Here is a 72089-nt window from a genome sequence, read left to right as displayed (position 1 = left end):
CCAGCACTACAGATCTGGAGTAACCCTTCGTCTCTCCATAAACTCTGTCCAGCTGTGTTTTCACAAGAAAATATGTTTTGGTAAAGATGAGTAAGATATAATTGTTTTTTACTTTAGCTTAAATTTAGCTTGTGATGCCAACTTTATTCTCAAAAAATGTCCATAAAGCCACATTTATTGATAGAGAGTACTAACCGATTACTTACCTCAGCAATAATTTCAAAGGCAGTTTCTTTAAATTCCTTTGATGTGGGGTCTGTCATTTCTGCTTTAAATGCTTTTTTCACTTGAAGTTTTCCAGGGAAAACTTTGGCTGAAAACAAAAAAATATCACCAGAAGAAACTTAAAAACTAATAAATTAGACTTTATATGTATAATATTCTTGCTGATAGGAAGAAGATTGATCCCACTGTCTGTTAAATATGAAGCTACAAATTGCAGGTACTTAACTAAGATTAAGACAGGAAGCTAGCTGGGTTAGTCCCAGACATAAACCCCAGAAAAACAAAAAACAAAATCCAGTTTATCATTCTAACACTTTCTTTTTGCATGGATAAAGTAAACCAAACCTAAAATGTTAATTACTAACATAATATTATCACTAATTGGGAGCTATTTCAAAAGGTACCTATTGTTTTGACCTGTCCTTCAGTGATCTACTAATCTTCCTCCATCCCACATAGTGTTATATATTGCTGTATAATCTTCATTATGTCACTGTTAAATAAAGTAAAATCTTCATAGCAGTGCACAAACAAATACTTACAGCGTTCACAACTGTTTAAAACATTGTTGTAGGAATCACCAGGAAGGCACAAGCATACATAATCATCTTCAAAACGGGCCTCACAGGTGCTTCCAGTGCCACAGGGACTTGAATCGCAGGGATCTTCAAAGTCAGAAACAAAACAAGTGTAAGTGTGTGTGTGTGTGTGTGTGTGTGTGGGGGGGGGGGGGGTATACCTTGATACACCAATTTGTATCAAGGTATGAGCAGTATAACCTGTAAATATCTGGATTAAGAGGAATTGAATTACCTTTAAATGAAGTTGTTAGTGTTGCAGTAGTTGCATCGCCTGTTGTCACATCGCCTGTTGTCACATCGCCTGTTGTCACTTCGCCTGTTGTCACTTCAGCTGTTAATGCAGTAGCTGGACTGCCAGTTTGTCCTTGTGCTCTTGCTGAAGTTAAGAGTTAAAACGCAGCAGTTAGTACATGATAACCTTTGTTCACAACTTTGAAATTCGATACCCAGGAAACAAGCCAGAGAATAAAAATCTATCAAAGTTATTAAAGCAGGATTATCCACTATATGAGTAAGCTTGAAACACAGGAGAAAAAGAAAAATGTAGTTTGTGGAGGTGTCAGTGTCAAATTCACTGAATAAAAAAAATTCAGAAAAAAAATTCACATTTATATGGATAATACAAAACTAACTAACTCTTACTAAAACACAAAGATACAAGAAATTTATTATTTACTGATTTTATTTTTAATTAGGAAACAAAGAGTTAAATTGGATCATTTCTCAGTCTCATTAAGAGAGCATCAGCAGTGACACAGGCTCTGCATGGAGAACATAAAGTTCACTCAGCCATCATTTAGGTTTCAGACATGTAAAGCATTAAACAGTTTGCAGGATTTGAAGTGAACAAAGAGACTTCCTTGATCGTGGCCTTGCCAAAAGGACCAAGGTATAACAACAGGCTCATAAAATAATAAAATGGTAATTAATGTCGGACTGTTGACACGGACACACTGGTCAAATTTGTGCTAAACCAGCCCAGATACACAATGGTTGCAAAAGAAAGTTGTGCAAGTTACACAATTATTACAAACATATGAGTCCCGGGCAAGTGTATACAATTTGTATGGAAGCAAAACAAAAGAGAAAAAGAAGTAGTAACTGTTAATCATGAAAATAATATTCTCATATTCAAACTAATTTGAGATATTTTGATTGGAGGACATTTATCCAGGCAGTCTTACGTCATGGGTAGCGCTCCATTTTGCTGTTACAGCCGTAATCTTGGATCAGGAATGACTGTGAAGTCTTCAGTATAATTATCTATTTATCTACTATTTATGTAAAGCCTATTAAAACCCCACCTGTGTGCATAACAGTTTAGACTGAATGAAAAGCTTAATTAAATATTTAAAAAAAACCAACTATATTAAAATGAATATTTCACCTCTAAAGTTTATCTGATGTTTTAATTTGTTAACATGTGCTCTACCCTGTCACTCTATCATAGACTATTAAACTGAAAAAATAAAGATTTTAAAGTTGATGCAATAAAATCAGGCTACTTACCAAAAATGGCTACAACAAGCCAAAGGACAGACAGGAGGATGAATTTTTGAGCCATTGGAAGAATCAAAAACAACTTTACAACAGGAAAGAGAGTCAGTGAAGGCCAGAAGTGGCCAAGTCTGTAGTTCTCTAAATCTTTAAGCTTAAATCTGCCAGTTGTCCTCCACTGGCGGTTTTAATCAGCAGCCACTCCTCCTTTAGTGTGCTAAGTGCAGGTCACGCCCAGAGACGATGACCAGGAAGCCCACTTTTCAAGCCTTTTATCTACTAATCAATTTTCCATGACTTTTTTGCCAGCTGGGTTATCTAATGATACTTTAAAGGCCAGTCCAGACCAACATGGCGCTGATCACAAACATAAAATTCACACACTATTGTTTACCATATGAGCTCTATGAAGTGCAGAGAAAAATTATTCTTTTAGATCATGAAAAACGACATTAAAATTACTGTGGACCATCTGGACTTATTGGCAGTTAAAACCAAACAAAGTATAGAGAAGGAAGACTTTCATAAAAAGTTTTCAGAATTCTTTTTTATATTTTTGCATGCTTATGCCTTATTTACAGCATATATCAAAACTAAACCCATTCACAATGAAGATAAATCACAGTTATGGTTAAATGAGGTGCTATAATAGTAAACACATGATTGACAAGATATTCAAATATATACATTTTTGTTTGTACTTATAACTGTGGTGATCTCTTTTCATAGCTGAAGTTTGATCCCAGTATATGAAACTATGGAAGCTTCTTTCTACCACTGAAAAAAAGAAAGAAGAAAATTACCAGGCAGAGTTTAATCAGAGTTTTGAGATATTTTTTCAAAATTTGGACTTCTGGATGGCATCTTATTGGATCATCAAAAACAATATTAAAGCTACCCTTTGCTCGTCCTCACTGCTTGTTAGTTAAAACCAAAGAAAGTGAAGCAGAGAGAAGACTTCCTGTAAAAAGCTGCCCCAAAATTTAGCCTGGTTATATTTTTGAGGATTTCATAGTTATAGGTAAACTAAGTGTTATATAACTAAAGATTAAAGATTATTTATAAAATGATTTGCTTAAATTAAAAAAGGATCACTTATCCTTAATTGATTATTTTATTTGGTTTTATTTTTGTAAAAACATTTATCTTAGGTAGATCATAGTTATGGTTACATTACGTGCTATACAGGAAAAGACTGAAGAGATTAAAAGAAAATTTTCTTAAAAACTAGAGCTTCCATAGGAAATTACGGAAGCTTTTTTCCACCACCTAAGCCAACTTGAAATTTTGACAACAATAAATAAATACTAATATGTTTTTAAACATTTAATACTGGTGCTAAGACCAATATCAGCAAAATAGAAGGGAAGGAGGAAATAGAAGGAAAATAGGGAAGAAGTACACGTACACATGAAATCTTATCAAAGATCAAATGCCAACTTGAGTTTGTGTCCTTTGTACCATCTAATAGAGTTTGATTTACAGTGGAACAGCTACCCATGGAGGTTATTATCATTGTGCAACATAAAACACGTCACAGTTGCTGTGAGCGACGCCACACATGCTTCTTTTTTTCTTGCTGAACTTATCTCCACATAGCTGATGCTTTCAAATGTGTGCATCACAACAAAAACCAAAAGACCAAAAGAAACAGTGCTTCAATATTTATGTGGCACTGCAATGTTCAGCTCATTTTCTCTCAACTTCAGACTTTATCTGTTACTGATAGGGGCAATAACAAATTTGAGGAACAAAGATAACGTTCCTGCCCAGTCATTTTATTAATTTATGACACTTGGTCAGTCTTTATTTAACCCTCTTTAAGCGTCTTCACTATCCCCATTAAAACACAGGTACGCTCACACAACACCACAAAAGAAAATATGCTCATGAAATCCAATGTGATTACTAACAAAACATTTGAAATCGTTGCTCTATTAGATGGTTCACCCCACACATAAGGTGTGTGGGAAACTAGGCGGGTTGTAAAACAGTGAAGGCTAAAGTGACCTTTGATTTTTAGATGTCATGTGTTGTGAGATAACACAGTCGGGGCTAAACAACAAAGATTATAAGAGGCTTTTGTACTTCTTGGAAATTTTTTTTGATTTTCTGAAATCACAGCAGTAAAATAATATTACAATTCACTATTTTGTCTGTCAGACATGAACAAATTCTCTTGATTTTAAATGCATTTGCATCTAAAATAAAGCTTAAATGAAAGCGAGAAAACACTTTCTCACATGTATAACGGTTAGAATGACATGAAAGTGGATGAATGAGTTGGTAAGAAACTGATGAGGATGATGGCTATGAGCAGCAGTCCTCCAAGCACAGAGCCCACGATTACCAGAATGAGCTGCCAGTCTAATAAAACACAATGAAGAGGACATAAACTTTTATCACATTTTCCAGCTTTTGGATAACCTTTCTATCTATTGTATCATGTGCTGCCATTAATCTTGTGAGTTTTTTCTTTAAATAGCTGTCATTAAGTAACCATGTTTCTGCTTTCACTTTAAAAACATGCAGTGTACTCACTTTCTGAGCAGTTAAAACCAGAATAACCAAACGAGCATCTGGAAGACAAGAAGAAGGTTGATTCTAGGATATGTCTAACGCAAACTTTATAACAATAGAAGACATACAGGAGGGGGAGGAGTACTGACTTCACACACTTTTTATCCTTCAATTTTTCCCCAAGGGGACAAGCTGTAAAAAAGAAAAATTGACACAGTTTGTCGTTTGCTTACATAAGACACACACAGACACACACGCCACTTATCTTGCTTAGGAAATCAATCAATCTTACCAATGCACATTCTAGTACTGTAGTACTGTTTTCTTGTAGCCTTCATTACAAATACAGGTGAAAGTTCCAACTCTTGATCACAGTGAGTGTCATCACACAGGTCCGTAGCTTTAAATGATGGAGAGAAAAAAAGTCTCAGTACTCAAAGACATGTTTCACAACATGTACAACAGTAAAATAAATGAATCACTAAAATGTGATGGAATGAACCCTGAACTGAAATTAACAGCATGACTTCAGTTTAGAAATATCATGATCATCAGAACATCATAACTCACTGAATTATAAATGCAAAGATTAGAATATATGCAATGACAGCAGCTGCCCTGATTGTGACATCCATTATATTTTTATTACAGCTAAATTGTCTTTGACAGATGGTGGAAATAGTGGAAACGACACAACACACTAGAATACAGGTAATAAACTTACTCTCATAGGTATTCACAATCACGTTACAGTCCGTACACCCTTTTAATTTTTGTACAACTTCATCTTCTTTGATCTCAGAACTGGCTTTGAAGGTGATGTCTACTGATGCATCGACCTTCAAAGCCTAGAAGTTGTTCTTGGCCTGTAAAGGCAAAATCACATTTAGTGATGACTGTATCCTGTATTTACTCAGGATAATTCCATGTTAGTGTTCTGTGATGTGAAATAGGCTAAAAGACGGTATGATAATAGCTGTTGTCAGTGTGAGACTTACAGGAGTTTCAGCACTATAGATCCAAAGTAACCGTCCTTCCCTCTATAAACTTTATCCAGCTGTGTTTTCAAAAGAAAATATGTTTTGGTCAAGATGAATAAGATATAATTGTTTTTAACTTTAGCTTCAATTTAGCTTGTAATGTTTAAATGCATTTTTAAAAAAAATGTCTATAAAGACACATTTATTGATAGAGAGTACTAACTGATTACTTACATCAGCAATAATTATATCTGCAGTTTCTTTAAATTCCTTTGATGCGTGGCCTGTCATTTTGTCATTAAATTCTTTATTTAGTTGAAGTTTTCCAGGGAAAACTTTGGCTAAAAACAATAAAATATCATCAGAAGAAACTTGAAAACTAATACAATTATGCTTTATATGTATAATTTTCTTTCTGATTGGAGGAAGATTGAGCCCAGTGTCATACAGTGTCTGTCTGTTACATATTAAGCTACAACTAGCAGGTACGTAACTAAGATTAAGACAGAAAGCTAGCTGGGTAGCTAACATAAAATCTTATCTGCTATCACATGGCAACAAGAATATTTGAGGATGTCCCTTCACCTGTCTAAAGTTAGTCCCAGATAAAAACACCAGGAAAAGAACAAAAAATCCAACTTGTCTTTATTACACTTAGTTTTGCATGGATAAAGTAAACCAAATCTAAAATGTTAATTACTGACATTAAATTTTGTTGTTTCAAGTGAATTAACTTGGTTAAGCCAAGCTAACAGTTTACCAACAGTTAACTGAACTCACTCACTTTTCATGTCTGACTAAACTGATAAACAGCTAGTTCAAAAGATACATATTGTTTTGAATGACCTGTCCTTCAGTGATCTACTAATCTTCCTACATCCCACGTAGAATTATATGTTACTATATAATAGGAGCGAGCACACACATTCTGTAGACATAGATGTATACATGAAAACTTGAGGATTTTTTTGTCTTTCTTTTTTCTCTTGTTATTTCAGTTATATTTGCATGTTCGAAATAAAAATTGCATCTATCTATAATCTTCATTATGTCACTGTCACATAAAGTAAAAACTTCATTGCAACAAACAAACAAATACTTACAACATTCACAACTCTCTGAATCACTGTTGTGGAAATCACCCGCCAGGCACAAGCATATAAATGTGTCGTCAGGACGGACCTCACAGGTGCTTCCAGTGCCACAGGGATTTGGGTTGCAGGGATCTTCAAAGTGAGAAACAAAACAAGTGCACACACACACACACACAAAATTTGAAACACTATGTGAGCAGTACAACCTGTGAACATTTGGATCCAGAGCAATCGAATTACCTTTAAATGGAGTTGTTGGTGTTGTGGTAGTTGCATCGTCTCCTGAACCTGAATTTTCAGGATTATCTGCTCTTGTTGAAGTTGCTAAGAGGTGTGTTAAAATGCAGTAGTTAGTATATGATAACCTTTGTTCACAACTTTGAAATTTGATACCCAGGAAACAAGCGAGTGCATAACAGTTCAGATTGAATTAAAATGAAAGCCTAATGAAATAAAAAAACAACTATATTAAAATGAATATTTCACCTCTAAAGTTTATCTGATGTTTTAATTTGTTAACATGTGCTCTACCCTGTCACTCTATCATAGACTATTACACTGAACAAATAAAGATTTTAAAGTTGATGCAATAAAATCAGGCTACTTATCAAAAATGGCTACAACTAACCAAAGGACAGACAGGAGGATGAATTTTTGAGCCATTGGAAGAATCAAAAACAACTTTACCACAGGGAAAAAAGTCAGTGAAGGCCAGAAGTGGCCAAGTCTGTAGTTCTCTAAATCTTTGGGTTTAAAACTGCCAATATTCCTCCACTGGTGGTTTTAGTCATTAGCCACCCCTCATAAAGGCACTGTGCTAAAGTGCAGGTCACGTCCAGAGATGATGACCAGGAAGCCCACTTTTCAAACTTTTTGTCTACTTATCAATTTTCCATGCCAGCTGGTTTATCTAATGGATATTTTAAAGGCCAGTCCAGGCCAACATGGTGCTGATCACAAACACAGAAACATACAATTCACACACAAAACAACATTTAAATTACTGTGAACCATCTGGATTGATTGGCAGTTAAAACCAAACAAAGTGAAGAAGAGAAGGAAGACTTTCATAAAAAGTTGCCCCAAACCTTTTATTTTCACAATTTTTATTTGTATTTTTCTATGATTATGCCCTATTTACAGCATATATCATAAATAAACCCATACACAATGAAGGTAAATTACAGTTATGGTTAAATTAGGGGCTATAATATTAAAGATTGAAGAATTTCAAATATATATTTTTTGTTTCTACTTATAACTGTGATGACCTCTTTTGACTGTTTGATCCTAACATATTAAACTATGGAAGCTTCTTCCCACCAATGAAATAAATAAATTTACAGGCAGAGCTTAGTCAAAATTTAATAACTCTAAATTTTGAGACTGTGACCCAAAATTTTAACCTATAAAAAAATATAACTTGAGATGCAGTGCAGAGAGAAATGGTCTTCTTGGTCTTCAAAACAACCAATAATTTGCTATTGTTTGAAGTTTTCATACAACCTTTTAAATTTTGAATATGTGAGCCTAGTACCTGAAAACATGGAAGCTTGTTTCTACACCTGAAAATGCCCAAGAAAAAAAAAATTACCAGGCAGAGCTTAATCAGAGTTTTGAGTTACTATTTCATAATTTTGACTTCTGGATGGCATCTTATTGGATCATCAAAAACAATATTAAAATTACCCTTTGCGCTTCCTCATTGCTTGTTAGTTAAAACAAAGGAAAGTGAAGCAGCGAAAGAAGAGTTCCTGAAAAAAGTTACCCCAAATTCTTATATTTTTGAAGAAAATGTTCTATTTTTCTGTGGTTATACCTTTTTTAGAGCAGATTTCATAGTTATTTTTGAAATAAGTGCTATATAACTAAAGATTAAATGGTTCACCCCACAAGGTGTGCTGGAAACTAGACGGGTCGTAAAACAGTGGCGAGAAGGCTAAATTGATTTTTGGCGTCTAGATGTCCTATGATGTGAGATAACACAGTCAGTGTAAACGTCTAAACAACTAAAATTATACGAGGTTGAAAAGACTTGAACAGAAGATTCTAACGTTGTAAAGTTTAATGAGAGCTATCATCGCAGAACCACCCATGAAATCATTGCCAAGTTAACCTTGATCACATTTGAAGTATTGTGGTGTTACACCATGTTACCGTCACCATGGGCACCAATGCAAAACAAAAATAGTTTTAACCAAAAGTCAGTAATAATATTAATAATAATTATTATAGTAACATATCAACCAACTATTCATTTCTTGAATTGAATTAAAAGTCCTAAACAGGGGTGGATCTAGAGAAATTTTCTTAGGGTGGCATGGAAATCAAACAGGGTGGTGTTAAATACCCCAATTCTTTGATCTTTCGGCTGAAGGAAGAACAACACTCGGTGTATAAATGCTCAATCAACAATCTCTTTATTCCATACAATTCTCATTATTCCATACGACACTTTGAGCATAAACGTCCGGACAGGAGATGTGGACAGGAGGGTGCTGCCAGATCTCGAAGTGTCTGACCGTTTCTCACACTCTTATAACTTCAGCCCACCCCCAAAGTCATAAAACCTAAGCATCCACATTCTTTCTCTCTCAGTGAGCCTAAGTTATGACCTTGGCTTCTTGTGCAGTATGTTCTGTTCTTTCTAATCAGACAAATAAGGCCATGATTCTCTAAAAACAGTATTTCTTATAAATCAGCAGTATAATGCATCATAAAACAGTGTAATGATTTCACAATCTTTAATCCAAGGCATAATGTGGCCTATAGCCGTATAATGATTCAACAATTCTTTGATTACAAGTATAAGGTGTCATAAGATAGTATAATAATCTCACAGTGGCAAAATCTTGCATATGAAACTATGGAAGCTTCTCTCCACCACTGAAATACATAAATAAATAAATAAATTTCCACTCCCATGTTTGACCTATGGAAGCAAAAACCTGAGATGCAGTGCAGAGAAATGGTCTTCTTGATCTTCAAAGCAACCAATAATTATTTTTTCTTTTAAAGTGGTCTTACTTTTAGTTTTTTATTTTATAATTCTGACTTCTTGATGTCCATGTCCATTTCTTTATGACCACAGTGTACACATCTACTAATGGCTGTTTCCAGCAGGATGACGCACCATCTCATGAAGCTCAAATCACCTCAAACTTGTTTCTTGAACATGACTCAAATGGGCTCCACCAGATCTCAGTTCAATAGAGCATCTTTGCTAAATCCCCCTCCACTCCAGCACACACAAACAACAATAACTCAAAGATACAGCCTTGATGTCTGCAATTCTGCTCAATTGCTATATAGCACAAATGAAGATCACATTGCAGGAGAAACATAAAATGATCAAATGCTGCACGATTGAGAGGTCTGTGTGAAAAAACCGTTTCTGTCAGGTGTATGCTTCAAATTAAGTCTATCCCACGTATAAGATTCAAGCCTTGCTCACATGTTGCAAAAAAGGCAAAATAACAGAAATTGACATATGTGTGTGTGTGTGTATATATATATGTATATATACTCAGTGGCCATAATATAGTCAAAAAATGACATAATACAGTAAAGACACAGACTAGTAAGCGTAATTGTTATCGTTTATTTTTTATTCACAACAACAGAGTTTTATAGTCTACGACTACTCAGCTGTCCAGCTGACTCCACACACCTCTCCAGGCTCCGTTAGCCTCCCTAGAACTACCCATCGAGCCTGTACCACCTCTCCCTTGCAGTGGAGCCACAGACCACAGTAGTATTTTGTATTTATATTTCTCTGTATATAGTGGTCCCTCGCTATAAATGACACCTTTCGCCGCCTCGCTGTTTTGCGGATTTTTTGGTGCGCAGTTTTGGATGCTTTTTCTTTTTTTCTTATTTTACAGCACATTGTGCTCTGGGTCCTGATTGGCTGTAGACCATTGTCAATCAATCTCGTGCCGTGTCTTCTGTACAGTAAAGAATGCGTTCAGCTTTTCAAATTTACATAAATCTTTGTTCGCTAGCATTGTGACTCTGAAGTGCTGTATGTTTGTAAGTTTTCTCCCCAACAAACACAACAATGTCGACAAAACATTTTGCGCCGTCAAAGCCAACCGCGGGTGTCAATGGTTTCATTCTACAATACTGGACTTATTTTTCTACGAAGGTTTGAACTTTGAGGGTGTTTAAACAAGAGATAAAAGTGTGAAAATGTTCATGCCTGTCTGAGAAAAGTGTATTAAGTGCACAGTGAGGTTTTACAGCCTTAAAACAGCTATAATAATTGTAAAAAATAAGGTTGGCCACTTCGCCGATTCCACCTATCGCGGGTTATTTTTAGAACGTAACTCATGCGATAAATGGTATAGCAGATGTGATATATATATATATATATATTAGGGGTGCAACGATACACAAAATTCACGGTTCGGTTCGATACTTTGGTGTCACGGTTCGATATTTTTCGATACAAAAAATTGTTCATGCCTTTTTAATTTGTCATTTATTAAAATTATAAATATATATTTTAACTCAAAAGTACAGTTTTTAAATTTAATGTTGCTGATACAGCAAAGTAATAAATCTATCTGATCGAGAAATCACTCATCTTTGGAAAAAGAGAGTTTATTACAGAGAAATGGCTCTTTCCAAAATAAAAGCTATACTATACGCTTCTTCTGGGCTATATTCTCAGCAGCATATTAAACATATCAGGTCCCCATAAGGAGAATCATGTGCTAACGGCGGTCTAAATGACTCGGGTAAAGTTTGTAGCATGCGTGCTTGTTGTTTTTGTCTGCTTCCACTTGTCTTCGCACTAGGATGATGTCGGCGTAAATGTGCAGTCATATTCATTGTGTTCCCACTAGTGCTGTCAGCGTTAATCTTGTTGAAATGACGTTAACGCCACAACACGGCAAATCTCCGTTAACGAGCTACCGCGGATCGCCCCGTGAGTGGGGCTGGACGGCGTCAACACGTTAACAAGCTAACTGCGCTAACGCAGTAGTTCCCACCAATGTAATTGAGCATTGCGTGGCACATCCGACATACTGTTTTACTTTTGTCCATGACGCGCTTACCTTCAGGGTCATAGTTCACATGAAGACCAAAATAGTTCCAAACGCCAGATCTGAATGAGGGTGGGGGAGGTTCAATTTGCCATGTTGCAACAAGCAACTTCTGTCTCGCTAGCTTGCGCTGCGCTCAGTGGATCTGCGCTCGACAGTGCAGCCTAGGCAGATAAGTCGAACGCAGATCCACTGAGCTCTCAACACAGACAGCATCGTCAGAAGAAAAGTTGATAAAATAAATTAAAATTTTTGTATTGTTCGATACATATGTGTACCGAACCGAAAGCACTGTATCGAACGGTTCAATATCGATACGAGTATTGTTGCACCCCTAATATATATATATAGCAGATGTGAAAAATGCTGTAAACAAAGAATGCTTTCAGAAATATGAATTATTGTTTATTGGCCCCAAATATATTCTGCAGCAGCAACAACCCCTGGAAGTGATGGTATGGCTCTCACAGAGCCCTGATCTCAATATCATCGAGTGTGTCTGGGATTACATGAAGAGACAGAGGGATGTGAAGAAGCCTACATCCACACAAGATCTGTAGTTAGTTCTCCAAGATGTTTGGCTGGAAAAACCTACCAGCCAAGTTCTTTCAAAAACTGTGTGCAAGTGTACCAAGAAGAACTGTTGCTGTTTTGAAGGCAAAGGGTGGTCACACCAAATATTGATTCGATTTAGATTTCTCTTTTGTTCATTCACTGTATTTTGTTGATTGATGAAAATAAATGATTGACACTGCCATTTTTGAAAGCATTCTTTGTTTACAGCATTTTTTCTCACCTGCCTAAAACTTTTGCACTGTACTGTATATATGATATATATTTCTTGGATCGGCTGGAGCCACTTGCCTAGCTTGAGGGCCACAGCCCTGAGTGCTCCGATTACCATGGGGACCACTGTTGCCACTGTTCCCTTCACCTCATCTTCTCATGCTGCTCTCTCAGCCCTTGGTACTTCTCCAGCTTCTTGTGTTTCTTCTTCCTGACGTTGATATCACTCGGTATCGCTACATCTATTACTACAGCCGTCTTCTTCTGCTTGTCTACCATGACTAAGTCCTGTTGATTAGCCATCACCAGTTTGTTTGTCTGTATTTGAAAGTCCCACAGCAACTTAGCTCGATCATTCACAACCACCATATTAGGCATATTCCACTGATGCTGAATTGTCTCTCAGGCATTTCTGCACAGTCTGCATATTGGGTCTCGCCTGGTGTAGTAGACAAGTGCTTCTACCAATCCTGTGCTTAGAAATTGTTCCTGTTCTGCCAGGATAAGTGCCTTTGTGCTGTCTTTCACTCCAGCTTTGTCAGGCCACTGGTAGGATTTCTTGATATCAGCTACTTCTTCTATCTGTCGGTGGTATATGCCGGGCAGGAGCCTGTCTTCCATGACGGTTCCTCTTTTTGCTCCCCTTTTTCTTGGGTCTGCTGCCTGAGGCATTTAGTAAGCACATCATAAATTCTGTCTTTTTTAGTGATGTATTCATGGATATTTGTTGTTTCATGCTGGATCATGGTTCTGACACTCTCTACTCCTCAGCCTCCTTCATTCCACTTAGTCTACAGCCTCGGGGTGCTGGATTCAGGGCAAAACCCTCCATCCATGGTAAGGAGCTTATTTGCCTTGATGTCAATGGCTCTTCAGTTCTTTACATTCAGATTTTGTTCTTCACATTCAGCTGAATCCTCTGAACTTGCCTTAGCTTGTGTGCTTTTATAATGTTACACAAATAGGACTGACCAAAAACCATTGGGCCTTGTCAGGAGGTAACCAAGAACCACTGGTTACCTCCTAACCAAGAACCACTGGGTTCTTGGTTACCCAGTGGTGACTAAGGCAATTCTACCACACTTGTTCAGATTGGCTGGGCAGCGGCTCTAGTAAGAGTCCTGATGGTTCCATTTATACATGTTGGAGGCAACTGTGCTCCCTGGGACCTTCAATGCTAAACAATTTTTTTCTGTACCCTTTCCCAAATCTGTGCCTCAATACAATTCTGTCTCAGATGTCTGCAGACATTTCCTTGGACCTAATGGCTTGGTTTGTGCTCTGATCTGCACTATCAACTCTGTGACATTATATATGTGCCTTTCCAAATCATGTCCAATCAAGTGAATTTACCAGCTGTAGAAACATCAGGTTCTGAATCATTGCAAGATAAATGATGTGTTTCCTAGTTTCCAGTCTCTGAAGTTTCATGAGGAAGTCATGTGGTTTTCTCATTGGTACATGTGCTGTGCATAAAGTTACTGTTTTTCTGTTGTTGTTCGTTGCTGTTTTAAATTATATTATAAATTATATTACAGTGTTTTTTCATTATACTGTTAATCTTGAATACCTCAGACTTTCAGAGCAGCTACAGAAATACTCTTGATTCTGATTCTACAGTGATTGGATGTATTAGTGATGGGCAGGAGGAGGAGTCCAGATCACTAGTGGATGATTTTGTGGAGTGGTCTGAGAGGAATTATCTTCTTCTGAGTGTGAATAAGATCGTCTTCAGAAGGAAGAGAGTGACGACATGACCCATGTACATGCTGGATAAAGATGTTGATGGGCTTCTTTATCAACAACAGACTGAACTTGAATACCAAGACAGGGAACAGGAAGCAGAGATTCCTTAGTATGTGCAGCAAAAATTATGGAGATTTTCTATCAGTCAGGTAAGGTTAGTGGTGTGTACTTTGTGGTGGTCTGCTAGGAGCTGGTGACACCAACAAACTGTGATTGGCTGCAAACTGGACACTTTTGAAACTGTGGTTGAGAGAATTAACATGGATAATCCTAACCACCCCAGAGTTTACAGGATGTTGGATAAACAAGTTTCTTCTTCTTCTTATCATCTACAGACAACATGCCTGGAAAGGAAAGCTGACATACCGTTGCTGCACAAAGCATGACACTTCTTTACTCCTGAGTAGCATGGATGCTTCAAAAATGTTTGTCAGTAAAACTCTTGTAACGTTGGGTTGTGTTCAGTGGTCGAGAGGAGGTGGTAGAAACCTTAGCAGGATAGTAGGAAGAAGACACGATCACACTGGTACTGGGAATTCCACAGCGTATCCTTTAATTAGGGTTGCCAACCGTCCCTTAAAAAAAGTAATCGTCCCGTATTTAGAAACAAAAGTACACGTCCCGTATTGAGCTAATAAGGGACGCACTTTGTCCCGTAATACAGTGAGAATCAAAAGTAGTCTATAAATGTTAATGGAATTAACGCTTTGTTTGAAAACATAATTCCCAGCCCCTCTCCTGCTTTGTGACCAATGAGCTGACAGCACACTTATAATAATAATAATAATAATAAATTTTATTTATGAGCGCCTTTCAATTCACCCAAGGACACTTTACAATAGGAAGACACATAGTAAGACAATGGTAAAACAAGAACAATAAAACAAAGCACAAGATAAAATTAACAAACAGTGGATTCACAGTGAATATGCAGATTTGAACAGATGAGTTTTGAGTTGGGATTTAAACTGGGGGAGAGAACCAATGTTTCTTATTTCTGGGGGTAGGCAGTTCCACAGCCTGGGAGCAGAGCAGCTGAAAGCTCTGCTTCCCATGGTGGTGAGGCGGAAGGAAGGTACAGCAAGCTGGATAGAAGAGGAAGATCGAAGTGAACGGGCAGAACAGGTAGTGGTTAACAGGTCAGAAAGGTAAGGAGGAGTGAGGTTATGAATGGCCTTGAAGGTGAGCAGAAGAAGTTTGAATATTATCCGGAATTTCACAGGGAGCCAGTGAAGTTCCTGAAGAACAGGGGTGATGTGGTGGTAGGAGGGGGTTCTGGTGATAATGCGAGCAGCAGAGTTCTGAACCAGTTGAAGCTTATGGAGGGATTTTTGGGGGAGACCATGCAGAAGAGAGTTGCAATAGTCAATACGGGATGTAACAAGACTGTGGACAAGAATGGACGTAGACTGGGTGGAAAGAGAAGGAAGTAATCTGTTAATATTGCGTAAATGGAAGTAGGCAGAACGGGTGAGATTATTGATGTGAGATTTGTAGGAAAGTGAACTGTCTAGGATGACACCAAGGCTCTTAACCTGAGGAGAAGGGAAAACTGTGGAGTTATCGATGGTGAGTGAGAAATGGTTCGCCTTTAAAAGGTTGGATTTGGTGCCAATAAGGAGGATCTCAGTTTTTTCCTCATTGAGCTTTAAAAAATTAGAGTTAAACCAGGATTTTAGCTCAGATAGACATTCTGAAAGGGAGGAAGGTGGGAGGGAGGAGTCAGGTCTGCAAGAGAGGTATAACTGGGTGTCATCAGCAAAACAGTGAAACTGGAGATCAAATTTGCGGAAAATGGTACCTAGAGGGAGGATGTATATTATGAAGGGAAGAGGGCCTAAGACTGAGCCTTGGGGTACACCAGAGGTGACGGGGAATAGACGAGAGCGGAATGATCTTAGTTGAATAAACTGGGAACGGTCGAGGAGATATGATTGAAACCAGGCGAGGGGTGTGTCAGAGATGCCGAGAGAAGAAAGTCTGCTTAGAAGTACAGTAGTGCTGGGCGATATGACGATATATATCGTGTGGACGATAGAAAAGTGTCTATCGTGCCATTTGTCTTCTATCGTTTCTATCGTTTCTAACCCGAATTTTACAAATTATTACATAAAATATATCATTAACCCTTTACAACCGGTCAGAGCAGGCACACTCCGTTTTCCCTAACTATTTTTAAATCCCTGTAGAACTGTAACCACGTAAGGTAGTGCAATAATGTTTTTTTTTGCATATGAAGCCATAGGAGTTGTACTTACATCTTATTCCATTAGCTTGCCCTAGGTCACGGTTTTCTTCCACATATAGCTTTGCAAAAATTGCATAAAAAGCACTTCCAGCAACAAAAAAATAATATTCCAGACTTGCAGCAACAAAAACATAATATTCCAGAAACAGGCTTTGCCGATCCGATCAGCTGTTCATAACACTTCCTATGTTGGAATATAAGTCAGCGCGAACTCTCGCATGTCCGCCATTACCTCTCCGAAACCGGAAGTGACGTCACTTTCGCGGAAAATGTAGTTTTTTAAGCTTCAAAGTCTATGTTGGTGTTTTTAAAAGTCATGTTTGACTTTATGCTTTTCTGTATCGTTTCTCGGATGCTTAGAAGTCAAATTACACTGTTGGAAATAGTTTATTTTGATGCACATGCTGTTTTTTGCAAATTTGCATTTATTTATTTTCATTTATATATAAAAATTTGTGTATCTCAAAAATAAAACTATGAAGACACTCAAAATAAATGAATGTAAAGATAAGCTCTGGCGGACTTGGTTAGGTCTTAAAGGGTTAAATAGCCTGTGCAAATATATTAGTGTTGTCTTCTCACTATACATGCTCTTAACTTTATGCAAGAGAAAATAAAGTATAAAAAAATGATATTTTTCACAAAGAAACTGTCTTGTGGTTTTGCAACATGGTGCTGCTTTACGTGCACCCGGATTTGCGACATACTTTACAGTAACTCAAAACAAAGACTGCACCCTCTCCACTCGCTGTTTACAGACTGCATACTTTCCAGATGACCACAGGTCAGGTGGTATATCGTGATATATATCGTTATCGTGATATAAAATAATTCATATCGTGATAAATATTTTTTCCATATCGCCCAGCACTAAAGTACAGAGTGAGAAATGGTGTCGAAGGCTGAGCTCAGATCTAAAAGGACGAGAATAGTGAGAAGACCAGAGTCAGCTCCGATTAGAAGATCGTTAGTGACTTTAAGTAAAGCAGTTTCTGTACTGTGACATGAGCGAAAACCAGATTGAAATCTCTCGTAGATGTTATTATTAACCAGGTGTAAATGAAGTTGAGCTGCAACCACTTTTTCGAGTATTTTAGAAATGAAGGCTAGATTGGAAATCGGACGGAGGTTGTTGAAGTTGTTGGGATCTAAAGAAGGTTTTTTCAGTATAGGAGTAACTAGAGCAGTCTTCAATAAGGAGGGAACGATACCGGTAGTGAGAGAAGAGTGAATGATAGCAGAGATGAGTGGGAGTAAAGAAGAGAGGCAGGATTTTACAAGCCCCGTGGGCATGGGGTCAAGATGACATGTGGCAGGCTTTGACTTACATATGAACTCGGAAATATCAGATAAATCAGGAAGATGAAAAGTGGAAAATGGCTCAAAAAGGAGAAAAGGTTCTGGAGAGAGGGTAGACACAACATTTGATCTGAGTTGCTGGTGGATGTTATTGATTTTCGTAGTCCAGAACAGCATCAAGGAGTTGCAGGTTTCAGAGGAATAGAAGTGTGGCGGTAAAGCGTTGGGGGGTTGAATTAGTTTGTTAAAAACTGAAAACAGAGTCCTTCCATTACCCTCAAAAGTGTTGATAATACCAGAGTAGAAGCTTTGTTTGGCCTTGCTGATGGAGTCTTTATACTGAAGTACATGGTATTTATAGATTTCAGAATCAACAGTTAAACCAGATTTCTTATATTTGCGCTCTAGCTGCCGAGCTTTGGCCTTCAAAGCTCGGAGGTCAGACGTAAACCAGGGAGCAGAGCGAGCGAAGGAAACAGTGTGGGTTTTTACAGGAGCCAGAGAATCAAGGACAGTGCGTAGACAATTATTATAATATAACAACAAATCATCAGGAGTGGAATAGAAGTCTGGAATCTGAACATTGTCCAAACTGGTAGTGAGAATGTCCATATCAATGTTCTTGATGTTGCGGAACGAGATGAGACGGGTTGGCTTGGTAGAAGAGCAGCAGAGAGTGAGGTTAAATGAAAGGAGGAAGTGGTCAGTTATGGGGATTTCAGTAGCAGAAAGATTCGAGGGAGTAAGACCAGAAATTATGACAATTTGAGTATGACAATTCAGATTACTGCTTATCTCATTGGTCGAGGAAAGGTCGCTTACGGAGAAAATACCAGAAGACAACAGATGACCACAGCAAGAAGCATGGCCAACAGGGAAACAAACGCCGACACTGCGGTGCAAATCTCGGACGACAGTACACCTAAAGCTGGGCGTACACTGTGCGATTTTTTCAGTCATGTTATTCAGCTCCTGCTCAAACTGCACGATTGACTCGCAGGGGTTATAAGTTCGTAGGTCACGATGCAGGGTCTCACACTATACCGCCCGATGCTCTGATGCGACCTGAGTGCTCACACTGTGCCTCCATAAAATGAAGGTTATAACAGAAAATCTGTCGCTCGCTCGCCCTCTGTGCCTTTCACTCACACAGACACGCACACCACCACCATCAACTTTGCTAAATTGCTAATGAAAAACATTGATCAGGCAGCTGTGATTGAGCAGCAATGTAAATCCAACTATTTTCACGGTTGTTGTGGTCATGATAATTTTGTGAGGCCACATCGAAAAGGCTCGGATGAGCTTTCCAAAGTTCTACAAGTTGTGCCTCCATCGCTTGTGTCCAGATCACACGCTGCACAGCCGTGCTGCTCCGTCTTTTTCACCGACGTTTACGTGTTTGCACGTGAGCAGTGTGAGCGGCTGCGGTGACACCCTCACGAGCGATTGATGATTGGGAGCTGGTCGTGAGGTGTTAATCGATTCTCATTACCCCACGTATACTACACGATGCACGATGAAGGCCAAAATCGGGCCGATCACCAAATCGGTCGCACGACTCAAAAATTGGCTCAAAATGGGCCAAAAATCGCACAGTGTAAGCCCAGCATTAGACCAGCAATGTTTGTTCCCCTCAGAGAAAGAAAAAAAGGCTGCATAAGTACAGGGAGAAATGAGAAAAGGAAAACACCTGGCTGGAAAAGTGCACGACAACACCTATAAAGCGCACTGCACTGTGTGCCGGCGCACTTTTTCCATAGGCATGCTTCTAATGGTGGGCACATGAAGAACATGAGGGGCGTGAAAGCTCGGGGAACCCTTAACCAATTTGTTGTCCACCAGGCCACGGCAAAAGCAGATATGGTATGTAAACACTGGTTTGTTTTTTTAAACTCTCTGGTTAAGGTTAATATGGGCATGTGCAGTGAATATCAGAAGTGTGATAATATAATTTATTTTGTGTAATAAACAACTGCAAGGATAGATGATTACAACAAATAGATGACTAATACATAAAAGTAATACATAGATGAATAATGATGATGAGTTATGATGCGTAATCATGGGAACAAGCGGGTTTACCAACGGCAGCAGCTGATTAGCATTAGAAAAGCTGAAATAATACCTCAACTGAAGCCAATTGTACTAAAAGCACTATATGTGCACTGTTACAAGAATGTTTTTCGTTCTATTGTTTTCTATTAATTTATATAATTTTAAGTTAAGCAGGACAGAGTTCTTTTAAAGAAAGATTTACTTATATTCTCAAAAGTTAAGCATGACAGACTTCTGTTTAAGAAAGAGACCTGTTTTATTGTGTTAATGTTGTCATTTTGAGCTAAAAATAAATGGCTAAATGATCATTTGTTTCCCATATGGTCATATCACAAAGAATATGCATCTACTTAAATCAAATTCAAGTCAAATGGTTAAAAAAATAATTTCACACACACAAAAAAAGAGCTACAAAATTCACCACACTGGGAAGGGTGAAGACAACTGGGTTGCCCGGCCCTGGCCACGAGGTGTCCCTTATTTATTTTTCAGGGAGTTGGCAACCCTACCTTTAATGCACATTCTCTTCATCAACCATACAAGGCCCGCTTGAACGGCTGCTGCTTATCAAACATGACAGACAGTGTTCATACAACCCGTAGCGTTGCAAACGGTTTCTGGAGGGGTAAAACATACAAAGTCCGTCTCGCTACACGTATTCGCGTGCAAGCTCGTTGCTCCCATAAATCACACAGAGGGCAGTGGCGCACACTAATGACATCATAAACCCTCGACTTACGTTACATTAAAGAGACACCACACCATTGTGACTGTTACACTCTGGTGCCCTCCAGTGGTTAAAAAAACAAACACAAACACAAACTACAAATAGAATTCTCACAGACTGATGATGAATTCTGCAGGATTGTGTGTGCCATTATGCTTTATCTGTGTGTAAATTAAATAAATATGGATTAAAATTGTTCAACTATTCCTAAAGCATTGATGCTATAAGAGGAGTCAGATGTGCCTTCTCAGCTGAATCATTGAAAAAAAAAAAAACCTTTATTTCAAAACCAGGTTAGTGTATTTAGCTACTATATAATGTATAAAAAAACTAAACACTAATATACTTATATTTATTATATGAGTGCTAATAAAAAGATACAACACAAAACTGGGAAAATATATATTTATTTTGCTTATAAATTACTGACTTATTCAGTTATTGAAGTCAAAGTAAAATACACTCTGTATATACAAAACAGGGTATCATCCAATCTGCAACTTATAGATAGAGAAGCAAGAGAATTTAAAGGACCAGAGTGAATGACCTTTAAAAATAGGGGCTTGTTTATTTATATATATTTTTAAAAATTCCCCTCTCACCCCTGTGGACGGTCTATTCTTCAAGCTCGGAGCTTGAGGGTCCTTTGCTGTGTCTTTGTTGTTGCTTGAAATGCACTTTTTCTGGACAGAGATCTCAACCAGCCAGTATGGCTTCAGTTATCCGTCTCTCACTCATATCCAAGGTAAGTTTGGTTATCATGGGGTGTCTAGGGACCCTTACTCAATACAGACGCTTTGGTCAGGAATCGAACTGACCAGGTCACTGAAACACACACACACACACACACACACACACACACACACACACACACACACACATCCTTGTTCAACCTCATTGCTTGATGCTAATATATCCTACATGCAGGTTCTTATAATTTTATTAGAAGAAACTCATCTCATTCATAACAACTGAATTAAACATCAAATGTAAGTTCATTTCAAAACTTTAAGACATTTACACTAAAAAAGTGAACTTATACATGAATGAAGCATTAATCAGACAACAAACAATATTAAGCAGCTCCTCATTATCGCATTATATTTGGACATGAGTGTCCAGGTTTCTTGTTCAGTTTGAATAGACAACTCTTCAATAACTCATACTTCAATTAACCAAAACAGAAAAAAAAAATAAGACCAGTCCTCCAAATCATACCACCAACTTGATATAAAGTAGTCACAATCAAACATGATTCGTTTATGACAGCTTGTACTGTAGTCAGTTACATAAGATTCATTACATACAGTAATTATAAAATACATTTAAAAACACAAACCTGTCATTGTATAGTGAGCCTTTCTGATTTTGTACTACTAATATTGTCTTCAATCATCATGTGTGTAGTGCCGGTTGCTGTGGCCTTGTTTCTGAATATACGGGTTCATCTTGGGTTGATTCTGGGCATAAGGGTTGTTCTGAGGTCGAGCCTGAGCGTATGGGCGTATGTCCTCTTGTTCATCATGTATTCACTACAGACAAAAAAGAATGAGAGTGAATTTAAGAAACCAAAAAACCTGATGAGCGTATCACTTCTTAGGACACACAGAGACATACTCACCGAGCCACTGTTCATATGTCCAAAGTTTTGTTGGCCATTGTTTGGTTTCATCTCCAGGTTGGTCCTGTTGTCCCAGCTGTTGGTGGTGGCGGCAGCTCGTGGGAACATGGGTACCGCACCATTCTGAAAACCTAAATGGCCATTGGCTTTTTGTTGGTCGTTGATTGGTTTCATCTCCAGGTTGGTCCTGTTATCCCAGCTGTTAGTGGGGTTGGCAGCTCGTGGGAACATGGGTACCGCACCATTCTGAAAACCTAAATGGCCATTGGCTTTTTGTTGGTCGTTGATTGGTTTCATCTCCAGGTTGGTCCTGTTATCCCAGCTGTTAGTGGGGTTGGCAGCTCGTGGGAACATGGGTACCGCACCATTCTGAAAACCTGAATGGCCATTGGCTTTTTGTAGGTCGTTGCTTGGTTTCATCTCCAGGTTGGTCCTGTTATCCCAGCTGTTGGTGGTGGTGGCAGCTCGTGGGAACATGGGTACCGCACCATTCTGAAAACCTGAATGGCCATTGGCTTTTTGTAGGTCGTTGCTTGGTTTCATCTCCAGGTTGGTCCTGTTATCCCAGCTGTTGGTGGTGGTGGCAGCTCGTGGAAACATGGGCACTGCACCATTCTGAAAACCTGAATGGCCATTGGCTGACCCATTAAATGAGACTCCCTGGCTGTGGCCAAACTTATTGCTAGCCATCGGTTGTGAGGCAGAACTCAGGTTAGTGTAGGGTTTTTCCATTTCTGCACTTTTGCTCTTCTTGGAGATTTTGTTTGATTTTCTGAAATCACAGCAGTAAAAAAGCATTATAACTTACTATTGTGTCTGTCAGTGTCTGTCAGACATGAACAAATTCTCTTGATTTTAAATGCATTTGCATCTACAATAAAGCCTAAATCAAAGCGAGAAAACACTCTCTCACATGTATAACAGTTAGAAGGACAAGAAAGTGGATAAATGAATTGCTGAGAAACTTACGGGGTAGCTACTACTGGTAGAAGGATGAGGGCTATGAGCAGCAGTCCTCCAAGCAAAGAACCCACGATTACCAGAATGAGCTGCCAGTCTAATAAAACACAATGAAGAGGACATCAAGGCAAGTTATTTAAAAACGTTTATTACATTTTCTAGCTTTTGAATAGCCCTCATATCTATTGTATCATGTGTTGTCATTAATCTTGTGAGTTTTTTCTTTAAATAGCTGTTATTAAGTAACCATGTTTCCGCTTTCACTTTAAAAACATGCAGTGTACTCACTTTCTGAGCAGTTAAAACCAGAATAACCAAACGAGCATCTGCAAGACAACAAGAAGGTTCATTCTAGGATTTTTTTTAACACAAACTTTATAACAATAGAAGACATACAGGAGGGGAAGGAGTACTTACTTCACGCACTTATTATCCTTCAATTTTTCCCCAAGGGCACAAGTAGCTGTAAAAAGAAAAAATGAGATAGTTTGTCGTTTGCTTACATAAGACACACACAGACACACATACACACACTACTTATCTTGCTCAGGTAATCATCTTACCAATGCACATTCTAGTACTGTAGTTTGTTTTCTTGTAGCCTTCATTACAAGTACAGTTGAAAGTTCCATCGCTTGATGTGCAATTTGTATTTTTTTCATCACAGGGATTGTCATCACACAGGTCCGTAGCTTTAAATGAAGGAGAGAAAAAAGTCTCAGTACTCAAAGACATGTTTCATAACATGTAGAACAGCGAAATAAATGAATCACTAATAATCCATGAAATAAACACTTGAATGAAATTAACAGCATGACTTCAGTTTAGAAATATTATCATCAGGACATCATAACTCACTGAATTATAATTAAAGATTATAATATATGCAATGACAGCAGCTGCCCTGATTGTGACATCCATTTTTTTTTATTACAGCTAAATCATCTTTGATAGATGGGTGAAAGAGTTTCATTTAAGATTCTGAATTCTGAAACACATCTTGTCAATTGTATTCTTTTTGAAAATAAATCTATATATACAGTGAGAAATCAGTCTAGAAATATATCGATATAAAACACAACACACTAGAATACAGGTAATAAACTTACTCTCAAAGGTCTTCCCAATCACGTTACAGTCCGTACACTCTTTTAATGTTTGTATAACGTCAGCTTCTTTGATCTCAGAACTGGCTTTGAAGGAGATGTCTACTAATGCATCGACCTTCAAAGCCGTATTCCTTGACCTAGAAGTGGTGCTTGGCCTGTAAAGGCAAAATCACATTTAGTGATGATTGTATCTTGATTTACTCATGATAATACCATGTTAGTGTTCTGTGATGTTAAATAGGCTGAAAAATGGTACGGTAAAAGTTGTTGTGAGTCTGAGACTTACAGGAGTTTCAGCACTATAGATCCAAAGTAACCGTTCTTCCCGTTATAAACGTTATCAAGCTGTGTTTTCAAAAGAAAATATGTTTTGGTCAAGATGAATAAGATATCATTGTTTTTAACTTTAGCTTAAATTTAGCTTGTAATGTCAAGTGCTTTTTCAAAAAAATGTCCATAAAAACACATTTATTGATAGAGAGTACTAACTGATTACTTGCCTCAGCAATAATTATATCAGCAGTTTCTTTAAATTCCTTTGATGTGCGGTCTCTCATTTTGTCATTAAATTCTTTATTTAGTTGAAGTTTTCCAGGGAAAATTTTGGCTAAAAACAGAAAGCATCATCAGAAGAAACTTGAAATCTAATACAATTATGCTTTATATGAATAATTTTCTTTCTGTTTGGAGGAAGATTGAACCCAGTGTCATACAGTGTCTGTCTGTTACATATGAAGCTACAACTAGCAGGTACGTAACTAAGATTAAGACAGAAAGTTAGCTGGGTAGCTAACATAAAATCTTACTTGCTATCACATGGCAAAAAGAATATTTGAGGATATCCCTTCACCTGTCTAAAGTTAGTCCCAGATAAAAACACCAGGAAAAGAACAACAAATCACACTTGTCTTTATTGCACTTAGTTTTGCATGAATAAAGTAAACCAAATCTAAAATGTTAATTACTGGCATTAAAGTTTGTTGTTTCACAAATTGTATTAACGTGGTTAAGCCAGGCTAACAGTTTACCAACAGTTTACCGAACTCACCTACTGTTTATGTCCGACTAAACTGATTGGGAGATAGCTAGTTCAAAAGGTACATATTGTTTTGAACGACCTGTCCTTCAGTGATCTACTAATTTTCCTCCATCCGGCGTAGAATTATATATTGCTGTACAATCTTCATTATGTCACCGTTAAATAAAGAAAATCTTGATAGCGGCACACAAAAAAAATTACTTACAACGTTCACAACTGTTTGAAACATTGTTGTAGGAATCACCAGCCAGGCACAAGCATACATATGTGTCATTATAACGGACCTCACAGGTGCTTCCAGTGCCACAGGGATTTGAATTGCAGGGATCTTTAAAGTGAGAAACAAAACAGGTCCGCACACACACACACACACACACACACACACACACACACACACACACACACACACAATTTGAAACACTCTGTGAGCAGTATAACCTGTGAACATTTGGATCCAGAGCAATCAAATTACCTTTGAAAGGAGTTGTTTTTGTTGCAGTAGTTGAATCGCCTGTTGCTGCAGTAGTTGAATCGCCTGTTGCTGCAGTAGTTGAATCGCCTGTTGTTGCAGTAGTTGAATCGCCTGTTGCTGCAGTAGTTGAATCGCCTGCTGTTGCAGTATTTGAATCGCCTGTTGTTGCAGTAGTAAAATCGCCTGTTGTTGCAGTAGTTGAATCGCCTGTTCCTGCAGTAGTTGAATCGCCTGTTGTTGCAGTAGTTGAATCGCCTGTTGCTGCAGTAGTTGAATCGCCTGCTGTTGTACTAGTTGAATCACCTGTTGCTGGAGTAGTTGAATCACCTGTTGCTGCAGTAGTTGAATCGCCTATTGTTGCAGTAGTTGAATCGCCTGCTGTTGTACTAGTTGAATCACCTGTTGCTGGAGTAGTTGAATCACCTGTTGCTGCAGTAGTTGAATCGCCTATTGTTGCAGTAGTTGAATCGCCTGCTGTTGTACTAGTTGAATCACCTGTTGCTGGAGTAGTTGAATCACCTGTTGTTGCAGTAGTTGAATCGCCTGTTGTTGCAGTAGTTGAATCGCCTGTTGTTGCAGTAATTGAATTGCCTGTTGCTGGAGTAGTTGAATCGCCTGTTGTTGCAGTATTTGAAACACCTGTTGTTGCAGTAGTTGAATCGCCTGTTGCTGCAGTAGTTGAATCGCCTGTTGTTGCAGTAGTTGAATCGCCTGTTGATGTAGTAGTTGAATCGCCTGTTGTTGCAGTAGTTAAATCGCTTGTTGTTGCAATAGTTGACCCGGTTGTTGCTGCAGTAGTTGAATCGCCTGTTGTTGCAGTAGTTGAATCGCCTGTTTCTGCAGTAGTTGAATCGCCTGTTGTTGCAGTAGTTGAATCGCCTGTTGTTGCAATAGTTGACCCGGTTGTTGCTGCAGTAGTTGACCCGGTTGTTGCTGCAGTAGTTGAATCGCCTGTTGTTGCAGTAGTTGAATCGCCTGTTTCTGCAGTAGTTGAATCGCCTGTTGTTGCAGTAGTTGAATCGCCTGTTGTTGCAATAGTTGACCCGGTTGTTGCTGCAGTAGTTGACCCGGTTGTTGCTGCAGTAGTTGAATCGCCTGTTGTTGCAGTAGTTAAATCGCCTGTTGTTGCAATAGTTGACCCGGTTGTTGCTGCAGTAGTTGACCCGGTTGTTGCTGCAGTAGTTGAATCGCCTGTTGTTGCAGTATTTGAATCGCCTGTTGTTGCAGTAGTTGAAACGCCTGTTGCTGGAGTAGTTGAATCGCCTGTTTCTGCAGTAGTTGAATCGCCTGTTCCTGCAGTAGTTGAATCACCTGTTGTTGCAGTAGTTAAATCGCCTGTTGTTGCAATAGTTGACCCGGTTGTTGCTGCAGTAGTTGACCCGGTTGTTGCTGTAGTAGTTGAATCGCCTGTTGTTGCAGTAGTTGAATCGCCTGTTTCTGCAGTAGTTGAATCGCCTGTTGTTGCAGTAGTTGAATCGCCTGTTGTTGCAGTAGTTGAATCGCTTGTTGTTGCAATAGTTGACCCGGTTGTTGCTGCAGTAGTTGACCCGGTTGTTGCTGCAGTAGTTGAATCGCCTGTTGTTGCAGTAGTTGAAACGCCTGTTGCTGCAGTAGTTGAATCGCCTGTTTCTGCAGTAGTTGAATCGCCTGTTGTTGCAGTAGTTGAATCGCCTGTTGTTGCAATAGTTGACCCGGTTGTTGCTGCAGTAGTTGACCCGGTTGTTGCTGCAGTAGTTGAATCGCCTGTTGTTGCAGTAGTTAAATCGCCTGTTGTTGCAATAGTTGACCCGGTTGTTGCTGCAGTAGTTGAATCACCTGTTGTTGCAGTGGTTGAATCACCTGTTGCTGGAGAAGTTGCTAAGAGGTGTGTTTAAATGCAGTAGTTAGTACATGATAAACTTTGTTCATAACTTTGAAATTCGATACCCAGGAAACAAGCCAGAAAAAAATCAATCAAAGTTATTAAAGCAGTATATGAGCAGGCATGAAACGCAGTAAAAGGACAAGTAGTTTGTGGGGGTGTCAGTGTCAAACTCACTGAAATTTTTTTTTTTCTGATAAAAATGCCATTTCACATTTATATGGATAATACAAAACTAACTCTAACTAAAACATGAAGATACATTAATTATTTACTGATTTTATTTTTAATTAGGAAAGTTCACTCAACCATCATTTAGGTTTTCCGACATGTAAAGCATTAAACAGTTTGCAGGATCTGAAGTGAACAAAGAGACTTCCTTAATCGTGGCCTGCGAAATGGATGTGGTACAACAACAGGTTCATAAAATAATAAAATGAAATACTGTCGGACTGTTGACATGAACACACTGGTCAAATTTGCTTATGTATGTGCTAAACTAGCCCAGATACACAATGGCTGTAAAAGAAAGCTGTTCAAGTTACACAATTATTACAAACATATGAGTCCTGGGCAAGTGTATAGAATTTGTACAGAAGCAAAACATAAGGGGAAAGGTACTAGTAACTGTTAATCATGAAAATAATATTCTCATATTCAAACTAATTTGAGACATTTCAATTGGAGGACATTTATCCAGGCAATCTTATTTCATGGGTAGCTCTCCATTTTTCTGTTACAGTGGTAATCTTGAATCAGGAATGACGGAATTCTTAAATAAAACAATCTATTTATCTGCTATTTATATAAAGCCTATTAGACCCCACCTGTGTACATAATAGTTCAGATTGAATTAAAATGAAAGCCCATTGAAATTAAAAAACAACTATATTAAAATGAATATTTCACTTCTAAAGTTTATCTGGTGTTTTAATTTTTTTAATATGCGCTCTACCCTGTCACTTTATCATACACTATTAAACTGAAAAAAAAAAACATGAGGATTTTAAAGTTGATGCAATAAAATCAGGCTACTTACCAAAAATGGCTACAACAAGCCAAAGGACAGACAGGAGGATGAATTTTTGAGCCATTGGAAAAATCAAAAACAACTTTACAACAAGAAAAGAAAGTTAGTGAAGGTTAGAAGTGGCCAAGTCTGTAGTTCTCTAAATCTTTGGGTTTAAAACTGCCAATTGTCCTCCACTGGTGGTTTTAATCAGTAACCACCCCTCATATAGGCACTGTGCTAAGTGCAGGTCACGCCCAGAGATGATGACCAGGAAGACCACTTTTCAAGCTTTTGGTCTACTAATCAATTTACAATGACTTTTTTGCCAGCTTGGTTATCTAATGGATATTTTAAAGGCCAGTCCAGACGAACATGGTGCTGATCACAAACACACAAACATACACTAATTGTTTGACATATAAGCTCTATGAAGTGCAGAGAAAATTTATTTTTTAGATCGTGAAAAACAACATTAAAATTACTGTGAACCATCTGGATTGATTGGCAGTTAAAAGTGAAGAAGAGAAGGAAGACTTTCATAAAACGTTGCCCCAAACCTTTTATTTTCAGAATTTTTATTTGTATTTTTCTATGGTTATGCCTTATTTACAGCATATATCATAAATAAACCCATTCACAAAGAAGATAAATCACAGTTATGGTTAAATTAGGTGCTATAATATTAAAGATCGAAGAGATTCAAATATATATATTATTTTGTTTCTACTTATAACTGTGGTGACCACTTTTGACTGTTGAAGTTTGATCCTAGCATATGAAACTATGGAAGCTTCTTTCCACCAATGAAATAAATACATTTCCAGGCAGAGCTTAGTCAGAATTTAATAACTCTTTTTGAGACTGTGACCCAAAATTTTGACCTATGAATGCCAAAACTTGAGATGCAGAGAGAAATGGTCTTCGTGGTCTTCAAAACGGCCAATAATTTGTTATTGTTTTGAAGTTTTCATATAACTTTTTAAATTTTGAATATGTGAGCCTAGCACCTGAAAACGTGTCAGCTTGTTTCTACAACTGAAAAAAAAGAAACAAAAGAAAAAAAATTACCAGGAAGAGCTTAATCAAAGTTTTGAATTATTATTCCAAAATTTTGACTTCTGGATGGCATCTTATTGGATCATCAAAAACAATATTAAAATTACCCTTTTCTCTTCCTCATTGCTTGGTAGTTAAAACCAATGAAAGTGAAGCAGAGAAAGAAGACTTCCTGTAAAAACTTGCCCCCAAATTCTTATATTTTTGTAGAAAATATTGTATTTTTCTATGGTTATACGTTACTTAGAGCAGATTTCATAGTTATTTTTAAGATAGGTGCTATATAGCTATAGATTAAAGATTATGGTTCACCCCACAAGGTTTACCAGAAACTAAATGCGTCGTAAAACAGTGGCGAGAAGGCTAAAGTGACCTTTGATTTCTAGATGTCATATGATGTGAGATAACACAGTCGGTGTAAACGACTAAACAACTAAAATTATACGAGGTTGAAAAGACTCAAACAGAAGATTCTAAAGTTTTAAAGTTTAATGTGAGCTATCATCGCAGCACCACCCATGAAATTACATTATTGCCAAGTTAACCTTGACCACATTTGAGTTATTGCAGCGTTATACCGCGTCACTGTCACCATTGGCACCAACAAAAATAGCTTTAACCAATCGAGATCAAGAGAAATTTTTTTAGGGTGGCATGGAAATCAAACAGGGTGGCAAAATCTAGCATATGAAGCTATGGAAGCTTCTCTCCACCACTGAAATAAATAAATAAATAAAATTTCCACACCAAAATTTTGACCTATGGATGGTTTCTTGAACATGACTCAAATGGACTCCACAGTCACCAGATCGCAGTTCCATAGATCATATTTGGAATTTGGTGGAATGGGAGACACACATCATGGATGTGAATCTGCAGGAACAGTGTGATCCCATATAGGCCAAAATATCTTTGGGACTTTTCCAGCACCTTGTTGAATCCATGCCATGGGGGGGGGGGAATCAATCGCACGAGTGCTGCTGATTGGCTGAGGAAGAATAAAGTAGTCGTGGTGAACCAATCACCTGACCAATTTAAGATGACATGGCAACTAGACGCTATATACCAGTTTTAAAATTGTGTTGATGGGCCAAGTAAAACCAGAGTCATGATAAAAAGATATACGAGGTGTTTTTGCCTGAATACTTTTGTCCTGTTTACTGTCTAAGGATAGCGCCAGCAAGCACTCACTGCTTATGATTTTCATATTGGTGGAAAAATTTAACATGTCAAAAAATGATATGGCAACATGACATTTGGTTGTTTAGGAAGAGAGGGAAGTTTTAGGAGTGACAGCGGTGAGAGAGAGAGAGAGAGAGAGAGAGTTTTGAGATGTGAGATATTTGTGACGTTTAGCATGTTTGGAGTGTGTAGTGTAGACAATAGGATTGTTGAGTGTGTCAAAACAATGAGGCGACTAGTGAATGTCACAGGTGCTGACAAAAAGCCACCAAAGGCAGATTAAAGTGCAAATGCTGTCTCCAGGTCGAAAACAGGAGGAGTGATACACCTCTTGCTGTCAGGCCTGCAGGCATCAGGCTTATGATGTTCTCTTTTATCTTATAGTGGACAGATTTTTTGGAGTGGCACAAATAATTTGCATGGCATCTTAATTGATGCAGAACACCTGATTGCTCTGTAAATAGTTTGAAATGGTTAGAAAAAAAACCTCCTTGGCTGCATTTTTAGGTAAATAGCTGCAAATAACTTTGTTGTTTGCGAAACTTGTGCATAGGTTTTTAAAATTTACAAATTATATTTGCATTTCAACTTATAAAAATGATCCGTTAAACATGTTTGTGGTTGTTACAGTTAAAAAACAACTTTTTTCTACTCTGATTTTATGGGGGTTTTTTTTGTCTAATTTTAGATCAATTGTATTAATACAGTATGTCAAAATGAAACAATAACTGTAAATTTAGGCATGTGAGGTTCTGTTGAAAAGACTGATACCAAAAAAGGCAAGGTAAATCGTTTTTAAAGGTGAAATGCAGAGGTCAAATAAAAAGTAGTCAAAAGCAGCCAATTATACCTTGGACCCCATAGGGTTAAGCATTTTTTAAAGTAATGCAATAGTTACTTTTCCTAGTAAATTTCAGAATATTGTAACTCAGTTATTTTTTATTCACAACAACAGTTTTACAGTCCACGACTACGCAGGTCTCCAGCTGACTCCACACAGCTCTCCAGGTCCCAGTGTCTGTCCCACACAGACACTCTCAAACAAAGAACATTCCACAACTCTTACATGTTGGCCCATCTCACGGGGGAGCTACACCTTCAGCCCCATCCTTAAAACCTTCCCCCTCTCTGACAGAATTATGACCTTGTTTTCTGCTTGGCTGTCACCTAAAGATTTACATCCCTGATGAGCAGAAGGAGTCTCACTATCTGTTTAATGAACAGATAGTGAACTTACAATGGCCCCCACTGTGTCAGTGTGTGGGTGTGATAGAGCATAGAGCCCATTCGTGAAACTAACCTAAGTGACAAAGTGATACTACTACACCCTAAAAAATGCTGGGTTATTTTCATAACTCAACTTCTGGGTAAAAGCCGTAGAAAAGTCATGACTCGGGAGTTGCGTTGGTGATGTGCCGGGTTCTTCAATTCACTGCACAGCTTGACTAATTCTGCTGGGTCATAGGTTGGGCAGCTTTGATCAAATATTGGGTCAAGATTTTACCCAATTGTTTGGGTTGAAGACAAGCCTCAGAAGAATTCACATCAGTCTTCACAAACTGTCATTTTCAACTAGACTGTGACCTGATCAGATATCACTGGACTTCTCCACTACTATGAAATAAAACATGGTAAATGAAAAGTGAATTCTAACAGTTTGAAAATCATAGGGTTATTTTTTATAATACAATTTATTGGTTTATTCTAGAACTTTACCTACTCATTAAAGGTCTTTTAACAGATAACACCAGCCAGCTTGTGATGAAGAGAGTTATTTCTACTTAAAAATGCTTGATATCGTCTTTTAAAGTTATTATTTGAAATGAGGATGAGGTTGCTCTGTTTGACAAACTATTTAGAGATCACTGTATAAAGAACAAAGAAAGTATGAGATTGGGTGTTGCATTTGTGTGAAAAAGGTAAAAAAAAAGAAAAAGGAACACAGTCTATCTAAACTATTTAATTTAATTTAATTATTTAACCTAAATTATGTATGTTGATAACATCTTTTCATTTTAAAATTTAAAGGCAATGATAATTGGTCCCATTTAGATTGTTTTTTTAAAAAAAGATAGATTGCGCTAATACTTTGACCCCCTTTTTCCCTCGTTCACTAGATGGCGCAAAGGCCATGCACATTCCTGCGCTTAGCTCGCTTGCTACTAATGAAAACGTGACATAAATGAGTATTTATACTGCCACCACCAATATTTAGCCACCATCTCCCATCCTCACTCTTAGACCTCTGCAGCTTTAAGGTCCGCCACTCCGAAGTTTAGGTGTAATCAAAGTAAAATATAAAAACGCTAATTTAATGCATTCTAAATATCATTTGTATTAAGCCTTTCAGTTCTTAGTCAACACACAAGGCTAAGTTGTTAAAGGGGCTGAGAATGTTAGCTGCATTCAGACCCTGCTCAGTATACAGCTAATCTGCTCTTCACTTAGATGGAGGCAGTGCTAACTACTCTATGTCACTGGGTGAAAGCAGCCTGTCATTACTTCACAGACGAAAGTCACCGACTTAGTTGTCCGAATGATTGGTCCAGGATACACAAAATGTGCAATCATACTTGCTTATATATATTTTTTAACTTATATATATGTACATTCACTTTAATGAAAATTAAAAATGAGAATGTTATCCTTCTTAACTTTTGAGTATTGTGATGGACCAAGCAGTGAAGGAACGTCAGGCACAGGTTAAAGTGCAAAAAAAGTTTTTTTTTATTTGACCCTAAAACAAACTTGGTTAAATTATACAGAAAATTCTAAATCTTGGGACCATAAAACAGGTCAAAGTAACAAAACTCTTCTCAAAAGCTGGTAACAAACTAACCTACCTAAACAAGACAAAGGGGAAACTTAAACAGTGGCTGATCAGCCAACAAAAACACAAACAGGTGTAGAACACACAAAACCCAACTAAAACTAACATATATTAGGCCCAAGCCTACAGGAACGTAGCATAAGGGTTAAAAAGGAAGTGACCCCGCCCTGGTCCCCAAAACCATACACAGAAAAACCCAATTTCTTAAGTGAAAGGTGGTTTATCCGGGTCTGGGCCCAAACTCCGCTGCAGGTCCATAAGTCAAACGATCACTGCGGGATCACTGAGAGTTGAAAAACTGTCTAAATTCTTTCATCTGAAATAAAATGATCGGTGTGGCTGCTCTACCAGATGTAACAATTAAGTTTAAGATCCAGGCATCCATGAAAACAGAATTTATTAAATTCAACGGAGTTAGAAGTTAGCAGGGAGTTAGCTCCTAGTTTCCATCTAAATATAATATAGCATGTCCTGACTGAGGGATTTCTGAAACAAATTAAGACGTACAGCTCCACTATCACGTCCGACATAAATGAAGACAGGAAAATAAACAGCAGCGACGTTTGTAGGGTTACTGAAGTTGGACTAGCTGGTATATAACGATGTGCTACGTAATCACTAGTGACACAGCTATGTTAGCATATTATAAACAGTTAAGCTAGAGGATGAACGCTAACTTTTTTCCACTCGATAAAAGGGACAAATGCAATCGCATAGCAGGATGCTGTAAACAGACCAAACTTCAGCCAGGAGAACAACTGAGATAATCATCCACAATACGAGGTTAGTCATTAATATGCTTAGGTAATAGGTTTTAAAAACTGAGTTTTAAAATAAATAGCGGTAATAAAAACCGAGAGAGGCCGACAGTGATCACTGATAGTTTTTAGGGGCTTTTTGAGATTAAATAGAACAAGATACAAAGCATTAAAACATGTTAAAAACACAAAAGCCTTATTAAATGCAGAGTAGTTTGGGCCCGGAAGCAGGATTCATCACGTCATCACTTAAAGACCGGATTGTCTACACTGAAAACTAAGCTCCGGGGTGAACAAAGGCCAAAATAACAAACAAAACAGGCTAAGTCAGGAGAGGAGATGCTATCTAAAACCCTATGTAAAACAAAAACCAAACAAAAGACACATGCTACACCTAACTCCCTAACTGAAATAAACAGGAGAAAACAGTACAAGAAAACAATAAGGCAGCTCACCCCTTCTGTTTTAGTGTCTATTTACAATATACTATTTACAAGTGAAAATGTATCTACACACTATATAAAAAGCTCAGTAGGTTTCAAAAATCACAAACACGGCTGTCACAGGCTTTGGGGGACAAGGTTTGGTCTGCTGCTGTTGTTAGTTGCTGCCGCTGACTACTGTTGGGCAGTAAAAACAGCCACCTGATGAGGGGACCAGAATTGTGGTATGACCCAATTTGCAGGTCTCCATATATGCTTGCTCCGTCCTCCACCTCCTAGCTCATCAACCAAGGGACTGGGAGCAACTGCCAGTGAGGTGACTCAGAAAACAAAGAACGATTAAATCATACATACATAACAGTGTAAACTAAAATGTGCACACTTATTTTAGAATACAGTATTATGTGATTGTATAAGTAAATTAATTCTAAACCAAAACCAATTCTTTATTACCCTGTAAATTAAATCCTATATTTAAAGAAAGAAAAATGTAAGTGTAGTGTTATGTGTAAACCTCTATTGTAACACTGACATTTGGTAGACATTACCATTGTGTGGCTGTAACTGCAGCCATCACAAGTATATTCAATTATTCTAAAATTAACATTAAAAATGTTTTAACTTTAACTACTTAACTTTAGAACATCCGTGAGGTACACCTGAGGGGGATATCTTTGGTTGCCAGTCTTGAGTAACACCAGCACATATCCATACATGAAAGATGGAGGGTCTGGATACTTATTTTACATTGGGCTTCTTGGTCAGCACGTCAGGGACACTGCCCTGTGCTGGCCCAAGTAAAATGACTCCAGTGGCAGCTCCTAAAGTGTGTGCGCTGGGTGATGAAAACAAAGAGGATCAGTTAAAAATGTTTGGTTTCTTTCTTTTTTTCAAAGCTTCTGCTCTTTGTATTTGTTTATTTTACAAGAAATCTACAGAAAAGTAAAGTTTTTGTTTATCCAATTTTATTAAATGCAACTGTTTTTGCTTGCAGCCCAACTTCAGGAATTTTGGCATCATCAATACTAGATCAGTTTCCATGTTTAAAGGACAGGATATGTAAGTATCTACACTTCAATGGATACACACAACAACAATTAAAAACAAAGCAAAACTGAATACTGGGCAGTTTTTCAATCAGTAAAAATAAATATACAGTGTAGTACAGACTCGCCGAGAACGCAAGCACAGACTCGCGATTTGTACAACTGGAACACCAGCGTACTTGATGATGTCACAGGTCAGGCTAACATCACCAGGCTGGATCGGCTGCTCCACTATCAATAAAGAATGAAATAAAATTACATATAAACGTTTCTCTGTGTGTTTTCATTGAAAAAAAATAATACATGAAAAATATTTTTATTAACTACTTTACCTGCACTATAGCAAGATGTGCGCCTATATAAAGAGCCACTGGCGCGAAATAATCGCGGGAATAGTTTGTGGTATCAGTGGTTGATCTGGTCAGTAAAAAGATAAGGAAAGGAAAAGAGAAAAAAGGAAAAATGGATCGGGTGGTTGTCGCAGTTGCTGCCGGCATTCTGTACCTTCAGGCTGAAACCGAAGCAGCGCAACTGAGAAGACGGATCCGGGAGAGAAGAGCCAGGATGAAGATGAGGGAGAGGAGACGTGCCTTGATGGCGTGCCTTCTTGACTCGGTATTTAAAAAAAAAAAAATTAATAGCCTGGTGTTTCTATGCATGTACTCCCAAATCTAGAGAAAAGGTCGCATTTGCTGTGTATAATGTCATATGGTGGTAGATCAATACTACATAAAGCTATACAGTTTAACAAAAATATCACTGTGGAGTACTGAAACAAGCTTTACTCTCCAAAGACAAGCGTATTGTCAAGTAACTTAACAACACAAACAGGACATTTGTATGTCATGCAAATGGTCAGAAATACACACTTAAGAAAACCATCGAAGTTCATATTGTGTTTTAATCACAAATTTAAGTAAACATAACATGACATTACGTATACTAAAAATAACAATAAATATTTCAGTAACTGTTCAATAAATATATAAAAAACCTGAATCATATCTGTTTAAATACTGTAAGTATCTTTTTTCTTTTTTAAAACAGGGGAAAAGCCCAGCAAAAATATATACACAAATTAATTACAGTATCCCCATCCTTTCAATCTTCTTTACTGGAGCTGACCTAAAACCAGCCTTCAGACTGTCAAGAGCAAGCATTAACATGCTTGTGCAAATGCTCCCCTGGGAAAAACAACACGGCTGGAACCACGAAATTGAGGTGCTAGTGACTATTTACTGGCTGGCCTGTGGAGCCTCATACCGAGTGACAGCAGACATCTTTAGCATGCCGGTGGCAACAGTGTGCAGGATTGTCCACAATGTCATAGAGGAAATGATGACAATTCTGCATCGCGTCATTCATTTCCCAAAGGCAGAAGAGATGGAGGAGGTTGGGGCAGGCTTTGCACGCCTTGCTGGCAATGAGGCATTCTGTTGCACAGCTGGTGCAATTGATGGATGCCACATCCGCATTCTTCCACCTGGGGAACCACACAAGAGGTTATACATCAATAGGAAACTGTTTCCCTCTATCGTGATGCAGGGCATCTGTGACTCCAGAGGTGCGTTCCTAGATGTGTACATTGGTAATTGCGGATCTGTGCATGATGCACTAGTATTGCGAAGATCCCCAATGTACAAACAGGCCCTGTATCCACCAGCAGGCTACTTCCTCTTGGGAGATGGAGGATACCCTTGCCTTAAGCACCCAGTGGCAATAATGACCCCATATCGCCAGCCTGTGTCAAGTAAGAAAATAACTCCCCTTTTCTTTACACCTACAAACACATGTAGTGCTACAACTGTTACTGTGACGCATGCAGAGCTTTAAGAAAACAAATGCAATATTATAATTCTACCTATTACACTAACTGCAAGTTTAATAAGCACTGAATAAAAGTGTGTACTGTCTTTCTTTTAAAGCTCAAGTTGAAGAAAGGTTCAATCGGCACCATGCCAAGGCCAGAAACATCATAGAGCGTACCTTTGGCATCCTCAAAACACGCTGGCGCTCCATTTTCTTGCGAGCCCTTGAGATCCGGCCTCTGTTTGCTCCCAAAGTTGTGGGAGCTTGCTGCATCCTCCACAACATCTGTGTGGCAACAGATGACGTCTGCCAAGAAGAAGGAGACGAGGAGGAGGCGGCACAAGCAGGACCAGAAGCCGAAACAGAAGGCACAGGCGTGGACAGGGAGCTTTCAGGAGCTTGTATCCGAGCCAGGCTTGCTGCACGAGTGTCTGCTCCTGAACAGCTGCCTGCATGTCTGTTTGAACATGACTACATCTAGGAAAAGGTTTCATTTGTAAGATGTAGTCATGCTCAAACAGATATGTAGGCAGCTAAGGCCAAAAGAAAAAACCTCCTGTTGGTTAAAAAAAAAAAGTAAATTCAAATCATATTTTTTTTCCAAATTAGTGTTAATTAGTTAAGTTAATTAGTTAAAATACATCTTTATTTGTTCAGCTTGTAAATAGTGTACATTAGTGTTCTTTTTTGTATATTTGCTTGTGTGCTCACGGTTGTATAGGTTGAATCCAATGTTAAAAGTTATTGTAACTGTTACACTTGTTTAAATGATGTTTTACTTTGACTAAAGAGATTCTCTGTTACACATGCAGCAAAAACCTCACTTCATTATTGAGATTTAAATTGCTTTATTTAAAATTTTTCGACAAGTTTTTCAAACAGTGATAGATATCGGTCTGCCCTTTCAGTAGCTGCCCTCTCCCTCTCTTCCTCCCTAGCCAGCGCCTGTCTCTCTCTCTCTTCCTCTCTTTCCGCCTGGTCTTTTAGAAACTGAAGTACAGCCTGGCTGTCCCTGGGCCTCTTCCTCTGGCTCTTCCTCGACACTTTGGTAGAAGGGGACGAGGCCGGAGTGCTGACTGCACCACCTGCAGTGGATGTGAGGTTTGCTGCAACTACCAGGGGTGGACTTATTGAGTGCTGCCCCTGGAGCACAGCATCCATCATTTTGTACCACTGCCAGGTGGCGACAGTCGGACTACCTTCCTCTACTCCCTTGCCTGTGGGTGGGTCCCTAAGCTCCTGAAAATATGTATTAATTGCTATATTATCACAGATACAATTACTCTATTATTAAATGGCAAAGTACATTTAATTACCAAAAAACAAAGAAAAATCATTACCTTGTATTTGGCCTTTAGATTGTTCCATTTCTTTTGTGCTTGCTTAGCTGTTATGGCCAGGCCTGAAGAGCTAACAAAGTCCCTGAGGGAAAAGAATGTTGCACTGTCACTTTGATAGCTAGTTACCATAAGATGTGCTCCTCTAATCCTTCCCTAGAAAACAGGGAGCAGCAAAAGCAGTCAGTACTTACTCCCATCCAGTCTTGCAGGAATTTCCCTTTCCTGTAAAAAGGCTCTCATTTTCCACCCGCCACTCAATGAGAGCCTGTGTTTCCTCACTTGTCCCTTGATTAAAATATAAAAAAAATCAAATATTGCATTAATATATTAACAATCCAAGCAAATAAAAATAGGGGAAAATGACAGCAAAACAATCAGGTGCTTTAGTAAAACTTAATGTTGATACAAACGTAAAAATAACTTAAGGTTTTTAAACATTATACAGGATAGTACAAGATTTGTGTGAACGACTGGCTATTAAAATTGCCAAAGTGATTTAAATCAGAGCCTTTAGATAGCGGAAATTTCCAAACAAAATGCCGAACCTCTTGTGCTCGCTATTTGGCGGGCAAGGCCCCTCCGAAAACAGCATAGGAAATTTTTAATTAGGGTCTGTACTGTTAAATTGACTACATATTCGAAGTTTAAATAACTATATTCTCGCATAAAAATGCATTGAAAATGCACTGCATATTACAACAATAGTAGTATTCAACTTACAATTATGCGTCTTCTCCTCGGCCATTTTCACAGAGGTCTTGCGAAATGCATTCTGGGATATTTAGCTGTACCAAGTCCACACAAGTCACTCTGTGTGGACTTGTGTGGACTTGGCTGCATCCTCCGGAGACCGCATTTGAAGGCCGATTACGTCACAGCCAGGCGACGAAGGCTGTCCCAATTCGTCGACTCCTTCAAATGCGGCCGACAAATGCGTCCTTCATTTCCCCGAATTTGAAGGATGGGTCGGGTGTGTCCTTCGTGGCCCACCATATCCCAGAATTCATAGTGCGGCCCAGCCAAATTTCAGCTGCCAACAATGGCGGCCGCTACTAAGTTTTAAAATTAGTCTTATTAATCTTTCTGGGTCACAAAATAAACTTTTAACATATTTTCAGGCGAGAAAGTAGCTGTGTAAATTACAAATATCTGCTTGGTTTATCAAAACATCGTATATTTGCAAAAGTGTGTCGACGTTTTCGGAGACGTCTGTTACCCACCCGCTCGATAGCAAGCTGGGGGGTTCAATGGTCACTCCAGCCGGCGAGAGCAGCGGACTCCCGGCTTCATTGTTTTTAGACCCCCGCTCTTTCGCTACTCAGGTTAAACATGATATATAAGTCACTCGGATAACTTAAAATGTGGGTGGCTGTAGCTCAGGTGGCAGAGCAGGTCAGCCACTAATCAGAAGGTCGGTGGTTCGATCCCAGGCTACCTCCTAGCTGCATGCCAAATATCCTTGGGCAAGATACTAACCCCATGTTTGCCTACTAGTGGTGGTCAGAGGGCCCAGTGGCGCCAGTGTCCGGCAGCCTCGCCTCTGTCAGTGCGCCCCAGGGCAGCTGTGGCTACAATGTAGCTTGCCATTGTCAGTGTGTGAATGACTGAATGTAGTGTAAAGCGCTTTGGGGTCCTTAGGGACTGAGTAAAGCGCTATACAAATGCAGGCCATTTACCATTTAAAAATGTAATTGTTTGCCTTTTTTCGGTGTTTTATTTGTTCCGGAGTAAATCGGTTTGGCTGAGATCAAAGTTAAGATTGTTAGATTAAATAAAACTTTATTAATCCATCGGGTGGGTTCCTCCGAGATTTTCACACAGCTGAATAAACGTTAAACAGAAAACTGATTAAACAGAAGTGTGAGACGGTCGACAATTTACGCCAGTGTCCTGTTATATTAGATAACAAGGAGCAGACGGCCGAGTTTATTAAACTCCACCGACACAGCGGTGACGCAAATCCGAAGGCTAGACTGTCCCATTTCACAGCCTCGCACTTCCGGCCTTCTCGGTCTTCGAAGGACCCGGCCCACGTAGACCGCGAAGGCCGGGTCCTCCGAAGGATGCAGCCGACGTTTTGGGACACAGCTATCGTCGCTACCCGATCCGTACCGGAAACCCGATCGGTACCCCGCATGCGCAAATCTTACGTCACTTCCTCTCTTTGCCAACATTGCGACATTCAATATATGGTACGGTTAGCGCCCAGCTAGCTCCTAGCATTTCTCAACAACTCTGCCTCCTTTTCGACTACCGGGACATTTAAACAATGGATAATCCGTATACAAACAAATTCATGCTTTTCTCCTCAACAGAGAGCGTTCCCCGATTGAACAACAGCGCCGTAAAATAAGAAGAATGGCGCCTAATTACAGAGTTAATAATACAGACTTTGTAATATGTCACGTGAAGATTAATCAGCCAGATTAAGTGTTTACTGACAATTGACAGCGATAGCAGACATCATCATCACTATTCCAATCAATCCTCTCCACACAGACAAGCATAAACGCACTCGACTATGACTAAATCAAATTTAACACGCGTTTGTAATGACGCTAATTCAGTTTACAATAGGGTTCATTCGCTCGGTCAGCAGGTGGCAGTATCCTCGTACACTGGGGAGTAAACTGCCATTAAATGAACAGAGGAAGAAGAAAACCCCTGCACATGCGCGGTATGGATCGGGTAGACCTAGGATTGCCAACTCCCTGAAAAATAAATAAGGGACACCTCGTGGCCAGGGCCGGGCGACCCAATTGTCTTCACCCTTCCCAGTGTGTTGAATTTTTTTTTTAACCATTTGACTTGTATGGAGGACCACAAGAGCCACGCGCATCGAAATAAAAATTTCTGTGCTTTAATAATGAATTGTAGAATAAATTTTGCAATTGTAAATTCATTTTTGAATTCCAATTTAATAAACTGCATTTCAAAATCCTTTTTCCAATTACATTTCAAAATCCTTTTTCCAATTGCACTTTAATAAACTGCATTTTAAAATCCTTTTTTCAGTTGCACTTTAATAAACTGCAGTTCAAAATCCTTTTTCCACTTGCAATTTAATAAACTGCAGTTCAAAATCCTTTTTCCACTTGCAATTTAATAAACTGCAGTTCAAAATCCTTTTTCCACTTGCAATTTAATAAACTGCATTTCAAAATCCTTTTTCCACCTGCAATTTAATAAACTGCAGTTCAAAATCCTTTTTCCACTTGCAATTTAATAAACTGCAGGTTAAAATCCTTTTTCCACCTGCAATTTAATAAACTGCAGTTCAAAATCCTTTTTCCACTTGCAATTTAATAAACTGCAGTTCAAAATCCATTTCCCTTTCCTGTTCGCTCCGGGATTAGCTGCTGGATTAGCTCCTGGATTAGCTCCTGGATTAGCTCTTCGATTAACAACTTGCTGGAGGCTATTCAAATTAGCCACACCGTGGGATGTAAGGAGCTCTCTGATTGGTTGGTCAGACACAGGCTGTCTGCCAGCCTGGATTTTTCTAGCTCATAGCTTCGCCCTGCTACGAAGCGTGTGTGCTTGTACAAAGGCCGTTCAGCCTCGGGATTTACACTCGGCTCGACACGGATATGTGAAGAATGAAGGGACCCTGCAGCGAAACGGAGAGCCAACCTCTGACTGAGTGCCTGTCTACACAGTCTGACCACCTGTTGAAGGTAAGGTGCTAACGTGGCTAACGCTAGCATCACCGCACGTAGCCCCGTTATTTTAAGGTCATCTTAGCTAATGAAAGTTTTACGGCGCAGCTGTACGAGCTCGCTACGTGTTTTGTAAGCTGCTGTGCTCTTCACAAAAAAAGCTGGAAGCAGCTCAGACTGTTAGAACCAGCACTGAGGCCTGTTACATTTATACAGTGTTAGAGCAATGGCTGCAACCTACAGCCTTTAAACTAGCGATTAAAATGCTGACAGTAAACTCGTCAGTCCAGATGTTACCGCATTACTTTATGGTACTTAGAGTTAAAACAACTGAGACAGGCTGATTAAAATAACAGATATCAGTTCTCTCATTCCTTATATCAAGACTGGAGATCACACTACTGATTTCAGTTCATTTAATATGTGAGTGCAGATTCATTCTCAACTGGACATAAACGATGATCAAAGGTTGTATATATGATGAAGTCATCCAATCCCAGCCTCTAACACAGTGCGCTGAATCTTAGCTTTGAATGTCCAGTATATTCTAATCAGTGCAATGTAAGCATTCACTGAACCTACAGTATCTACACCTGTGTGGTAAAGATACAGATAATGAAGTTTAATTATTAATACAATATACATCATGAAAAACAAAAGCTGAAATTGATTCAGTTTAGTACTTTTCTCTGTATGTTCTGTGATTATAAAGGCCTTAAATTCTGTGATATATACTGTAAATGATTTTCACAGAGGTCTTAAAGTACTTAAATCACTGCTGATAGTCTGGTTGTTTATATTTTCACATGTTTTTGTGTCTGTAGGGCTGTTTGATGACGATTTGGACTCCTCTGGGAGATGAGGACACACCCACATCTGTTCCATACTGCAGCCATGGATGGTGTTACGGCTCTGAGTCAGCTTTGGGCCATCAGACGCACACACTGGAAAACCAGCACCTGGACTTCATGCAGGAGAGATGGCCTCAGTGATGGACTCTGCATCCTCTACTTTACCTCTAATCTCTTTCTTCTTTAACACACAATTAAAATCACTCCAAAAGAGTGTAAACTTACTGAGGAAGTCGCTAACTTGTACACATTTGTACTTTTACTTGTTTTCTGAGTTATTTTTAAGAAGAGTAAAGTTATTCACATGAAGTTGTTATTCTTCTGTATTTATTCTTTTGTATCATGTACCACAGTCATACTGAACTTTACAGACCTGGTGAATTGGAGAAAACACACACACACACTTTCAGCCTCAGGCAAAACTGAGCCCAAAGAAACAACAACAAAGTTTAGTTCCTCTGGATTTTCCATGGAAAATTTTTTTATCACTCATCCAGGTGACTTCTCCAGTGTCACGGATGAGTGATGAATGTATCTCCCACTGGAAACCATTGTGTCCAGTTAAAGTCAATCGACATTTTTAAGGAGAGTTGTTAGACAATGAGTTTTAACTTGCAGCACAACACAAAGCTGCCATATTGGATCAACGATCAAAACACTTAATTGAGCAGAATTAAGGCAAAATGTAATATCCTCATATGACACATCACACATGATCCAGCATTGTTCTAAGAATGCAAAGTTTCCACAGCTGCCAGAAAGGGACAGATTTCTGGCTGGTCTTTATGAGTGGTCGTTGCTTTCTCGTTTTCTCTGGAATTGCTGCACAGAGGATGTAACACCCATGATAAGCGCTGAGTTGTGTGTCCTTGTCAGAAATCAGCCATCCTCAGCTTCCAGGTAAGGAAAAGTGGAACCAGAAGATATTCAAATGCATCTCTCCACAGCTGCTGATGAATTCTACAAAAAACAAAGTTTGTTAAAAACATTTGCAGGTGAATCACCACTGATTTATCAGTGACATCCATTTACTCAAAAATTACTGACAAGTGGATAACTAGGATATATACACACACACACATACATATATATATATATAAAATTTCAAAAGTGTCCTGTACAAAATTGAACTATATATGACAAATGTGGTGCTTGTGGAATTTTTAACAAGGACCCTACAAAACTTTACTCATGCTGCCAAACTTTTGACAGCTAGGTGTGCAGTTCCTGCTTTAAATGCATTCAAAATCTAAGTGATAAGAGGCCAGAAATGTTTGAACTCGCTTATGAACCTGCATCACTGAGGCCGTCTCTCCTGCATGAAGTCCAGGTGCTGGTTTTCCAGTGTGTGCGTCTGATGGCCCAAAGCTGACTCAGAGCCGTAACACCATCCATGGCTGCAGTATGGAACAGATGTGGGTGTGTCCTCATCTCCCAAATCGTCATCAAACAGCCCTACACACACAAAAACGTGAAAATATAAACAACCAGACTATCAGCAGTGATTTAAGTACTTTAAGACCTCTGTGAAAACCATTTACAGTATATATCACAGAATTTAAGGCCTTTATAATCACAGAGCACACAGAGAAAAGTACTAAACTGAATCAATTTCAGCTTTTGTTTTTCATGATGTATATTGTATTAATAATTAAATTTCATTATCTGTGTCTTTGCCACACAGGTGTAGATACTGTAGGTTCAGTGAATGCTTACATTGCACTGATTAGAATATACTGGACATTCAAAGCTAAGATTCAGCGCACTGTGTTAGAGGCTGGGATTTGATGACTTCATCATATATACAACCTTTGATCATCATTTATGTCCAGTTGAGAATGAATCTGTGCACTCACATATTAAATGAACTGAAATCAGTAGTGTGATCTCCAGTCTTGATATAAGGAATGAGAGAACTGACAGCTGTTATTTTAATCAGCCTGTCTCAGTTGCTTTAACTCTAAGTATCACAAAGTAATGTGGTAACATCTGGACTGACGAGTTTACTGTCAGCATTTTAATCGCTAGTTTAAAGGCTGTAGGTTGCAGCCATTGCTCTAACACTGTATAAATGTAACAGGCCTCAGTGCTGGTTCTAACAGTCTGAGCTGCTTCCAGCTTTTTTTGTGAAGAGCACAGCAGCTTACAAAACAGGTAGCGAGCTCGTACAGCTGCGACGTAAAACTTTCATTAGCTAAGATGACCTTAAAATAACGGGGCTACGTGCGGTGATGCTAGCGTTAGCCACGTTAGCACCTTACCTTCAACAGGTGGTCAGACTGTGTAGACAGGCACTCAGTCAGAGGTTGGCTCTCCGTTTCGCTGCAGGGTCCCTTCATTCTTCACATATCCGTGTCGAGCCGAGTGTAAATCCTGAGGCTGAACGGCCTTTGTACAAGCACACACGCTTCGTAGCAGGGCGAAGCTATGAGCTAGAAAAATCCAGGCTGGCAGACAGCCTGTGTCTGACCAACCAATCAGAGAGCTCCTTACATCCCACGGTGTGGCTAATTTGAATAGCCTCCAGCAAGTTGTTAATCGAAGAGCTAATCCAGCAGCTAATCCAGCAGCTAATCCCGGAGCGAACAGGAAAGGGAAATGGATTTTGAACTGCAGTTTATTAAATTGCAAGTGGAAAAAGGATTTTAACCTGCAGTTTATTAAATTGCAAGTGGAAAAAGGATTTTGAACTGCAGTTTATTAAATTGCAGGTGGAAAAAGGATTTTGAAATGCAGTTTATTAAATTGCAAGTGGAAAAAGGATTTTGAACTGCAGTTTATTAAATTGCAAGTGGAAAAAGGATTTTGAACTGCAGTTTATTAAATTGCAAGTGGAAAAAGGATTTTAAAATGCAGTTTATTAAAGTGCAATTGGAAAAAGGATTTTGAAATGTAATTGGAAAAAGGATTTTGAAATGCAGTTTATTAAATTGGAATTCAAAAATGAATTTACAATTGCAAAATTTATTCTACAATTCATTATTAAAGCACAGAAATTTTTATTTCGATGCGCGTGGCTCTTGTGGTCCTCCATAGACTTGAAGTTGATTTAAGTTGATGCATATTCTTTGTGATATGAACACATGGGAAACAAATGATCATTTAGCCATTTATTTTTAGCCCAAAATGACAAAATTAACACAATAAAACAGGTCTCTTTCTTAAACAGAAGCCTGTCATGCTTAACTTTTGAGAATATAAGTAAATCTTTCTTTAAAAGAACTCTGTCCTGCTTAACTTAAAATTATATAAATTAATAGAAAACAATAGAATGAAAAACATTCTTGTAACAGTGCACATATAGTGCTTTTAGTACAATTGGCTTCAGTTGAGGTATTATTTCAGCTTTTCTAATGCTAATCAGCTGCTCCTGTTTGTAAACCCGCTTGTTCCCATGATTACGCATCATAACTCATCATCATTATTCATCTATGTATTACTTTTATGTATTAGTCATCTATTTGTTGTAATCATCTATCCTTGCAGTTGTTTATTACACAAAATAAATTATATTATCACACTTCTGGCCACATAGCGCTGATATTCACTGCACATGCCCATATTAACCTTAACCAGAGGGTTTAAAAAAAACAAAACAAAACAATGTTTACATACCATATCTGCTTCTGCCGTGGCCTGGTGGACAACAAATTGGTTAAGGGTTCCTCGAGCTTTCACGCCCCTCATGTTCTTCATGTGCCCACCATTAGAAGCATGCCTATGGAAAAAGTGCGCCGGCACACAGTGCAGTGCGCTTTATAGGTGTTATCGTGCACTTTTTCCAGCCAGGTGTTTTCTTTTTCCCATTCCTCCCTGTACTTTTGCAGCCTTTTTTCCTTTCTCTGAGGGGAACAAACATTGCTGGTCTAATGCTGGGCTTACACTGTGCGATTTTTGGCCCATTTTGAGCCGATTTTTGAGTCGTGCGACCGATTTGGTGATCGGCCCAATTTTGGCCTTCATCGTGCGTCATGCATCGTGTAGTATACGTGGGGTAACGACAAGTGATTAACACCTCACGACCAGCTCCCGATCATCAATCGCTCGTGAGGGTGTCACCGCAGCCGCTCACACTGCCCACGCGCAAACACGTAAACGTCGGTGAAAAAGACGGAGCAGCACGGCTGTGCAGCGTGTGATCTGGACACAAGTGATGGAGGCACAACTTGTAGAACTTTGGAAAGCTCATCCGAGCCTTTTCGATGTGGCCTCACAAAATTATCAGGACCACAACAACCGTGAAAATAGTTGGATTTACATTGCTGCTTAATCACAGCTGCCTGATCAATGTTTTTCATTAGCAATTTAGCAAAGTTGATGGTGGTGGTGTGCGTGTCTGTGTGAGTGAAAGACAGAGAGGGAGAGCGAGCGACAGATTTTCTGTTATAACCTTCATTTTATGGATGCACAGTGTGAGCACTCAGGTCGCATCAGAGCATCGGGCGGTATAGTGTGAGACCCTGCATCGTGACCTACGAACTTATAACCCCTGCGAGTCAATCGTGCAGTTTGAGTAGAAGCTGAATAACGCGACTGAAAAAATCGCACAGTGTATGCCCAGCTTTAGATGTACTGTCGTCCGAGACTTGCACCGCAGTGTGTGCGTTTGTTTCCCTGTTGGCCATGCTTCTTGTTGTGGTCATCTGTTGTCTTCCGGTATTTTCTCCGTAAGCGACCTTTCCTCGACCAATGAGATAAGCGGTAATCTGAATGGTCATACTCGAATTGTCATAAGTGTGCTGTCAGCTCATTGGTCACAAAGCAGGAGAGGGGCTGGGAATTATGTTTTCAAACAAAGCGTTAATTCCATTAACATTTATAGACTACTTTTGATTCTCACTGTATTACGGGACAAAGTGCGTCCCTTATTAGCTCAATATGGGACGTGTAGTTTTGTTTCTAAATACAGGACAATTCCGTTTTTTAAGGGACGGTTGGCAACCCTAGGTAGACCCGATTTGTACGGTCCGACTTTGCACATGCGCAGTAAGGATCGGGGAGTCCTGATCCGTAACTATCTTTTTATTTTTCGTTTTTGTCTACATTATATTGAAATGTTTCATTATTGGAAACATTTTAAGAGATACTTATTATTCTTAACATCTTAACAGATACTCTGACCCGTAACTATCGTAAAACGCTTCGACCGGAAGTAGACACCTTTCGCGCATGCGGGGTACCGATCGGGTTTCCGGTACGGATCGGGTAGTGACAGTCACCACCGATGCATGCTCGATAAAACGGGCGGAGCGAGAACACATCCGGGACTTTTTCGCGTTCTCGGCTTGATGCGTGCTTTGAATTGAAACAGTACTTGGTCTCTGACTGATGACGTATCACGAGTACACGAGAACGCAAGTACGCACAAGTACGCATATTGAGAAAGGGCCAGAGAAAGAGAGCCAGGGACAACAACCTCACATTAGAAAGGTATAGTAATCATCCACAACTATTTTCAGTTGCGGATGATAAAGGATTCAGAAAGTTTATTCATGCAGGCCCATATGACAGAGAATATGCATCTTCTTTTTGTTTTCATATTTTAATTTATATTTAATTGTGTTGTGGTTTGCAGTGTCTACAGTTTTGTGTTGTTTCTCTTTAAATTTGTTTAAAAGGAAAAAGCAGAAAATTTAAATAGTTAAAAGTTGAAATGTGAATAGTTGTTTTTTGTATTATATGATTTATTTATTACATTTTATGTGGAGTGAATAAATAAAAGTATATCTACGGTGGCCCCTAGAGACAAAGCACGTACAAACTCCAAAACACATAAAAACTCCAAAACACGTAAAAACTCCATAGCACGTACAAATCCCGAAGCACGTACAAACTCCAAAACACGTAAAAACTCCAAAACACGTACAAAAGACAACAGAAGTGCTCCAGGATGCTAGGCCCAGTGTTGAGCTTTTGTTACCTAGTGGCTACACAAGCCAGGAAGTACCAACGACCGGATTTGGTGTGTGGTAGTAAAAGGTAAATGAACATTTTTTTTAATTATTTGAATATATATGAGTGCTTGTGTATAAATACACAAACAATACACATATGCTTTCAATTGTGTAATTTAAGTGATCTAGGTAGTTCTGTTTTGGAAGTTCAGTTAACGCTAGAAATGTGTTTTAGAGTTTGTACATGCCTTGGAATTTGTACGTGCTTTTTGGAGTTTGTACGTGCTTTGTCTCTAGGGGCCACCGCATATATTTATATATAAATATATATAAATAAAACCACTTCTTTTTACATTAGTAATTCCTTTTGCGCATAATTTTATATTATTGTTAATAATAAATTAATTAAATCAACAAAACAACCTGAAGAGCCAGTTGGGAGCCGAAAGAGCCGGCTCTTTTTAGTGAGCCGAGCCGAAAGAGTCGGTTCTCTAAAAAGAGCCGGAAATCCCATCACTAGTACTAGAAGATAGATTTGTTTCTGCTTTTTGCAGCAATCTAAGGTCTGTCGATGGCTGCTTCAAAGCATTTTTTGTTTTTGATGCAAGTTATCCAAAGTTATGCGCCCAGGTTTGAGAATTCCTTCACACTGTCATCTATTCCAGGAATAGATGAATCCCAGGACATGAATCAAATATGATCAAATTAATGATGGCTCATTTAGCTATGATGGAAGCGTAAAATGTTGCTCATAAAGGTGCATGAAATGATCTGAGATTCCCTCTTGCCACTTTTCCAAAGTGTTGATGTATGTTAAGTACAGAAAAAATCATCATCAGTTTTTTTTTAAGTTAAGAGTTTTTACGTGTAATTTGTTCTAAAACAGAGCCAGCTTTACATATCATGTCTTCATGTGTATTAACATGTACATGTGCTGTAACCAAAGACTGATTTGAAGTAATGGATATAACATAATGAATTATATACTTTGTATTAACTTGCATTTTACTTTCATTGATATGTTTTGCATGAATTTTGCTGTCTATATTCTATGTATCATATGGCAATAAAAATAGTTTTGAGAAAATCTGTTTTGAATCTAGTTTTTGTGATGGTTTTCTGAGTTTTGACCCAATTTTTATTAACCTCAGCTTTAAACATTGGTCAATTTAACCCTATTTTTGGGTTAACCCAAACCTGTTAAGTTGAAACAACCCAGCGTTGGCTCGGTCCATAGATCGATAGATAGATATGTATATATATAGATAGCCAGCTTTAGTCCTGATGGTTCCATTTATACATGTTGGAAGCAACTGTGCTCTTTGGGACCTTCAGTGCTACAGTTTTTTTTCCTGTATCCTTCCCCAAATCTCTGCCTCAATAAAATTCTGTCTCAGAGGTCTGCAGACATTTCCTTGGACCTTGGCTTGGTTTGTGCTCTGATCTGCATTGTCAACTTTGTGACATTATACATGTGCCTTTCCAAATCATGTCCAATCAACTAAATTTACCAGCTGTAGAAACATCAGGTTCTGAATTATTGCAACACAAATTATGTGTTTCTCAGTTACCAGTCTGAAGTTTCATGAGGAAATCATGTGGTTTTCTCATTGGTACATCTGCTGTGCATTGTCATTGTTCTGGGTCCTTCTGACCCAGCATTTTGTGTTTCCTTGTGATATTTCTGTATTTTGGGTTATGTCTTGGTTCTTTAGTAGTCTTTTGTTATATTCCCTGTTTAGCTCCTTGATTATTTGAGTATTTTCCCCTTGTGTCTTTGCCCTCTGTGTCTCCCTCTGTGTGTCTGTGTTTTTATTGTGGTGTGAGTTCTTGTGCTGCATTTCCCTTTGTGTTTTAAGTCTGTTATGCTTTCCGTCTTTTTTTCCCAGCCCATCATGTCTGCCTCTCTCCCTCGTGCTCCTCCGTGTTCTCTATTCCCCTCCACTCTACGTCTTTGTACTTCCTGTTTTACTTTGATAGTCTCCGTCAGTGTCCGTCATGTTGTGTTTGCTCTTCTCCTGTCTCATTATAGTTATCCGTGTCAGCTGTGTGTCCTCACGTCTCTCGTAATCCTTGGCCGTTTCTCAATTCTCAAGTACGCAAGTACGTACTCGCGTTCTCGGCAGTACGTACTGGCCGAGAACGCACGGGAGTACGGACTCGCCGAGAACGCGAGCACGGACTCGTGATTTGTACAATTGGAACACCAGCGTACGTGATGATGTCACAGGTCCGGAGTTTTTACTGCCGTCCCCTCTTAATTTAACTGTGAGCAGTGTTGGGGAGTAACGGAATACATGTACCGCCGTTACGTATTTAGAATACAAAATATGAGTAACTGTATTCCGTTACAGTTACCGTTTAAAAAGGTGGTATTCAGAATACAGTTACTTTGTTGAAATAAATGGATTACACGGCGGTACTTTCCTGTTTCATATTGTGGCGGGTCAGGACTGTTTGGGTTTGTTTGACAGCTACGCTCTGTTGTTCCAGGCGGCAGCGTTACGGTTGCCATGGTTACAGGGTGAAGCTCTCTCTCTCTGCGTGTTTCCTGGGTGAGAGAGCGCTTTTTTGTTGTTGTTGTTGTTGTGCTAAGCTAAAAGGCAGAATGCTACAGGCATGGCCCTAAAGAATGTAGCCTCATGGGCAGTGTAGTCCGTGCTGCAGCGAGAATGGACTACCATACACGTTATGTGTCTGTGAGCGAGGGAGGGAGAGAAAGGAAAAGTCCGAGCTGTCACGGAGCAAAAACGGGAGCTGGAAGCATGTAAATATAATAATAACCACTGCAGCCAAGAAGAGTGCCTGACGAGCCCAGTTGTAAGTAAGCTATTAAGACTCAACTGTACACTGTGTTCGTGTTTTCCTCCGGAAAAAATAAGTTCCGTTGGAGCAGCCTTTCAACGCCTCTCTCTGTCTCTCGCTAGCAAAGTTGACCCAGACAACAAAGTAAAGCTAGTTTTCAGCTACGAGCCCGACACGGAACCCACCGTATTAGCCAGAGGTCCCTTTACTACGGTTCGGAGCCGCGGACCTTCAGTAACCGTAATAAATCACAGCAATAGTACATTCACGTAGTTGTAAACAGCATGATAATATATTAAGTAATCCAAAGTATTCAGAATACGTTACTCTCATTGAGTAACGTAACGGAATACGTTACAGAATACATTTTGGGGCATGTATTCGGTATTCTGTAATGGAATACATTTTAAAAGTAACCTTCCAAACACTGACTGTGAGTAACATGTTATGAAGCTTAACTTTAATCACAGCCAAACCGGTTTACTCAGGGACAAATAAAACACTGAAATAAACCAAACATTAACATTTAGAAGTGATCTAAGTGACTTATATATCATTTTTAACCTCAGTAGTGAAACCTCTAATAATAAAAATAGTGTACATGTACATACGTGTACATACCTTAATAAAAACAAGCAGGTGAGATGTTAGAACGCTTTTATTTTTATTTTAGTGGACATTTAATACAATAGACAGCTGCTGGGGTTTGTTTAACCTGAGTAGCGAAAAGACCGCGGGCGGGGGGGGGGGGGGGGGGGGGGGGGTTGAAAACGATGTGCCGGGAGTCCGCTGTTCTGGACGAAATGCATTCTGGGATATTTAGCTGTACCAAGTCCACACCGATGCATACTCGATAAAACGGGCGGAGCGAGAACACATCCGGGACTTTTTCGCGTTCTCGGCTTGATGCGTACTTCGAATTGGAACAGTACTTGGTCTCCGACTGATGACGTATCACGAGTACACGAGAACGCAAGTACGCATATTGAGAAACGCCCCTTCTGTGTATTTATATCCGCATCTCCCTCAGTTTCATGTCGCGTTCTCCCTCATGCTGTGTGTTTCCCAGTGTGCATTATTTCCATTAGAATAATCCCAGTTTAGTTTTGATCTGTTTGTATCTGTCAAGCCTGAAATAAAGCAGTGTTTTTGAGTTCACATTCTGCCTTTGAGTCCAGCGTGTGGGTCCCTTTCCTGCCTGCGCACAGCCGTTTCATAACAGTGCATAAAGTTACTGTTTGTCTATTATTGCACATTGCTGTTATAAATTATATTGTAAATTATATTACAGTGTTTCTTTTATACTGTTAATCTTGGACACCTCAGACTTTCAGTACAGCTACAGAAATACTCTAGTTCTGATTCTACAGTGGTTGGATGTATTAGTGATGGGTAGGAGGAGGAATCCAGAACACTAGTGAATGATTTTGTGGAGTGGTCTGGGAGGAATTTTCTTCTGAGTGTGAATAAGATCGTCTTCAAAAGGAAGAGAGCGTCAACATGACCCATGTACCTGCTGGATGAAGATGTTGATGTGGTAGAGGAATACAGGAAGCAGAGATTATTTAGTGTGTGCAGCAAAAATTATGGAGATTTTCTATCAGTCAGGTAAGGTTAGTGGTGTGTACTTTGCTATGGTCTGCTAGGAGCTGGTGACACCAAGACACTGTGATTGGCTGCAAACTGGACAATTTTGAAACTGTGGTTGAGAGAATTAACATGGATAATCCTAACCACCCCAGAGCTTACAGGATATTGGATAAACAAGTGTTTCTTATTCTTCTTATTATCATCTACAGACAACATGCCTGTAAAAGAAAGCTGACATCCTGTGGCTACACAATGCATGGCACTTCTTTACTTCCCGAGTAGCACGGATGCTTCAAAAATGTTTGTCAGTAAAACTCTGGTGCCCTCCAGTGGTTAAAAAAACAAACACAAACTTCAAATAGAATTCTCACAGATAGACGATGAATTCTGCGGGAAAATTGTGTGTGCCATTATGCTTTATCTGTGTGTAAATTAAATAAATATGGATTAAAATTATTCAACTCTTCCTAAAGCATTGATGCTATAAGAGGAGTCAGATGTGCCTTCTCAGCTGAATCACTGAAAAAAAAAAAACACCTTTATTTCAAAACCAGGTTAGTGTATTTAGCTACTATATAATGTGTAAAATAAACTAAACACTAATATACTTATATTTATTATATGAGTCATAATAAAAAGATACAACACAAAACTGGGAAAATATATATTTATTTTGCTTGTCAATTACTGACTTTAATTAGTTAATGAATTCAAAGATAAAATACACTCTGTATATACAAAACAGGATACCATCCAATCTGCAATTTATAGATAGAGTAGCAAGATCAATTTAAATGATCAGTGTGAATGATTTATAGGGACTTGTTTATTTATATTTACATAAAAAATTTTTATTTTTTTAAATTCCCCTCTCACCCCTATGGACGGTCTATTCTTCAAGCTCAGAGCTTGAGGGTCCTGTGCAGTACCTTTGGTGTTCCTAGGAATTTGCTTTTCTGGACAGAGATCTCAACACCTGACACCGACCTCGTTAATCCAGACGATGTTTGAGTTGGTATGCCTTCAGTTATCCATCTCTCACTCATATAAAGGTAACCTGGGTTATCATGGGGTGTTCAGTGGAGGGACCCTTACTCAGTACATACAGTCTGGTTGGGAACTGAACTGACTGGGTTTGATATCAAGGCTACATCTTTGAGTTTCCTTTTTCTAGACACACACACAGACATGTGTGCAACCTCACCGCTTGATGCTAATATATACTACACACAGGTTCTTATAATTTTATTAGAATAAACTCGTCTCATTCACAAAAACTGAATTAAACATCAAATTTCAGTTCATCACAAAAATGTAACATATTTACATGCAAAAAAATTGCGAATTCACAGACGAATGAAGCATTAATCAGACAAAGGAACAATAATAAGCAGCTCCTCATTATCGCATTATATTTGGACATGAGTGTCCAGGTTTTTCATTCAATTTAAATAGACAACTCTTTAATAACTCATACTTCATTTAACCAAATCAGATTAAAAATGAGACCAATCCTCGAAATCATGTCTCCAACTTGATATAAAGTAGTCACGATCAGACAAGATTGGTTTATGACAGCTTGTACTGTAGTCAGTCACATAAGATTCAATAAGATTCATTACATACAGGAATTATAAAACAAATTAAAAAAAAACTGCAAAAATGTCACTGCATAGTAAGCCTTTCTGATGTTGTACTAATAGTAGCGTCTTCCATCATCGTGTGTGTATTGCGGGTTGCTGTGGCCTTGGTTCTGAGTATACGGGTTCATCCTGGGTTGATTCTGGGCATAAGGGTTGCTCTGAGGTCGAGTCTGAGCATATGGCCGTATGTCCTCTGGTTCATCATATATCCGCTACAGAGAAAAAAAGAACGAGAGTAAATTTAACAGCAAACACTAAAAAATCCAAAAAATCTGATGAACGTATCTCTTCTTTATACACACAGAGGAATACTCTGAGCCACTGTTCATATGTCCAAAGTTTTGTCGGCCGTTGCTTGGCTTCATCTCCAGGTTGGTCCTATTGTCCATGCTGTTGGTGGGGTTGGCAGCTCGTGGGAACATGGATACTCCATCATTCTGAAAACCTGAATCGCCATTGGCTGACCTATTAAACGAGACTCCCTGGCTGTGGCCCAACTTGTTGCTAGCCATTGGTTGTGAGGCAGGACTCAGGTTAGTGTAGGGTTTTTCCATTTCTGCACCTTTGCTCTTCTTGGAGATTTTGTTTGATAATCTGAAATCACAGCAGTAAAAAATATTGTAATTCACTATTGAGTCTGTCAGACATGAACAAATTCTCTTGATTTTAAATGCATTTGCATCTACAATAAAGCCTAAATCAAATTGAGAAAAACACTCTCTCACATGTATAACAGTTAGAAGGACAAGAAAGTGGATAAATGAATTGCTAAGAAACTTACTGGGTAGCTACTACTGGTAGAAGGATGAGGGCTATGAGCAGCAGTCCTCCAAGCAAAGAACCCACGATTACCAGAATGAGCTTCCAGTCTAATAAAACACAATGAAGAGGACATCAAGGCAAGTTATTTAAAAACGTTTATTACATTTTCTAGCTTTTGAATAGCCCTCATATCTATTGTATCATGTGTTGTCATTAATCTTGTGTTTTTTCTTTAAATAGCTGTTATTAAGTAACCATGTTTCCGCTTTCACTTTAAAAACATGCAGTGTACTCACTTTCTGAGCAGTTAAAACCAGAATAACCAAACGAGCATCTGCAAGACAAGAAGAAGGTTCATTCTAGGATTTTTTTTAACACAAACTTTATAACAATAGAAGACATACAGGAGGGGAAGGAGTACTTACTTCACGCACTTATTATCCTTCAATTTTTCCCCAAGGGCACAAGCTGTAAAAAAGAAAAATTGAGACAGTTTGTCATTTGCTTACATAAGACACACACAGACACACATACACACACCACTTATCTTGCTCAGGTAATCATCTTACCAATGCACATTCTAGTACTGTAGTTTGTTTTCTTGTAGCCTTCATTACAAGTACAGTTGAAAGTTCCATCGCTTGATGTGCAATTTGTATTTTTTTCATCACAGGGATTGTCATCACACAGGTCCGTAGCTTTAAATGAAGGAGAGAAAAAAGTCTCAGTACTCAAAGACATGTTTCATAACATGTAGAACAGCGAAATAAATGAATCACTAATAATCCATGAAATAAACACTTGAATGAAATTAACAGCATGACTTCAGTTTAGAAATATTATCATCAGGACATCATAACTCACTGAATTATAAATGCAAAGATTAGAATATATGAAATGGCAACAGCTGTCCTGATTGTGACATCCATTATATTTTTATTACAGCTAAATCATCTTTGACAGATGGGTGAAAGAGTTTCATTTAAGATTCTAAAACACATCTTGTCAATTGTATTCTTTTTGAAAATAAATCTATATCTACAGTGAGTCTTGTTCTAGAAATATATCGATATAAAACACAACACACTAGAATACAGGTAATAAACTTACTCTCAAAGGTCTTCCCAATCACGTTACAGTGCGGACACTCTTTTAATGTTTGTATAACGTCAGCTTCTTTGATCTCAGAACTGGCTTTGAAGGTGATGTCTACTAATGCATCGACCTTCAAAGCCGTATTCCTTGACCTAGAAGTGGTGCTTGGCCTGTAAAGGAAAAATCACATTTAGTGATGATTGCATCCTGTATTTACTCATGATAATAACATAGTGTTCTGTGATGTTAAATAGGCTGAAAAATGGTACGGTAAAAGTTGTCAGTCTGAGACTTACAGGAGTTTCAGCACTATAGATCCAGAGTAACTATAGTTCCCATTATAAACGTTATCAAGCTGTGTTTTCAAAGGAAAATATGTTTTGGTCAAGATGAGTAAGATATAATTGTTTTCAATTTTAGCTTAAATTTAACTTGTAATGTCAAGTGCAATTTCAAACAAATGTTCATAAAGACACATTTATTGATAGAGAGTACTAACTGATTACTTACCTCAGCAATAATTATATCTGCAGTTTCTTTAAATTCCTTTGATGTGCGGTCTCTCATTTTGTCATTGAATTCTTTATTTAGTTGAAGTTTTCCAGGGAAAACTTTGGCTGAAAACAAGAAAATAACATTATATGTTACTATATAATCTTCATTATGTCAGTGTTACATAAACTTAAAACTTCATAGCGTCACACAAACAAATACTTACAACGTTCACAACTCTTTGAAACATTGTTGTAGAAATCACCAGCCAGGCACAAGCAAACATATGTGTCGTTATAACGGACCTCACAGGTGCTTCCAGTGCCACAGGGACTTGAATTGCAGGGATCTTTAAAGTGAGAAACAAAACAAGTGCGTGCACACACACACAATTTGAAACACTATATAAGCAGTATAACCTGTGAACATTTGGATCCAGAGCAATCGAATTACCTTTAAATTGAGTTGTTGGTGTTGCAGTAGTTGAATTGCCTGCTGCTGCAGTAGTTGAATTGCCTGTTGCTGCAGTAGTTGAATTGCCTGCTTCTGCAGTAATTGAATTGCCTGCTGCTGCAGTAGTTGAACTGCCTGTTGCTCTTGCTGAAGTTGCTAAGAGGTGTGTTAAAATGCAGTAGTTAGTACATGATAATCTTTGTTCACAACTTTGAAATTTGATACCCAGGAAACAAGCCAGAGCAAAAAATCTATCAAACTTATTAAAGCAGGATCATACAGTTTATGAGCAGGCATGAAACGCAGGGGAAAAGAAAAAGTAGTTTGTGGGGTGTTAGTGTAAAAATTCACTGTATAATTTTTTTTCTGATAAAAATTCCATTTCACATTAATATGGATAATATAAAACTAACTAACTTTTACTAAAACACAAAGATACAAGACATTAAGTATTTACTGCTTTTATTTTTTTTATTAGGAAACAAAGACTTAAGTTGGATTATTTCTCAGTCTCAGTAAGAGAGCACCAGCAGTGACACAGACTCTGCATGGAGAACATAAAGTTCACTCAGCCATCATTTAGGTTTCAGACATGTAAAGCATTAAACAGTTTGCAGGATCTGAAGTGAACAAAGAGACTTCCTTGATCGTGGCCTTGCCAAAAGGATGTGGTACAACAACAGGGTCATAAAATAATAAAATGAAATGATGTCGGACTGTTGACACGAACACACTGGTCAAATTTACTTATGTATGTGCTAAACTAGCCCAGATACACAATGGTTGCAAAGAAAAGTTGCAAAGTTACACCATTATTACAAACATATGAGTCCTGGGCAAGTGTGTAGAATTTGTATAGAAGCAAAACAAAAGAGGAAAAGAAGTAGTAACTGTTAATCATGAAAATAATATTCTCATATTCAAAATAACTTGAGATATTTTGATTAGAGGACATTTATCCAGGCAGTCTTACGTCATGGGTACCTCTCAATTTTGCTGTTACAGCCGTAAACTTGGCTCAGGCATGACTTCAAAGTCTTAAAAAAATCAATTTATCTACTAATTATGTAAACCCTATTAAAACCCCACCTGTGGATAACAGTTTAGATTGAATAAAAATCTAAGCTTAATTAAATAGAAAAAAACTACTATATTAAAATAAATATTTCACTTCTGATGTGTTAATTTGTAAACATGTGCTCTACCCTGTTACTCTATCATCATCACTATTAAACTGAAAAAAAAAATGAGGATTTTAAAGTTGATGCAATAAAATCAGGCTACTTACTGAAAATGGCTACAACTAGCCAAAGGACAAACAGGAGGATGAATTTTTGAGCCATTGGAAAAATTAAAAATAACTTTACCACAGGAAAAAAAGTCAGTGAAGGCTAGAAGTGGCCACGTCTGTAGTTCTCTAAATCTTTGGGTTTAAAACTGATAATATTCCTCCACTGGCGGTTTTAATGAGAAGCCACTCCTCATTTAGGCAGTGTGCTAAGCGCAGGTCACACCCAGACCAGGAAGCCCACTTTTCAAGCCTTTTGTCCACCTATCAATTTTCCATGACTTTTTTTGCCAGCTGGGTTACCTAATGATATTTTAAAGGCCAGTCCAGACCAGCGTGGTGCTGATCACAAACATACAATTCACACACTATTACTTTACCATATGAGCTCTATGAAGTGCAGAGAAAAAGGATTCTTTTAGATTGTGAAAAACAACATTAAAATTACTGTGAACCATCTGGATCGATTGGCAGTTAAAACCAAACAAAGTGAAGAAGAGAAACAAGACTTTCATGAAAAGTGGCCCCAAACCTTTTATTTTCTATGGTTATGCCTAATTTACATCATATATAAAAACTAATCCCATAAACAGTGAAGATAAATCACTTTTATGGTTAAATCAGGTGCTATAATAGTATAATAGATTTTAAAAATTCAAATATATTTTTTTTGCTTGTACTTATAATTGTGGTGACCATTTTTCACTGTTGAAATGTAATCCTAACATATGAAACTATGGAAGCCATTTCCAACATTGACATAAATAAATTTCCAGGTAGAGCACAGTCAAAATGTAATAACTCACATTTTTGAGATTGTGACCCAAAAATATTGACCTATGAATGCCAAGAGAGTGCAGAGAGAAATGTTCTTCTTGGTCTTCAAAACAGCCAATCATTTGTTATTGTTTTTAAGTTTTTTTCTTCTTCTTATTTTTTTAAGTTGTGAGCCTAGCAAAAGAAAACATGTGTAATTTGATAGTTATTTTTAAACTAAGGGCTATATAACTAAAGATTATGGTTCATCACACTTATAAGGTGTCCCGGAAACTAGACTGGTTGTAAAACAGTGGCGAGAAGGCTAAAGTGACCTTTGATTTCTAGATGTCATATGATGTGAGATAACACAGTCGGTGTAAATTGCTAAACAACTAAAATTATACGAGGTTGAAAAGACTTGAACAGAAGATTCTAAAGTTTTAAAGTTTAATGAGAGGTATCATTCCATCACCACCCATGAAATTACATTATTGCCAAGTTAACCTTGAACACATTCGAATTATTATAGTTTTACACAACATCACTGTCATCATGGGCACCAATGCAAAACAAAAACAAAAAAAGTTTTAACCAAAAGTCATAATAAGAATAAGAATAATAAGAAAAATAATAATAATAATTATTATTATAGTAGCATATCAAATAACTTATCATTTTTTTAACTGAATTACAAGTGCTAAACGGGAGCATCTAGAGACATTTTCTTAGGGTGGCATGGAAATCACACGGGGTGGCAAAATCAAAGCCATTTCTTTACGTATTCTTTCTGTAATGTGAACTATATGTGGTTAAAATACATCAAATGCAGCAAGTATACACACGTTTCATATTAACATCCTCTCGAACTTTCTTTTTGGCTCTGGCCCAAATAAAACATTTTAGTTACATTTAAAAAAAGTGAATTTTATTTTGAAGTACTAATAGCCTATATAATAAATAAACACGTAGCCCAATAAGTATAAAATCCAGAAAGCTGCACAACATGGTGGTCAGTTAGATATACAATTAGATATACAATTGTTACATTCATAAATTTAAGCAAAATGTCAGAAAACTGCACTGTTGGTTGCTATTGATAAAACTTCGATGCCACCCAATGCAATCACAGTAGATCCGCCCCTGGTCCAGAAAAAGACATGAACTGACACTGGAAGTGTTTCCTTATCACAAAGGTGGGTCAAGGGGCTGGGGGTGGACACTTTAACACCCAGTGCATTATTAAACAATAAAGTACTGTTTTCCATTAGTGACTGGTACTTTTGGTGTTAAGAAATGAGATTTGCTATGACAAAAAAAAAATCTATAAAGCAAAAATGACTGTCTTATTGCCAATATAAAATTATAACAAGTCAGGTTAGAGTAGGGATGTCAAACTCATTTTTATGTCGTGGGCCACATGCAGTTTTTATTAATTCAAAGAAAATGTTTTTTCTTCTTCTTTTACTGGGAACAACACAACACACCTCCCACACACACAGAGAAATGTCTATAGTATATATTAGTGAAAAAGCAGGAAACTTTTTCTGTCATTTACCTCTTATTCTATCAATTATTCTATTTTATCAACTATTAATTACATAAGTGTACTATGAACTGCCCTGGGTAAATGGTAAATGGCCTGTATTTGTATAGCGCTTTACTTAGTCCCTAAGGACCCCAAAGCGTTTTACACTACATTCAGTCATTCACACACTCATTCACACACTAATGATGGCAAGCTACGTTGTAGCCACAGCTGCCCTGGGGCGCAGTGACAGAGGTGAGGCTGCTGGACACTGGCGCCACCGTGCCCTCTGACCACCACCAGCACTGTAAAATCTAATTAGTTCCCAGAACTCAAAAAAATTATGGAAACTCGTTGCCTCAAAAAAATTGAGTAAAGCTTAGCTAAAAATGACTAAGTTAGGACAACGTATTTATTTTGAGTACTCTGTACAAGCTCATTTGTTCCCAGAACTCAAAAAAATTGGATCAAGTTTACGTAAGATGACCAAGTTAGGGCAACTTACGCATTTTGAGTACACTGTACTCAAAATGTACACAGCCGTGTTAGTTCCCAGAACTCAAAAAAATTATGGAAACTCGTTGCCTCAAAAAAACTAAGTAAAGCTTACTTAGGATGACTGTTAGGACAACTTATACATTGCAAGTCTGCAGTATTAAGAATAACTTGATATTTCTGACTTTCTGACAATACTAATTGTTTACCTACTGACAACCATTTCAAGTTCAACTAAATGAAAAAACAATTTGTGGTACCATGAATATCATTAAAAATAATTAACAACACTTTTGTAATGATGTTAAAATGAGCACAACTTTTATTTTCAAACACAACAAAGTACAACAGCCAACATACTGGACACTGTTCTGCTGAATAAAAATGATATTGCCATCACTGTTATAATCTTACAACGAAACAAAGTCTTAGATGTAATTATTCTGAAAATAAGTTTAGGCCTACCACAAGTTTGTTTTGTACTTACATTATTTATATAATCAACATAAAATATTTATTGTTCTGTCACAAGTGCAGTCTCTAATTTAAACAACACATTCGTTTTTCATTCCAACACAGGAGCTGGAATGTTGTAATATTTTAAGGATGGCTTGTTTCCAGTCCAGGCATTACTGCCTGAATGACTGTCATTGATCGAGGTGATCCAAATGTAGGTGCAGAAGAAAGTCTTTAACTTCCCTTAAGTACAGTTGCAGTGGATGTGGGTTGGAGATGCAATGAGCTTGAACCTGCAGGTGACCACCTTCACTGACCACACCATCTGTGACGGAGGACTCATCTCTCCTGGTGTCCTGCAAGCAAACAATCATATTTTTTGGAACATGAACTTAATTGCTTTCTTAAAACATTTTTTCTGCATTTGGTATAAAACAGACTCCAATTTAGACAATCTCAGGCTCCCTCCCCACCGGAGAGGTGACATTCAATGTCCCAAATTGTCAGTCTGGATAGCCGTGACCACCACGCAACACACAATATTGTCATGAAAGAATAATTTTAAAAAGGGCTATGCAAACATGGGCAATAACTTTCATTCTAATGATGTGCAAAATGATTTGGGCACAAAACAAATTTTGCTGTTAGAAAACTTGCAGACTTCACTATATACAGTGTAGACCCTCTAAACTAAGTTTGGGGGATGTGATCTTTCAAGAAATGCAGACCAAACTGTTGTTGTTTGTTTACTTACACAGCATGTCTTGTAGAATTAACTGGAGTCACAGCAACAGCACAGTGCAGTCACATCTCAAGTCTAATAACAGAAGACAGGAAAAGATCAGTAAAGAAACAACTTCCCCAAACCAAAGCACAAACAAAACAATAAGTAAAACAGGCTGATCTAAAGTATGATTAAAGTTCAGCCTGATTAATATAAATGTCACTGACAGTTGCTAATATATTGGAAAACCAAAATACTTACCACTGAGTTGATGTCTTTCTGTCCAACAGCAGGAGCGCTGGTCCCGAGCCTCAAAGACAGTAAGAAGCAAGCAGAGGGAGAAAAAACAGAACATTTTTCAGAAACTGATTTGATCCTTAATGGCTGTGCAATCATTGTAACATAGAGTTCGCTTATGTTGTTAAATAAAGGCTAGATTTGACATTAATAGATGCCACAGATGTTCTAAAGCTGCCACAAAGCATGAAAAAAAATAGACGTCTCCGAAAACGTCGGAGCATTTTTGCAAATATGTGATGTCTTGATAAATCGAGCAGATATTTGAAATTCACACAGCTACATTCTCGCCTGAAAATATCTTAAAAGTTTATTTTGTGACCCAGAAAAAGTAATACGTTTTTCAGCAGTGCTCCTCCGCCATTGCCGCGCTTACAAGTGCGCACAGGCTCCGACAACCGTGGCCGACAAATGCGATCCTCTTTTTCACCAGACTACCCTTTCTGGGTCACAAAATAACCTTTTAAGATATTTTCAGGCGAGAATGTAGCTGAGTAATGCTCAAATATCTACTTAATTTATCAAAATATCACATATTTGCAAAAGTGCTTCCACGTTTTCGGAGAGCTCCGTTATCCACCCCCCACACCCACCCCACCCCTAACGGCTGCACCTCCCAAGGAATTTTGTCTGGGCTCTTATCTCACTTATTTATTTCAAACAATCAACAAAAAAATTCACCGACATAGTTTTATGTAAGGTTTTTAAGGCTGTGGTGTTAATTTTTAAGTAACATGAGCACAGCGGCAGCAGCAACGCTAGGCTAACACTAACTAGCTAGCAAGATTATAAACCTGGTGCTAAACTAAGAGAAGCCACAAAATCAGTTTGAATAAGAGTAAACATTTACTCACCAAGTCAGTAAAGATCCACAGCAATGACAACAATAATATCTCCAGGTTTGCTCAATATATTCCATAACAAATGCTGGCGCCATGAACATGCGGACTGATCCGGGAGGGAGGAGAACGGTAGTCACGTGGCATTTTCAAAACACATCTTTCATCCTTCCGCACTGAGAAGCAAAACTTCCAGCTTACTTAGTTTTTATAAGTTAGGACAACTCAAATTAATCGAGTTTATCAGCATTTTTGCATAAAAAGTACTGGTAACTTATTTAAATTGAGTTCTAATAACAAATTGATAAAAATTGAGTTCAGCCTATTTAATATTTTTAATTAAACACAATATTACATTTTACAGTGAGTAGGCAACGGGTGAAGTGTCTTGCCCAAGGACACAACGACTGAGACTGTCCGAGCCGGGGCTCGAACCGACAACCTTCCGATTACAAGACGAACTGCCACGAGCCATGAGGTCTTTATCAGTAGGATAAGCTATAAAACCTATTAAAATATATTTTTAAGATTCCAAAATTCACACTGTCCTTCATGTTTTTCGAAGCTGTCTTTTTGGCTGGATTGGAGTTTTTACTGGGCTGATTCTGGCCACGGTGCCTTATGTTTGACACCCTTAGGTTAGAGCTTTTTTTTCCTCCTGCTATCACAAACAGGGTGCTGCCAGGGATTTGAGGCCCAGTGAAAAAAATTTCACTTGTGGCCCCACCACTTCATTATTGCAAACCATGCCAACCCAAAAATCGAAGCCTACACAGACATGCAGGCAGACTTTCTGCCTTTATTTAGATAAATACATCAATTTTGTACAAGACTGATATATGCAAGCCATTATATATATATGTGTGTGTGTGTGTGTATCCTACATCCTAGGAGAGCGTGATCAAGGAGCAAACTAAATCATGAAAAAAGTTGATAATAAGTCAACAAAACAAACCTAATACTAGGAAACAAATATGTATATGAGTTTATAAGTATGTAAGTATGAAAACCAATTATTTTATAGTGGAAGGTTAATAATTTTGTTTAAAAAAAGGACTAATTGCCTGTTCTACTTTTTTTTCTAGGCCCCCATTGGAAACGTCATCACTTTTCTCCCCCTTACAGTACCCCTGATCATCATCACAATGTCTCTTGTGATAAAGGATTATTTTTGATGGTTCATCAGAGCTGCACCTCAGCAACTAAATTCTATGAAACAACAGTTTAATTTTTAACTTTCTGCCTGCAATTTGGATTATTGTCACAGTTGTTTATGGAGCAACAAAATGACCTTCTCTTGGAATATTTTGTTAGCATGTTGTCTTGAGAAGGGTCAATAGAGGCATGATCACAGAGCAATAACTGACTCTGCTGTCGAAGTCCAAAGGCCTCATCCAACTTTTTGTTCCTGGCAGTGACGCATTGCCTGCACACAATTTTTTTTTTAAAAGGGACAGAATGAGAATGATAAAACCTTTGTAAAAAACAAAAATAGTACAGTTCTTGTATTTAACCTGAAACGACTTCTTCCAAAGTTTCCACTGAACTAAAACCAAAAAAATGTGACCAAGATGAGAGCATCAAACATTGCAGGATACTGAATGGCTTTTCGAGGCTGACTCTAAAAGTGAGTCAATCAGCAAAAAGAGAAATGCCCAAATTTTAGCACAGAAATCAACTTATTTAGAGACTGATTCTAAATAAGTATATAAGCTATAGCTAATATTTATGGGGCTTTTTAAAAATTGAGCCATTAAAATGTTTATATTGTGTCAAAATGTAAAAGTCAGGCTTTTTTTAGGAGAGCAGTTTTAGAATTTTATGCATGGATTAAGCTGCTAGATGTCCTGTTTGTCTGTTAAGCTGGACCTCAGCTACTTAATGTCACTAAGTTTATGACACTTTTTTCCCAGTTACATATGAAACTATTTGGTTTGTAATGAAGTTAATTGTTCTAAATCATTCAAGAAATCTGTTCTCAGGCTTTAAATTCTAGAGTTTTATTTTCATATAAGGACTTACAAGCAAATATCTGGGTCTGTGTAATGCAGTTTACCGATTGGCTAATAGCTTGGCACTTTGCCTTATTTTCCAAATATAATCATTTCTAATCCCAAACATGTCAGCTGTGTCTGTCTTTTTAGTATTATTATTATTTATTATTTATTTAAATTATGCTAATGGAGAGCCTTAATATATTGTTCTATAATCTCATATAGTTGTGATTAGGTGAAGATCCAAAATACATGCTTTATAAGTGATCCATCATATACTCTATGGAAGCATCTTCAGCTAGTAAATTAGGTTTTTCTGTTAATTTGTCAATTAAATGCTGTTTTCTCACAAATGTGCTAAAGGTATTCACATTCTGACACTAAGACAGGGGTGTACAGCTCCAGGCCTCGAGGACCGGTGTCCTGCAGATTTTAGATATCACCCTGGGTCAACGCACCTGAATCAAATGATCAGTTCATTACCAGGCCTCTAGAGAACTTCAAGACATGTTGAGGAGGTAATTTAGCCATTTAAACCAGCTGTGTTGGATCACGGACACATCTAAAACCTGCAGCACACGGGCTCTTGAGGCCTGGAGTTGGACAGCCCTGCACTAAGACATAAAGTCACCCTTCTGGGTACATGGATCATTGATTACAGAAGCCTTATTGGATCTGTTTTTTTTTTTTTTTTGGCAAGACAAGAATATTATTCTTTAACAATCTTGGATTACAAACTTAAAGCTGTGTCTTTTAGACCCCACTATTTGCCCTAAGAGTTCACACAATCACTGGGATATTGGTGTGATCCTGGACCTGATTTCGATATATTAGTATTGGAACAATACTGAACAAAAGGCGGACCACTGTTATGGAAATGTACTTGGAGCTTGTATCTCTGAAGCCTGCCCTCCCCTTGGTTGCTCAGACTACAATATTATTCTCTTACTTCCTTCTCTTACTTCCTCAGACAAAAATGCAAAACAAACCAAATCCAAACAGAAACCATCAAAATATTGGACAATGAGTTGGTTGAGAAACACAGAGGCAGCATAGAACTGACTGACTGGGATGTGTTTTTCAAAAAACAATGATTCTGATCTCAACCTGCTGAAAACTGATTCAATTTCTTCCTACCTGATATTTTGTACTGATTCTTTAATCATTGATCTAAGCAGGTTAGGTTGTACCGAAATAACAAGCCCTGGGCCACAAAAGACCTGAAGATGTATCTGAATAAAAAATAAGGGCATTTTTTAATTGGTGATAAACAAAAATTAAATGAGCTAGGAAAGCAGTTGGCCAAAATCCACTAAAAGAACAAAACGGAGGAAAAGTTTACAACCGGGAATGTGAGGTAGGCCTGGCAAGGACTCGACACCATGATGAGCAAAAACCAGAGGCCAGCCTAAGTGGTCTACATCCTTTCTTGAATAAACCCACAGAAATCTCCAAGCCCAAATAATTTCAGTATCAGTGCCTCTCAACTTGAAGGTGTCATGACCCAACTCTTCTAGCTGCTTCTGGATTTGTCCCACATGCATGAAAGGAATCCGCCATCATACCTAGACCATAAATCACAAAAACTATGAGCCATGGCACTTACAGACCCACTCCAGCTTAACTGTTTCACAAAATAACAGATAAACTCTTGTCTATTGGTTAAATGGATCAGATGTTTCTTACAGGACAAATCCTCAAACATTGTTCTAAGCACAGGGTGTTGTATCTCCCATTTTATTCTCTCTTTACATAAATAATATAACCTGTAATCTCAACAATATGACACTTCTGAAATATGCAGACGACATGGTCACGCATCTGACTAACTCTAATAGCCTGGCAGCATATCTTCAGCCGGTAGATTTACTCATCACTCTCATAAATGAAAGCTCCTTGGAGCTGAATGTTTCTAACGCCAAAGAGCTGTGCTGCTGTTGGAGAGTGACACCTGATAATGCGTTTCACATACTGTTTCAACCACTGGAGATCAAAGTGCAGGTGGTAAAGCCCACACCATTATGCATGATTTGTCAAACCTGCTGCACAACTCATTCCAACTCCTCTCATTGGGCTAGTGCTAGAGTAGGTGGTCCCTGCACATATTGTCACAAAATAATTAATCTCAACTGCTATTAACACGATTAACAATTCATAATGATTTTTATATGTGCATGTATATATCCAGGGATATATGTTTGTATGCATACACGTACATGTGTTTTTACGTTGGTTTTTTTTTTTTGTTTGTTTGTTTGTTTTTACAAATTATCTGGTTGTTGTTCTTTATCTGCATTTGGCTATCATCAAAAACGAGTAAACTGGCAAAATCTACCATTAAGTTATGTTTTAGGTCAGGAAATGCGATTATGTCCTTATTAGAACTGCTCTGGTAGTAATGTTTGGGCTGAGTCTTATATTTTTATTAATACAATCAAGTGAAAACAAAATCTACTACCTTTATTTGACAGAAACTAGCCCCTTCCACACAAAACAAAACACTTAGAGTTGCTGATATATACCATACAGAAGATACAGAATCAGGACCCACTCTAGCGCTTGTTTAGTATCTAGGATACACAGGCTTTTCAGAGCAATCAATATTGTCTGAAGTCGATGTGAAAACCACAGACATTGTTGACATTACTTTCCACTTTGTCATGATAAAAATCTATGAGCTGTGATGGAGAGCTTCCCAGAGATTCTGGGTTATTTGGTAGACAAGAACTCCATCTTCTGGCAGCAGAGCCTCTTGCACAGCAATACTGTAATAAAAACACTAATTTCCTTGCAGGGATCATATGACTATAAACTAGATATGCAAACAGACAGTATAAAAGAATAAAATTATCTTTCATATTGTTTGTTGTCAAAGCAAGATGCATCTATTCTTGCCCCATCCACTTCCACATTTGCTGAAATGGAAGCTTCCACAAGGTAAAGGTCACAGTCTTTCAGAGATTAATTTTTGGTTGGCAAAACTATTATGTCAGAGCAACACTAGTTAGCTAGGGCAGTAATATACCTTGCAGGCAGAGTGTGGACCCAAATGAAGGACTGAAATGCAGATCTAAAACCTAATCACAGCTTTATTACTGGAACTCAAGGGAAAACCTGAATAAAATGCAAACTATAAAACTCCAGAACTCGAAATGAAATTACTCAGCAACATAGAGATGACACGAGAGAGACACACAGCATCATGGAGGATGTGACAAAAACTACAACAACATAAACATGCAGTAGTTATCCCAACAGAATGTTTCCTCTGCGTCAGGAGCAGCCTGTCCAACTCACGGACAAATAGTATCCCACATTCTTGATTTTTAGTTCACAAACAATTCTTATAATAACTTATTACTCCTGAAATTTTGGAGGTTTTAGCTGTTTGTACAGCAAAGTTACAGGACAATACAAATAATTATCAGGCAAAATGTTCTTGGTTTGTGGAAATAATACCACATAACACGTGAAAACAATAATGTAATGTATAATTTTCTGTTGTAACACACAAACTGAACGGTAATGTGACGACACTCTTTTACTAAAAGTAAAACATCACTGCTTCCATGTCTAGCTGGTTGTAAAGGAGGAGGAGTTTACTGGATACGCCCTCCCTGCCCAGTGCACGCTCCTGACACAGGGGGAACAATTCTGTCGGGGATACCTATCTTGGCACAGCACCAGTAACGAGGGAGAAGGAAACAGGTGGGAGCACAGCTGACACTAATCACAGGAAGGAGACAAGGAAAGTTAAACCGAACATGCACAGGAAAAGGGACTGTGAAAATGACACAGGAAACTAACACTGAGACAAGCAAGAACAGAAACATAAACAAGCACAGAGACAAGACTGAAAGGGGAACAAAACATCGGGAAGAGACGTGACGTAGCTTCCAGCCGAAGAAAACTTAAGCCTGAACCAGGCATGTGCAGGGGAGGGCAGGGGGCAGAAGGGGCTTGGGCACCTTCCCCTTTCTTGATGGGCGCTCCAAGTGCCCTTTTCTTGAGACTTTATTAAAATGATTTTTATGTGTGTGTGTGTGTGTGTGTGGGGGGGGGGGGGGGGGGGTGTCCTGCCTGTGCCCCTCAACAATAACATTTAACTATTAATCTCAGTTTTTCAAAATAAAAGGATCTGGCTTGCATCAATCACATGATGACGCTGACTACGAGCGTGCTGTGTGTGAAACAGTACGACAAACACTACCTGTCCTAGATCTAATATTTGGCATATGTAATTCTATTTTAAATCCTATCTGTTGAAATTAAAAACAATATAATTTAGATTCCAGTTATTGCTATTTTTGACAAGGAGTGAAACCTCTTTGCTTTATATAGACGCTACATGCTTCATCCAGAAATTAGAGATTTATGGCTGATCATTAAGAGCCACTGAAAAGAAATATTTTTGCAGCTGTAGCTGAAACAAGCAGAACAGATATTATAAAAAAAAAAAAAAATACACACCTTAATTTGAGGTAGTCTGAAGAGGGCGGTAGAGACTTGTGGCAGACAGAGTTCATGTCCTCTTCTGTGACCTGTCCCGTGCCCTTTGATGCAGAAGTGGCTACACTGTGAAATCTAACTGTACAATTTCCAGAAACAATAAAAGATTTATCGTTCTTTGAAAACGTTGTGTATAATTCATCAAATGAAAAGAGTACACTTAAATGACTGTTTATGATCTCTAGTCAGTATTACTAGTACATATAAAAGCTGAAAGTAACAGCAGGACAACTGGAAAAGGGTGTTGTTTGGTGCCTGCTAAACAAGCAGCTAAGTTTCTTTGCTATTATAATTGTTTTATTTTTACAATAATAATAATAATAATAATACTTTATCTTTATCTTACTCCTCTCTGGCAGCCAGAATGGGTTTCATTCTTTTGAAACTTATTTTTATTATTTACATTTTTAAAATTATTTTGAAAATCTATTTTTTTTACTCTGAATTAAGAAACTGCTTTATTTTAAATTAGATTTTTATTCGGCGTTCAGTGCTATTTCTGCCAATTCCTTTTCCATTTAAACTTTTGTTAATTTTGTAAACTTTATTTAGAAATACTTTACATATTGTGTATACTGTTATATAACATTTTTTCTCATTGGTACATCT

The 72089-nt window shown here is 38.2% G+C and overlaps 1 protein-coding gene and 2 long non-coding RNA genes across 4 annotated transcripts; 1 reads left to right on the top strand and 2 right to left on the bottom strand.

Moving 5' to 3' along the window:
- Positions 1–21305: 21305 nt before the first annotated feature.
- LOC134633145 (serine-rich adhesin for platelets-like) lies at positions 21306–27880 on the bottom strand (the record flags this gene model as incomplete). The annotated part of the gene is made up of 11 exons (XM_063482009.1): positions 21306–22344; positions 22434–23205; positions 23403–23490; positions 23682–23719; positions 23811–23856; positions 23957–24085; positions 24503–24657; positions 24789–24847; positions 25003–25109; positions 25747–25869; positions 26014–27880. Coding segments are annotated over 11 exons (3387 nt in total), but the record flags the coding sequence as incomplete, so codon positions are not given.
- A 14832-nt stretch (positions 27881–42712) lies between these two features.
- On the top strand, positions 42713–44169 carry LOC135933526 (uncharacterized). The gene is made up of 2 exons (XR_010573789.1): positions 42713–43027; positions 43834–44169. It is a non-coding gene; the product is annotated as an uncharacterized LOC135933526 (long non-coding RNA).
- A 30-nt stretch (positions 44170–44199) lies between these two features.
- On the bottom strand, positions 44200–48708 carry LOC135933527 (uncharacterized). 2 transcript variants are annotated; one of them, XR_010573791.1, is made up of 4 exons: positions 47476–48708; positions 46122–46430; positions 45153–45315; positions 44200–44820 (listed from the first exon to the last, which is right to left on the bottom strand). It is a non-coding gene; the product is annotated as an uncharacterized LOC135933527 (long non-coding RNA). The 2 variants fall into 2 exon arrangements; XR_010573790.1 differs by lacking the exon at positions 47476–48708 and having other exon boundaries at positions 44210–44820; positions 46122–46500.
- Positions 48709–72089: the final 23381 nt, after the last annotated feature.

Source organism: Pelmatolapia mariae, linkage group LG8 (assembly GCF_036321145.2).
Source record: "Pelmatolapia mariae isolate MD_Pm_ZW linkage group LG8, Pm_UMD_F_2, whole genome shotgun sequence".
Taxonomy (NCBI): domain Eukaryota; kingdom Metazoa; phylum Chordata; class Actinopteri; order Cichliformes; family Cichlidae; genus Pelmatolapia; species Pelmatolapia mariae.
The sequence above is the reverse complement of the archived record's forward strand: the minus strand, read 5'-3'. Positions and strand labels throughout refer to the sequence as shown.